This window comes from Botrytis sinoallii, assembly GCF_014898435.1.
Source record: "Botrytis sinoallii strain Bc 23 chromosome Unknown BSIN_014, whole genome shotgun sequence".
Lineage (NCBI taxonomy): Eukaryota > Fungi > Ascomycota > Leotiomycetes > Helotiales > Sclerotiniaceae > Botrytis > Botrytis sinoallii.
Window position 1 is genome coordinate 593,396 of NW_024066041.1, and position 53,305 is coordinate 646,700.

Here is a 53,305-nt window from a genome sequence, read left to right on the forward strand (position 1 = left end):
CTTGAACCCGATAAACCCCTATACCTATAAACTAAAGCTTCCAGCCTCGATAAAGATTCATCCTATTTTCCATATCAACCTGCTATATCCTGTATACAATGATCCTATTCCTGGGTAGTGTAATTTGCTATTACCTTCTGTAGAAGTAGATGGTCTTGAGCGTTTTGAGGTTGCCGAAATCCTGAATTCCTGTTGAAAAAGAAGAGGTCGTGGAGAACCTTGTTTGAAATATATTGTCTATTGAGTCGGCTATGATATGCTAACTGAAAAACCTGCAAGCTATCTGAAAGACATACAAAAACTAATCCATAACTTCCACTATAAATATCCTAACAAATCTGGTTTTGTTTGATTAGGCCCCGCCTGTTTGTAAATTATAAACCATAACATACCACCTCAACAAAGCTCAACCCTTAAAAGGAAGATAATATCACAATATAAGCTCACATAATATACTAATCCTATCAGAGAAAACCAAAAGGAGCACTCGCACCGAAACACAAACAAGCTAGAACCCGATCGAGCTAGCTCACTATAAAAATTCTGTATATCTTCAACTCAGAAATTCCTATATTATAACTCTTTAAACTATATCTTAATCCTCAATCTGAACCTATTACCTAAACCAATATAACTTTGTCAGATTAGGGCAAAGTTATTAGAACCCTATCCCGCCCGCCTGCCCCGTGATAATATTGACTATATTACAGTGTGTATTGATCTTGATCCCCATATTGTAGAGAATCAATATGCTTGCCTTGTTTGGTTTAATTTAGTAGGCTTAAGTAATCATATTGACAAAAAGACCATTATCCTCTGCAAAGAGCCCGGCTGGTTTAGTGATAGAGTGATCGGGCCATTCTCCTATTGTTCTACGACTTAAGGCTATAGTGATCTGATCCACATAGATTCACCCTATATGCTGTCTCATAAGCCATTTTAATATAGACCTTTTAATACAATTCTATTGAACTCCAACAATCTATTGCTAACTCTAATAAAGCTTTTCTATTATAGGCCGCAAAAGCGATTGATCGAATATTGAGGGGGAACTGATTCCCTCTCTAATTGTTATTACTGTGCCTATACGCTATTCTACTATTCAACAAAATTATTATTCCGGTTACTCCTCTCAAGCAACCCAATAGCTGATTCCTCCGCTTTTATAGAGCACTATTACATACACATCTACTTCTTTAAAGCAACACATCTGTATACATTGCTTCTGCCTATATGGTTTTATGGCAGGAGTAATTGTATAATCAGAGTGCTCCTCTCCACGAGTAACAGGAAGCGCTAGGAATATAGGGCCGATCAAACAGCCCTATTTGCAAACATTACACTGACTTGTTTAGGATATATAGAAGGAACTGGGTTTACTTTATAAGATTTTACTAGCATACACATCAACGCCTTTTTATATTTGTAACTCTAGATCTAGTTACATCTTTCATACCCCTAGGAAGGTCCCCCACAAGACGTTAATCACTATAAATAAATAAATAAATAAATAAATACATTTATAAATGACAACTTCCCTTTAGTTCCCTAAACCCTTCATATATTTCTATTATTTCTATTATTTCTATTAAATAATAAACTAATAATGAAATAATAAACTAATAATAATAACAAGAATAATAGAAAATATTAGGCGCTCCGAAACACTAGCGAGCTGGCTCGCCCCGAATATATCATTCTGGAATTTAATCTCACAGAAGCCCGTACAGTTTACAAAGAAATATTATGATGTCAATCTATTCTGTTGCTATTATTGTACTATCATCGCCGCCATTTATTAAATCCTTGCAACACCTCCAAACGAAGATGTCTCCTCGTCCCATCATTGCAACCCTTGAAGCCAACATACGGAATATGTGCAAATGTAAAAGTGCTCCGCGTAGATATAGAGACTTATTCGGCCATTCAAATAACCTGCACAATGTCGAATTTTGTAAGATGCCAGAACAAAAATCTCTTTCCTCCTTCATTCATCCATACGCCCACGCCCCCCTTTCTCCACGTAGTCGTATAATACGACACAAGGTTCACGCAATCATAGCTCCACCAAATCGACCGAACCTGTGCGCACTCTACCACCCACCACCAGTGCCGGTAACATTCCATCCACTACTACCGCTTGCATTATTATCATACCCCGTATTACCCGATTTACTCGCCTTATTCTTTCCCCCTTTACCCCCCTTACTACTCTTGCGACCTCTACCAGTGTATTCATTATCACTAGGTTCTGAAGACGCCCAACTTCCTGCCAGACTCAAAGCAGTAGGCGTTCTCACATGATTCTTTTTCTTTCCACCACCATTATACTTTCCATTATTCACATTTCCAAATCCCGCGTAACCACCCTGATTCGTACTATCCCAATTCCTCAATATCTCACTACTAGTAGGTGTATGATCCCTAAACTGTGGGTTTCCTTCTTCTACATCTTCATCATGATCTCCTCCCTCGCCGGAGTTATGACCATCGCCTCCCCATTGACTTCCTTTATTGGAGCTTCCTTTTTTGCCACTATTGCTTTGATTTTGAGTTTTCTTATTGTTCCAGCCTTTGCTCTTGGCACTTTGTACGACATTGTAACTTGTATTAGTTGGTCCCCAGTCATTACTGTTGTCTTGCTGGTCTTCCTCTTGGTTATCGTTGTGGGCGGTCCACTCAGGATCATCGTAGCTTTTGGAGTTTTGATTATTTCTTGACTTGTTGTTTTGTGGCTTTTTTGAGTTGTTGTTTGACTTGGTATTATTTTTTGAAGCTGCACGAGAGCCGGATTTGCCATTGTTTCGTTGATTGTTAGGATTTCCCCATCCTCCCGAATTGGCATTGCCTTGTTTCTCGTTCGAACCTCCCCAGCCTCCGGATGTGTTATTGTTTTGATCGCCTGAATTTCCTCCCCAACCGCCGGACTTCTCATTGTTTGACTGTTCTTTGGAGTTCGATTGGCCGTTATCATCATTGTTGCCCCAGCTTGAAGGTTTGTTATTTGAGTTGTTGGAATCCTGGTTATCTGCTCCCCAACCAGAATTTTGGTTGTTGGAGTTATCATTGGAGTCTTGGTTGTTGCCATTGTCCCAGTCCCAATTTTGGTTGTTCGAGTTATCATTCGAGTCTTGGTTATTATCGTTGCCCCAGCCCGAGCCCTGATTATTGGAATTTTCATTCGAGTTCTGGTTATTATTATTGCCCCAGCTGGAGTCTTGATTGTTCGACTTATCGTTTGACTCCTGGTTATTATCATTGCCCCAACTAGAATTCTGGTTGTTCGAGTTATCATTTGACTCTTGATTGTTATCGTTACCCCAACCTGAGTTTTGATTGTTCGACTCCTGATTGTCTCCTCCCCAGCCAGAGTTCTGATTATTGGTTTTGTCATTCGAGTTGCTGTTATCATTTTCCCAAGAGTTATTGTTCCCTGTGGCATCCACATCTTGCTTCGCATCGTTTCCCCAACCAGAATCCCCGCCTGTATCATTGTTGGCACCCCAGCTGTTTGAGTTACCAGATTGATCATTATTATCTACGCCCCATGCATTGCCGGAGTTGTTGTTGTTGTTAGACTGATTACTCTGGTTCGCTTGACCCATTTCGCTCTTCTTGTTGTTCTTCTGCTTGTTGGATGTCTGTGTTTTGTGACTGCTAACAGAAGCGGCCCGTTGGCTGCGGTTCTGACCATTGTTCCCCGAGCCACCCGAGGCTTGATTATTGTTTGGATCGTTATTTCCCCAGTCACCCGAATCCTGGTTATTATTGGTATGGTCTTCATTATCGTTCCAACCAGAGCCCGAATTATTGTTGTTGCCTCCCGAACTAGAGCCTTCTTTGTTGTTTGTATCATCGACCCAACCACCTGGCACATGCTGGTTGTTGGTATTGCCGCTGCTCCCCTGCTGCTGGTGCCGATTGTTGGAAGGAGCCCGGTTAGTATGGTTACTGGAAAAATTGCGCTGCGAATTCTGATTGGGGATATGTCTGACAGTATTATTCGAAAAATTGCGGGGTAATTCTGGTTGAAATTGGTGTTGATCATGAGGACCAGGCCCGTTGCCCCCAGACATATTATACATCGGAGGCGAGACACCAAAATGGGCTGGGGTTGGAGCAAAGGTACCAATTGGCACTTGAGCTGGCGTGAGAAGTGTTGCAAAAGGATTACCATACACCCGACCATGGTACACTCGAAGAACACCACTTTTCGTGTCAAGAAATGCGTTTGGACGAGGATCAGACGGCGTTTCAATCACATCTTCGCGAAGTATAACTTCAGCTCTCATTTCTTGAAGGATCCTTCCCTCCATCATATGATTCAGATAGCGCGGTGGGTTTCGATTTTGTTGAACAACTTCAATCTCAGATTGATTGGACTCGTCTGAGCGCTCTTGATTGTATTGACGATTATTGAATCTGGATTGTTGATGATTGCCGCGTTCATGCGCACTAAAATCCCGTTGAAGTTGGTTTGTTTGAGAATTTCGATTTTGCTTGAGCTTCAAGATTCGTGGTTGTTGGGTTTGGTTGTTGTTGCTCGGTTGTTGTTTTTTCTTCAATGGTTTAAATGGTTTATTGGTCAGTGCAACTTCAAATTCACTGTCCTCGCTGGAATCGCTTGAATCTTCCGCGCTGCTTTTATTCTTCGGTTTCTGCCGAGCTTTACATTCTAAGCATTCGCATGGGCGAGGTTTTGCTGAAATGTCCAAGGTGGTCTTCTTCAATGCAGACTTAAGTTTGGGACTTGGCTCTTTGGAAGTTGGTTCTTGAAATTTGACTTTCTTGTCAACTTCCTTGATGGCTTGAGGTTTTTTCGATTCTGGTTCCTTAACTTTGGGCTTTTCGGCCTTCTTGGTTGCTGGCTTCGGAGGAGGTTCTTCTTCGGAAGAACTGGCGGAAGAGGCACCAAAATCAGAAACTTCGACTTCGATTTGGACACGGCGGCGAATACGCGGTGGACTTCCTTCGGCAACCTTGGAATCGGCCATGGCAACCTTGGAATCGGCCATGGCAACCTTGGAATTGACCATGCTAACAGATCGATATGCAGCCTTCGTTGGAGCAGGCCCAGCGATCCACTCGAATACACTTGCCGGGCGTTGCGGCATTGCGGAGAGCTTTCTGACAACACGAAATCGAACTTTGAGTATTTGAATATCTTATATGTCTTTCATCAGAATCAGACTTTAACACCAGATCTTTTAGTACTCGGACACGAAATGCATTGAGGATATGTAATTGAAAGGCCTTACGTTGCATGACCTACACGCTCTTATACACTGATGTAGAATGAACACAGATACTCGAAAAAATGGTCCACAGCATTGAATATATGATACGGACAATGAAGGAGAGAGAAAATGCATTCAATGAAGAATGAAACCCATCAAGAGAACTTGACGCCGAGAACCATTCATTAAGAGGCCCGATAATCCAGCATAGGGTATGGTCAGTACGTCAAGAGTGTCGCCTGCAAAACGACATGTAGAAGTCGCTTCGAGAGGTCTAAACTCGATGATAATGATGATGATGAAATTTGAAGAATCTGTGAGTTGAAGTTCGAAGGTGAAGCTTTCTCGATCGCGATGTTCATTAACTCTGGGTAATATAGATAGAAACCACAAGACATGTAAGATGAAGTATAAAAATGGTATTAAGGAGAATCAAAGAGAGTTCAAATGTTGACCTGAGAAAAGAGGGAGATTTCCTTTGCATGGAGACGATCAAGGGAAGGGAGAGGAATGGAATTACTTGAGGGTGCTTTGTTCAAAATCTTTATTTCTTTTCCACGTCGAGTTCCTTAGCGTACCTTCCCATCTGAGTTGCTAGCATTCCCTCACAATATAATACTTATAACCCCTAACTTCCAAGGCTATACCCACATTTCATAACTCATAACTTGCATTTCATGATTCCAAAATATCTCGCCAGTCCAAATGATGCTTCAAATAGCGAAGACGAATAAACACTTCGACCATTTCACACTCACGTGATATGCGAAACTCCACGGCCGACTCTCTTGCACTGGAACAGACAGACATCAGAAATTGGGATAAAGGTAGAACGCGGCTGATGGATAATTCTCGTTTCTGCTCCGTGGAAGGCTTGGATGTAAATATACAATACAATCAAAACTTTAACCAACAAGTGATTGTAATCTATCGACCCGTCTCGGTTTGTCAAGTATTCGTCATCTCTTAATCAATGCCCAAGTGAAGTCAATTGGATCCAGATTCTAGCCAAAAAAATCGCTATCAACGGAAGAGGGTAAATTTGAATTATAATGGATATCGAAACCAGTTGTTTGAATATGGCCTTGGGGATAGACGATTTCCCATCCTCGCTATGGGTTACCACAGTTGAAGGAAGAGGAACAGGAACCATCGATCGACCAGTTCAGGCCACCTAACCTTAAGGTCATATCTTGATAGCTGTTATAAGAAAGAATAGAGCCTTGCCTACTATTCTTGGCCTCGCTACATGTCGTTAGGATCTTCCAGTTATACATGTGAGATATGGCATCCTGCAATGCCACCCTATATGTTGAGCCTTACAGGCTTGTCTCAAACCATCCTTCCTTTGAAACTTCGTGATTCACTTAGTTGATGAAACTATATCCATGCAACAACGTAACTGGCGATATCACAACTTAGCCTTAGCTTGAAGTTCTCCTCTTTTCCACTCTTTGTTGATCGTAAGATTTCTCCAATAATTCCAGACTCCAGCAAGTCCAGCTAATGGTGGGCATAATAGTAATAGCCAGGCCCACCATCTGGGACTCTTGCCTTGTAAACTTTCCATAACCTTTTGTAGCTCTATCTTCAGTTCATCTTTTCCTTCATCGTTCCACACCACCAGCCCATGTGCATCCCCTCTGGCTTGACATCTCTTTGCCTTTTCTCTCACATCCCCTTGGCTCTTAACCCTGTTCTCTGCATCTTCCTCCGTCAGATGTGAGTCCCTGTCCCTTAGTCTTTGCATTTGTATCTTTGGATCCCTTACGGCCACGACAAGGACAGTACCACATATAACATCGATTCCACTCTCAAACAATAAAGGCACATCAAGAACTACAGCCCAACAACCCTTTAAATAGTATCCGAGCAATTGTTTATACATCTCTTTTCTGACTGCCGGATGCACAATTCCATTCAACACTGCCCTATCTCTTTTTCTCTCCTCACTATCCCCGAACACTCTTCTACCTAGTGCAGGCCTGTTCAACGGTGCGCCTTTTGTATTATCATGATCCGGAGAAGGAGGAAGGAGCAGATCGGGAGTAGTTGGTGAGAAATGTGCGACAATCTTGTCGTAACCTGGAGTCCCGGGTTCTACAACTTTGCGCGCAAGTAAATCGGCATCGATAATGGGAAGAGAATATGGAGCTTGAGAAAGGATTGATGAAACCGTAGATTTACCGGTCGCAATAGAGCCGGTGAGACCAATTAGTAGCATGTTGCTTATTTTTGTTGGATGTTATGATTGAAGTTGAAAAAGGAAGGAGTGATGTGCGGTTTTTGAAGTTACGTCGTTGCGGGGAATACCGAGGCATCTCTTGAGCTTAGACCACATGCCTAGGTAGTACACACAACACCACACATCAACATCAACCCATGTCACGGTCAGGACTGTTTGTTGTCCTGGCTGAAATGGCACTGGATCGAATTATCTATGGTCTCGGATATGATTTTACTTTAACAGGTTTCAACGCTCATATGTTGATCAATCTGTGTCACTTCAAGGTATCTATCTGTTTCCCAACCTTGGAACTTGCAGGTCCCATTGGATGCCCCTTTCGAATATTTGGTTATTTATATCCTTTAAACATTATACATGTAGCAAATAAGCTGGTCTCATAAATTTCATTCCCATTATCAACTTTTTCGGTTCCAAATTCTATATCAGAGAATCAACCCGCTTCTCCTTGGATCATCTTCGTCACCATGTCGCCGGGCATAATCTCCCATTCTGGGTAGGTAAACCAGTCAATTGATCAGCAATATACCAGTCCTCACTTCCTACTGCGGTCGGTGCATAGAATAATCCTTTTGGATCATACTTCTGTTTCAAGCTGTACAGACGGTCATAATTGGTGCCATAGAAAGCTTGCTGAAAATTCGGCTCCATGATATCTGCCTCGGACATATACGCGCCACCATCAGGGGAAACATTTCTCCATAGTTGGATCCAGTTGTAAGTAAGTACTTCAGATGCCAATGCAATGGCTGCATTATCAGCATCTGCAGCCCAGAAGTTTGCCATAATAGCGTGCAAGCAAGTGTCTCTCCAAGCTGGGTTTACTGAGTTGTCATTCCCCGCATTGTCTGCTGCTTGGATGTTGAAAGCTAAGAATGATCCTCCAGCCAAGATACTTTCTTTAATAGCGTAGAAGGTGGTATCGGTAATGGTCTCATTCTGGAAATTGGCTTTTGGGAAGAGACGGGAACCGGTCTTGATATTGACAGTACCAACAGTCTCGAGAGGGAAATTGTCCCACCATGCATCATAAAATTCAGTGTACTCTGTAATGGAAGGAGTAATGCTGATACCAAGCTTGCCAAGCTCGGCGAACCATGGAGCAACCAAAGTTTCAAGTTCAGCTGCAGTGTAGTTTGGCGCAAATAAAGGCTGCATGCCAAACGACCAAGCATTAGTACCTGTGGTGAGGATGGCGAAATACGAATAAATACCCTTTTCGGCGTGCTCAACGAAGTGATCGAAATAAGTGCGCACACCAGCCCAAAACATATCAGCGGTGATATTACCACCAACTTCAAAACTGAATTTCATGACAGTTGATGAGAGGACAGGATAAACTTTACTGGTGACGGATGTTACAACACCAAAAGTCGAACCACCACCTCCACGGAGAGCCCAATAGAGGTCGGTATTCTTCATGGCCGAGGCAGTAACGAATCGCCCATCTGGAGTAACAACTTCCATCTCGAGAACTTGGTCTGCCGCCATACCATAGATGGAAGACAAAGGGGAATGTCCGCCTCCTGCAACATAACCACCAGCAACACCTACTGTTCGGCCTTCACCTCCAACAGCTGTGACACCATTCGCCCGCGCAAATTCATATATTTCAAAGGCTTGAATACCTGCTCCCATTTTTACAGCTTTTCCTGTGTAATAGCTGGTTGAATAATTGGGAATGTACTCGAGGTCCTTCAAGTTGTGAGTCCAGATGGAAAGCGCGCCAGCGCCACTAGATTTTCCATTGAAGTCATGACCTGTGTTTTTGACAACAAGACGTAAGTTGGCATTGCGAGCAAAATTAACCGCAAGTTGGATTTGGGCAACATGGGAGACGTTTAGTGCATACACGGGATAGGCTCCTAACGTACAGCTCGCGCTAGTATCATTAGTAGGCATACAAGTCCGTCCCTGATAAAGGGGCCACATGATCGAGGTGGGATCCGATGCGCTATGTACCATTAGCATATATATTTGCGACGATGTTAGTCTACATACTGTATCGAACTATTTGTCCAATCATCCGTGATATGCAAACACTGGGCGGTGTTCTCATGATGAGGCCAGTCAGCATAACATGGCGCTGCAAGAGGCACTGTTGAAATCAGCGCCCCACCGGCGAGTATATCAAAGATATCCCATATCAAGGTCGCTGGCCATGCTGCATCACCGGGATAAACTTTGCAAGAATAGGTTCTCTTGCTAAGGTCACTGCTGCTGGTATCGAACTCAAACAATTCAGCATTCGATAGTCCAATATCTGTCAGATTTGTGACGATCGCATCCGTGAGCTGAACTTTGCCATTGACAAGTGCACCGGCTGGAGCTAATGTGGAAGAGTTGACAGCTGACACAAAGTTAGTGATTAATCTTAAGACATGGCTTTATCCTGATTATGTTAGTCCACTTACAATAATAAGTTCCATCAACGACGATCTCAGTCGCTAAACCCTGTACAAGCGGAACAGCGAGGAGAGAAGCCAAGGCCCATCGTGCGAACGATGAAACCGCCATATTATCAAAGAAACAAACTCTAACTGCCAAAATTGGTAGTCACTGATGAGGTAAACGAATTGAGTTTCAACGCCCTTTATTGCGACGTGGAATCTCCTCCCAAAAATTATCGATTAAAGAATCAAAGGGGCCACTGAAGTCGAGAAACCACTAAGGGGAGACTTTTTATATGAACTGAGCCCTGACGCCGCCATACCCCGAGATGACCGAACTGTTTCGTTGCGTCTGATTGCCACTTGGCTGCCATGCCAGTTTATCGGATGATTCCATATTGCTGTAATTTCATGCCGGATTTGGCAAGGCATCCTGCAGTGGATCAATTGAACCCATTGCACAGGATCCAGTATAAATACGCATGGTGTTATCCCTCAATCTTCCCCGTGCTTCGGAGCAGTACATGGAAATGTGTAATACCGAGAATTCCAATGGCTTTTTTAAACGCTGCTAATAATCTACCGTTGATAATGTCACCGGCAAGATAATATTGAAGCATAACAAAAGTCTTCATGGTCACAAACTACAGCCTGGAGAAGGCTTTTAATCATTTCCATCTTTTTTTAAGCTACGAACCCGTGTCCTTGCAACCATATGTTTACTTAACGGTGCTGGTTGTGTGTGGATATACACCTCTGCAACTGACAGGATATGATATCGGTTCCGACTCATCCGAAATTTTGCCTTTATTCGTCGTTTGGACCTGCAGAACTATCATGTCCCCCATGCTTTTCAATCCACAGTATCTCGACGCAAGATCGCCGAGAGCCGCCGATTGTACTTGGTGGGGTATATATGGGCTGTTCATGAGGGTTCTGGCGGCTTTGTTGTATGACTTACAGGATGCATACCTCGTTGCTAACCAAATAAATGGCACATTCGACCATTTCAATAGGAGACTCGGCAGGAATAGCTGACTATTGATATAATAATACATTGATATTGTCTTGAATGTGGAAGGGTCATTTCTAGAGAGCTGAAAGCAGTCAAATGCTGCATCAGGGTGCTTCTGTGGAGGTGGTGTTTGCTCATGCGTCCACATGGAGAACTTTTTGTTACCTTTCCACCTTTTTGCTTAAAGCACAGGATGGTTTTCTTCTCCTGGGCACGCTGGGGTAGTCATTTTTCTGCTCAACGGGACACCAATTTTAAGCCCTGCCGATCTCCTTGTTTGTTTTCTTCGGACGAACAATCATAAACTGCAAAGCTGCACACTGCTCCTCTAACGACATGGATCTAGGTATTAATATGCCGCGTAAAGCACGGTGCTAACATTGTGAATCTCTGCCTTATGGAAGTTGTTTCGAAGGTCTCTGGGACGCTAGTTGTATCCATTGTATCGAAGATAACCGCAAGTTTATCTCTCCTTCCCTTGATATGAGGAATTCCTCTGTCGATCTCACCACCATGTATGCTCAAATTGCATAACCACAGGTTTTCATTAATCATGGATTGTGTCTGCATCTTACGTCGAACCATGATCCCAAGAGTACAACGTAGAAAACTTTAAAGATACCTAAGTGGGTCATCGCTTTCTCAATTTTGACGGAATTGGCAGGGTAGTCTCCACTGCGGCCCCAGAACTGTAGAAGCACCCGACTTCCCCTGGTCACAGATGAAGTGAAATCCAAACAAAACTCAATATAAATCCACAAGATCGGTAGTTTCTAATCAACTCTTATGGGGTTTTTTTCTTTCCCATACTTGAGCCGGCTTACTTGCGGAAATTTTCCAGTCTGAATAATTCTTGCCCGATTGATGCTGGTATTGTTCGCGGTTTGTCACCGCCTCGAATATCACCATTTACTCATACGCCACATAAGGTGTGATGTGGGTAATTGGCGAACCTGACATTTTATACCAAAGCGGCTCCTCCTTAGCAAAATCTTGATAGAAAGTCGTCTTTTGTGAACCTGTGAAGGTACTAATTGGTATCACCCCTTCAAATTTCAATCACTTTCAGTGCGGACACAGTGTGTAGGTTGCAGATGCTTTCTAGGAAAATGAAAAGCGTTGTTGCGTCTCATTATTATCGCAGTGGCAGACTATCTATAATAAAGTCCTTTGTGGACCGAGAGTCAACAACCATTTTACAGATACCGGTAGCCCGGGAAGTGATGCCGGAACTACGGGAGTATCTCTAGTTTCCATGCGTGCGGCTGGAAAGTATACGGTCTCACTGCTGATGAAATCAATCTAAACTCTTTTTTCTCTTGTCTTTTGTGGTATATAGATCTAGCTTCGGAGTTGTATCCTTCTTGAGCAAAGAAGTAGAGAGCCATACGAAGTCTATAATGTTCTGAAGCAATTCTTTGGGTAACAAAGAATGAGCAGCTCTCCGTCTTATGTGACCTACTCCACTTCTATAGCGGTCCAAAATTTAATTTAATTAGGTAAGCTTCCTCATGAAAAGCACACTTTAGTATTGCTTCTTGAGAAGTCTGATTTGGACCCAAGTCATGTGGGGTTTATTTAGATCATAAATACGAACTGGAATGGAAAGACCCTCAAACAACACGCGGCCTGATCAAGCTTGTTCTAGACTGGTCGCCCTGTTTCTGGAAATCAAACAAGAAAGTAGAGAATTTTGCACCTGTTGTGAGGAATACTGCACCCTAGCCTTCAAAATATATTTCAATTTAAAGAAACATCCTGGGAAAGTTTAAAGTTTTGCTGTCAACTCTGCATTCGAGACTGCAATTACTCCCGAACATTTATACTTGAAATGCCTTACTCAAGTGACCGCCAATCGATTGAGTGGAGGGCTTATGGAACAGGATCTCCAAGTCTCTTTTCCAAATACCTTTCGCTATGGTTGATACCTCACTCCAAGACTTGGCTTTGTTCATCGTCGCCTTCAGCCCAGCTTTGGCATTGATCACTGTGTGTCTCAGGGTATGGAGCAGAGTCAGTTTAAGTCAATTCGGTTTGGGTAAGGATTCCCAATTTTGAGTCGTTGTGTGGCAGTCCTCTTACGGTCTATTACAGATGATGGCCTCATCGTACTCTCTATGATTTTGTCCATAGCGGAGACTTATGTACATTGGCAATGTAGGTAACTCGAACGTAAAATATCTCATGGGTGCTCGCTAACAAAACTACTGTAGACATTATATTCAATTTTGTAGGGCTACATATATGGGATGTACCACTCGATCACGACCCGATTCCTGGACTCAAAGTTCGTCGCACCCTAACAATGGCCTATAACACTGCTTATTGACACTTCTTAGTATAACTATGCCGTTCAAGTTCTCTATAACCCAATTCTTGCCGTTGTCAAGACTTCCATCTTGATGTTCTTCCTCCGTCTCGCAGGGCAGAAGATTGAAATCAAACGTATGATATGGGCACTCTTGATCATTAATAACGCTTTGATGGTAGCTATTTTTATTGTAGTCATCTTCCAATGTACACCCATTGCATACAACTGGCAAGTTGATATTCCCGGAGGCCATTGTATTGAACAAGGTGCATTTTATGCTGCTACTTCAGTTATCGCTCTCGTCACAGACATTTTGGTTTTAATCGTTCCATTCTGGATCGTCATTGGATTGAAAATGCCCCGGAAAACTAAAATTGCAGTCATTGGGATATTCTTTCTCGGAAGTTTGTAAGTCAAAATTCCTTTCTCGAACTACGCATCTGAAGATCAAACTGACCATCGTATAGAGTAACAGTCGTAGGCATAGTCCGTCTCGTAATGATGGTTACCTTCTTTTTCAACCCTCCCCCCGTCGATTCTACACGAAGCATCGGCTTTGTAACCTCAGCAATTGAAATAAACCTCGCCATAATTACTGCATCTGCTCCTGCTCTCAAACCTGTGATGCGGCAATGGTTTCCAAATCTCTTTGGTTCTTCAGAAGATGACGTCTATAATAATCAGAACATCGGACCTTGTGCTTTGCAGGGCAATAGTAGATATGAACGCGGAACCCGGGACGGAGCAGGTTTTAAGAGCTCGCGATTAAGTAACGGGAATGGACTGATCAGATTGGAGGATGTACCGGATATGCCGGATGTCAAAGATGGGAGGACGGAGGATTCGAATGGAATTCAAAGGGAGACGAGCAAGGGAGATGGGGATAGTGATGAGGAGATTATGAAATACAATGGGATTATTAAAACGACGAGTGTTGTTGTGGAATATAGAGATGGAAAGAGTGATATTTCTGATTCGCAGTATGCGGGGAGGACTAGTGCGGAGAGTTTATAGGATAGGCATAATTATAATGATCACAGTACTTATAAATTTCATATTGCAACAGATTCATAGAATTTGATTCTCTTTGGTGAGCTTATAATGCTGGAACGAGGTGGTTGAATCGTATCCAACAGCAAATTGGCCGTCGTATCTAGATTCAAAGCCACAACCTCTTTACTGAAGCCAACTCAGAGCTCATCCCACACAAGCTAATCTCAGATGCCAGGACTGTCTAACTCACCAATTAAAACTACGAAGCTAAGCTTCAAATGTAATTGCGAGCCTTCTAGTTGTACCAAGTGATCTACATAATCCATCATCATAAAGACATTGCTCTTATCTACGGACATCGTACATGTTCATTCAATGCTTACCGTAATTTATCACTAGATAAATGAGTGTACAGAGGTCTGGATTAAATGATATAGAAAAGATTAGTACGGCCCCTGTACTGAGGATTACCTGGGCGATCGAAGATGAACCATCGATATTTTCATTTCTTTGAGATTTTGTCATGGATCTCTGTTGTTTTCCTGGGGAGTTGTTTTGTAGATTTTCTAGTCATACGAGGGAGAAGATTGATCTTTGGGCTTGTGCTGTCGATGTATTCTCTTTCTATAAGAGACGGATGCGTTCCTCCGGAGTTTGGATTCTATATATTGTCCTTGTGTAGGAAACAAGATTCCGTAGAAAGCAAAAAAATTCAGGCTTCAGTAATCACCGCCGATAAAGACCAGTAGATGTTAGTTATTGAAGACCATCTAAGCCTATAAGAGACAAGCTCGTTGCCTTGACCGTCCCAGATCCAAGATGTTGTATTGTTCTTCAAACCCGTCATTCTTCTATAAAAGGAGTGGTATAACGCCAAGAGTCCTTTGAATTGAAACTTATTGTATGCAATAGAACTCCAGACTGTAGCAATGAGTGCGGACTGAAATTCTAATCAAGTGTTTGAGACTTCTGGCATGAATTTCGGAAAATCGAGGAGGGCATACCAAGCTATCGAATACTGAGGGTTACCTAAACCCGTCATGGAGCAGATTGATGACCTTGAAATGTCCAGATCCCATGATTTGGGCTGCATTTTTTGTCATTACACAATAAATTAATAGAGATCTTCTAGAATTCCAATTATAGATTGCCAGCTACTTCTTGCTCTTGCCATGTGTCTAAATTAGATACTAAGCTCAATCCAGCTATTTCCTATTCTTCAATTCTGCCAATCATTTTACTAGTTTATATTCCAGCTTCAAGCCTTACCAAATATATCTTTTGTTTCGGATTGATTGCATCATATACCGTTATGAGCTCCATTTGGATTGGAAGATTTATATAGCTCGAGTACGTCACTACGATATATGCACGACATCCAAGCCAAAACTCAACGGCGTGAGGAAAAAAACTATTTAGCTCTTCACTATGATAATTAAGTTTACCTCGATCATGATTGTGAGATATGTAACATGATATTGAGATCAAAAAGCCGACTGGTTCGTCTAGAGAGGGTTCTAATAGGGTGCATAAAGTGAAACGAAGTCGATCCCCTTGATTTGACATTTTAAACTTCGCTAACTGGGATAAGGAGTGTTTTCTAGCGAGTTTTAGTTCGCGTCTAGTATCGTGCTAACGTCAAACTGAACAACTTATGGCGTACTTGTCACTACTGGCGTACTTTTTAAACTTCATCTACTGATGTTCTATTTACTTACCAATTTAGCTCCAAACTGCAATTTTTTATATAAAATGAACTGCATTCCCCCAAGTTCAACGAACTCCAGACACAAAAGTAAAGACACATCACTCAAAGTACACATCCAATTCTCATACTTTGAAAATATTGTTCAACCAAGCAATCATGTATCACGCATCTATTAAAAAGCACGCGCGCATTCATCATCGCGCAAGAAAGAACGCCTCTCGCGCTTCTCGATCAATGTACCCCTCTCTCTTAAGACGAGGTCCCATCAAAAAATCTACTCTGGCCATCCAATCACCACCAGTTCCCGACAATATGGCTATCGATAAAGATGCGATCACCAACACCAATCCTACCGCATCCAGTGATCCCGACGCTCTTCATGAGGATCAAACTGTCACTCTCTCCGACGCCTCTACATACGCCGAGAACGATCTCGACATGGCAGAATATCATCCCAGCAGCGTGTACGCACTCACCAAGAAGCTATCTTCCAGCAGCACTCTCTCCAATCAACCAGACAACTCCGATGTCTGTACATCCGCTGAATACGATGCCGATGCAGAATCAGTCATCACATGCGTCGACCTCGACGAAATGGCCGCCGCCCTCTGGGCCGAAGGCCGCGGCTTCTGGGTCCACGATTTCGCGCGGGTGCGCCAGTTCGAGGAGGAAAAACGAATCGCGGATATGACGGGAGGGGGCGAGACATGTTTTGCGGCGAAACATGTGGAGGAAGAGGTTGAGGGTGCTGTGAGTGAGGATATGCAAGCCTGGATTGGGTTCAGATTTTCAGGCGAGCGCAAAGAGGATCGCAAGATGAACTTGGAAGAAGAGGTTTCTAAGGAAGGTGGAGTGCGCAAATTATCTGACTTGTAGATCCGTTTCTGGATTGGATGTCTGTGAATTTTTGGGGAATTACAATACTTCAGACGTGGAAATGGGAATACAGTCACGATAACTGGAAGAGCGGGAGTTTATGGGGTTTTGGGAGGGGGCATACCTGGGGGTATATAGCGATAGTAATGGTAATATCGATGGTAATGGTAATGGTAATAATCAGCGTTACAACCAACTAAGGTTTCAATAAAAAGAACATCACACAAATTTATCTCTTATGAATCACGTGGTACAATCTTTCAATAATACCTTCATCTTCATCTTCATCTCCATTACCTTGTAACCCCATCAATCCAACATCCAAACCCAAATCTCCCATCCCTTTCACCCCATTCATCCCTCCTCTCCACAATATATTCCCAGCCCCCCAAACCCCCAAAATACCCCAAACAAAATACAAACCATCGATCCCCCCCTCAAAATGACGTATGCAAATAAATAACGCTTTCAAACAACACCAAAGAACCCAACCCCTCCCTATTCCCAAACCGGAAAAGTGCAACCCCATCGAATCGGTCAAGTTTGTCGACTGGTCATCATTTTCGGGGGTGGGTGCTGACCCAATGTTTGGGAGAAGATGAAGGAGAGGAGATGCATATTTCTGGGTTGATTGAAAAGAATTCTCAAGCACATGTTGTAGATTGTGAGAAGAGAAACTTCAAGTGAGAATGATAAGGCATCAATAAGTAAGGGGTCCAATTGAGCACTTGCGCACAGGAGTGATGAGGGGTTTACACATGTGCTATGGGAGTGGACCAATCTTGCATCTCGTCTTGTATGAATGCGATTTGGGATACTGGGTCTTCACATGGCCTTTCACGAGTCTCACATAACTACTTTCTGTTTAAGACCCCAACATTCTTATTCATTCCATTCCATCATCGTAAAACGACAAGTCATGAATCGCAAAAAAACACCGAAATATTATTCCCCCAGTTCTGCTCCCGTCACCCCAGACCGGATTTTCCTGAAGTATACATTTTTGTTTTCATCCTCTGTTATCATCTACTTTTTCTCCTATGTGCATCTAAAATCATCTTTTCCCTCATGCCTCAACAATTTCTCCATCGGTAATACATCCATGACTAGCATCTTGTACCAATCTCGAGTATTTTGCCAAAGTACCCTTGTTATATTTCAACGGAGGTGCGACGAATTCTTTTCTCCTCCTCTCCAATTCCTCCTCACCACCCTCAACTTCCAAATCCAATACTCTCGTCTCAGCATCGATAACAATAGTATCACCATCTCTAACCAATCCAATTGGTCCACCAACTTGTGCCTCTGGTACAATATGTCCAATCAAGAATCCGTGAGATCCTCCACTGAAACGTCCATCGGTAATAAGAGCGACATCCTTTCCAAGTCCTGCACCCATGATTGCCGAGGATGGTTTCAACATCTCTGGCATACCTGGTCCACCCTTTGGTCCTTCATAACGAATGACTACAACAGTCTTCTCTCCCTTCTTGATTTCGCCACGTTCGAGGGCTTCGATAAAATCATTTTCAGCATCATAAACCTTAGCTTTTCCAACGAATCGTAACCCTTCTTTACCGGTAATCTTACCAACAGATCCGCCTGGTGCGAGGGAACCGCGGAGAATTTGGATGTGACCAGTCTTTTTGATAGGGTTTGAAAATGGACGAATAATTTCTTGGTCCGATGGGAAATCACGAGCATCCTTGACGTTCTCAGCGAGTGTCTTACCAGTAACAGTCATTCCTGATCCATCAATGACACCTTCCTTGATGAGGAGTTTAATGAGAGAAGGAGTACCACCGATGCTGTAAAGATCGTTGAAGACGTATTTACCAGAGGGTTTGAGGTCTGCAAGGAAAGGTGTTCGGTCAGAAACAGCTTGGAAATCATCGATTGTAAGCTTGATTCCTACAGCATCTGCCATAGCAATAAGATGAAGAACAGCGTTAGTAGATCCTCCAGTGATGGTGACGAGAACCATAGCATTTTCGAAAGCCTTTCTGGTCATGATATCTCTAGGTCTGATGTCCTCCTTGAGAAGAGTTTTGATTGCGCCACCAGCGGCGTAACACTCAAGTAACTTGGCCTTTGAATCTGCGGGGTTGGTAGAAGATCCAGGAAGAGTCATTCCCATAATTTCAATAGCTGATGCCATTGTATTTGCAGTATACATTCCACCACATGCACCTTGACCTGGGCAAGCATGACGAATAACATCGAATCTTTGTTCTTCTGTAATCTCTCCAGTAATGAATTGTCCGTAGGCTTGGAATGCCGAGACAATATCGATATCTGCGTTGTTTTGAGTTGCGGCACATCCTGGTTTAATCGAACCACCATAAACCATAAGAGCTGGTCTGTTAACTCTGCCAATTGCCATCATGACACCAGGCATATTCTTGTCGCATCCAGGAATCGAGATATTCGCATCATACCATTGGCCGCCCATAACAGTTTCAATACTATCCGCAATCAAATCTCTTGATTGAAGACTGTATCTCATACCATTTGTACCCATGGAAATACCATCCGAGACTCCAATGGTATTGAATTGATATCCTACCAAACCCGCTCTCTCTACTCCTTCCTTCACTTTGTGGTTGAGCTCCAAAAGATGCATATTGCAAGGATTTCCGGACCACCATACTGAAGAGATACCAACTTGTGCCTTATTTAATGTTTCCTCGGTCATACCCGTGGCATATAACATTGCCTGCGAAGCACCTTGTGATTTGGGTTGTGTAATAGTAGATGAGACTCTGTTGAGTTGTGGTTCTGAGTCATTGGAGGATGTGCGGAGAGATGAGGTGGAGGATAAAGAGCGTCTGGAGATCAAATCAGTCGATTGAGAGGGAATAGACTTCGCAGATACTTACACATATTGTGAAGCTCTTCTTGAGGTGAGAAGAGAGGCATTTGCCCTCGTTCTCAATTGTGAGAGCATGTTTGAGGGATGTTGTAAGTAAAGTTAATGACTTCAACTTTTGTCTTTGTCGATGCTCCAAAATTTCAGGATGGAGGGAGAAGTATGAGAGTTCTCCTGTACTTCTCTTACAGGCAAAGACGATGAAGGATGAAAGCAATTGACACTTTCCAAATAGTCAATCCCACCCACTTCAAGTATTATTTCTCGAGATCGATATCGGAGGCCGAAGAATCCACGAACCCCAGCTTTGCTCAGTGTTGCTGATTAAACTCATTTTGATTGGTTGAAGATTTTATAAATCGAAGCTTGAACTTGATAAATTCACTACCTGGGTACACATCAATAATTGGATGCTAGGCTCTATATAACCGAAAAAAGCGGTGGAAATTGAATATTCTTTCAAAAATCTTTTTAATAGATTATAAATTCATTTCAGATTAAATATTGAAATTTGAAAAAAGCAAATGAAAATTTGAGTATTTTTTGTATTGATATTCAGTGTTTTTATTATTTAATATTATATTGAGAAGAGATTTCGATTGTTAAAGTTTTTTAAATGATAATCAATTTCCGCTGCTTTTTTCGGTTACATAGAGCCAGGCCAGGTAGCTGGATATACTAGGTAGGTACTTGTTACATACCTATCAAGTGTTTGCAATAGCAACGCTTAAAGTCTTCATCTCATAACCACCCCCCTTTCAACCTGAATCTCACTTGAATATAATTCTCATCCGGAACAAGGTGAGAGGGAGGGAGGGGATGACAATATGAAGAGAAATCACTCCCTCCAGCTTTCAACAACTCACATCATTGCTCAAGATAATCGTTCCTACTTCGGAGCAAGCAGGACTCCACCATTAATCTGAAATTCGCAATCATCGGAATCCCTTCTCCCCGTCGAGCCCGTCTCAAATCCCACACCCGTCTCATCCAAGAAGCTCCACCGTGGTAACATTCGCATCGCACGGTTCCAAGGTTCGCAAAAGATAAAACGAACCCGAAAACACATGTGAGCCGATTCCTCCACAATTTATGTCACATCAGTCAGCACGTACCGAGGTGATAGGACGTCGCATCCCATATCAAAAGTGTAAACAGGTACCAATGCTTGTGATATCGACATTTTGAGACATAGACTTTCTGCAGGTACGAGTTATGGCGCCATGGGCATAGGTAGGTAGGTAGTTAAAGATATAAGTATCAACGTCGATTTCCTTTTGATTGTTTGTTCTTTCCTCGAATATTGTTCTTTTCCCTGCTGTTGTATTGCATTGCCTTATCTATTTAACCTGCATATCGCCAAAACTACCTAGCACCTACCTGGGTACCATCCGGAACTTCTGCATCACCTCATAGCTACTTCTTACCTTACCCCGCTTAATACCTTAAGCTTCCATCTTAGAAACACTTCGACAACTAACAACAAACTCTCAACACAAACCATACAATGGCAGCTGGTCCCGAAGTTACGTTGAAGGATCTAAGTGGAAATTGGGTTATGGTAAGAAACTCTCCTCTCCCTTATCCATACCATCTCACCTTCATATCCTAACACCACCCAGAACAAAACCCTCTCCGACGATACCGACGCCGTCCTCGCCCTCCAAGGTATAGGCTGGTGGACGCGCAAAGCCATCTCCCTCGCCACCGTAACCCTTCACGTCAAACAATACATGGACGAAAACCAAATTCCACACATCGACATTGATCAAACAGCGACCGGTGGTCTCAAAGGCACCTCGGAATATCGAGTCCTCGATTGGTCAGTTGGCACTCACGAAGATCATCTGTTTGGGAAAATCGCCGCGCAATCTCGTTTTTGTACTCTGGAACAAGCGGCGGAATTTGATGATGATGCGTTTTTGAGAGACGGATGGTTGGAGGGGGAGGAGGAAAATAGTGGACCGGAAGGCCAAAGACATGTGCAGAGTTATGCTGTGAATGAGGAGAAGGGATGGACGGCAAATCAGATCTGGGGATTTGCAATTATTGATGGAAAGAGATATCATACCCGGAGAGTGGTGGTTAAGAAGGGGAATGAGGCGTTGAAGATTAGATTGGTTTATAATTACCAGGGAAAGCCATAGATAGGTGGATAGAATAGCAAAGAGTGGCTAAGTAATCGGATAGCAGAGGATAGAAATGTTTAAGGATTCTAGGAGTTTTCAATCGCTGCGTCTGTTGCTTGCATATATATCGACAAAATCAAAATTCTCGGGAGACACTCAAAATGTCTTGAAAATGACATTTATATGGACTTTCGATACTCTCTTGACGACTATTCCATATTCCATATCCCAAATCTTACTCTACCCACTCCACTCCACTCCACTCCACCCCCCCAAAACAAATCCCCCGATCTCAAATCCTCAATCCTCAATCTCAATCCTCAATCTTCCAATCTACAAACCCACACCCTTACCTCATCTCCTCTCCTCGCCCCTACACCCCTCTCCTCCAAAACTACCTACTAGGTAGATAGGTAGGCAAAAGTACAAGTACCTAGGTGAACTAACCCCTGCACCCCCACTCCACCCCGCAGCATTTCCTATTCCCATCCCCGTAATCCATCACATCACATCACTCCTCGCCCCTCACTCCTTCATGTATTTCCTCCATGCATTTCCAGCTGGAGACCCCAAATTACTATTACTTCTCTCCCCAAATTAAATCAAACAAAACAAAAGAATCTCACCAAAATAATCTACCTATTGTAGATGAGTATCTAAACAAAACAAAACTCCCCAAATAATCTAATCCATCTCATCCATCTCATACATCCAATCATCATCCAATTAGCATCCCCCAATCAACCTTCCTATTGTATATTGCTTGTTTTTCGTGCAGGCTTTATTCTTATGTTGTATATATGTATATTTAGTAAGATCTTACATACCTGGTACTCCATGCTAGATGAAAGATGAAAGATAAAAGAGATACTAGAAAGGGAGAGACTATAGTTAAGTTTCCTAGATAGATATCTAGATATGTAAGTAGGTGGTTTACACCAGATAATAAGTAGATGATAGTAAATAGTAAGTACTAAACAGACATTATTACTCCATTTCAGTCCGCGAATAGATTGTTAGTTGAAAGAGTTCCTCTCTATACGTCTATATAGTAATTCTATAGTACTCTTTTCGCTCATTGCGATTTTTAGTTTCTGATAGGGTGAGTTGTTTATTTTTGTATTTATTTTTGTATTTATTTTTGTATTTATTTTTGTATTTATTTTTGTATTTATTTTTGTATTTATTTTTGTATTTATGTTTATATCTATGTTTATATCTATGTTATATAAGATGAGTATGAGTAAGAGTATGAATTTCATCAGTAGGTAGATACCTCGTAAATACCTAGTATGTTATAATACACTCAAAACAATCGATATCCACACTTCTCAATTGTATGAGGAATATAACAACAAAAAGTGTTATAACACCCATATGAAAATACTACACTTTGAGTAATTGAGAAAATAGAATACAAGCGTGAACTTTCCACACTATTCCTGGCCCTACGCCAGTACGCCAAACCATTTCCATTTGAACAAGACAAAGACACCTTCACGCCAGTAGCAATAACCAAATATGCTATTCCATTTACACAATTAAACATATGCAGACAAGCATTATCAAAGAGCCATTCCAATATTTTATCCATTTGCTCCAACACGATGCTTGATAACAATCCCAACAAAATTTCCATGCCAACTCGCCACACCAGTATTCAGCTCCAGCGAAGCATGCTCCGCTTTCCTTTCGCGATCAGAATGAAAGCTCACAGAAGATCCCCAATTCAAATGCGCTGAGCCTACCGTCATAGCGAGGTGATGAGGCCATTGCCATGCGGAAAGCGAGGGCTCACAACGTGCAATCGCCATTTTGCTTATTCTGATACGATCTCTGCTCGTGGTTCGTCCCTTCACGTAAATGACGCAGCAATCTGTATTGTTTCTAGAGAGAACCAAGATTATTTCAAAATTCCTGCTTAGCGATTCCCATGTGAGATGTGATGCCGAATCATTGAACCCAGGCGGGAATACACTTCTTACTGAAAAGCCGGCTGTGCTCATCTGATTATGATATAATTGAAAGCCTGACTGTTCAATGGTGTATTGGCCTGGACGAAAAAATAAGAAATCTAGGTCGTTGATCGATTTGAATTTCCGGGGCTTCCAAGTCGAGGGTGTGCTTTTCGGTTGAATGAGATATATTGATTTCCATTTGATTTTTCGATTTGACCCTTTGGTTAAAGTGACGGAGACGACGGGGGGACTTCCAGAAAGGCGTTCAAAAAGTTGATCTTCTTGTTTCAGCAAAGGTAAGACGAATGCTTCACGCTTGTTCCCAAGCCGCGCGACTGCCCACCCACTGATAAAAGCAAGATAAATACCTAGTGATGAATTGATACACATCAGAGGTAAGTTTATATTTAACCCCAGATTTGTCATCATAGAATGGGTAGCCAATTTTAAGTGGTTATCAAATTTCGACAGAGAAACAGGGAACTTTCTGAAATAATGAGATGACGGCGCCAAAATACCATAAGAGCGTAAACCCATGTTTGTCCGTAAGGAAGTCTCTCGCCAAGTCATATCAAATCCCCAAGCAAGTATACTTAGATCTTGGTTCTTTTTGAGGACTTCCTCTTGTAGGCGTTGGAATGCCTTATTTCCTTCTCCGTATAACAACGGCATATTGACTTGTAAGAGACCTAGTAGACAATAGGCAGCGTCTTCTGGTCGAGTTGTTTCTCGCATGGCAGCCCACGAAAATTTACAACCACTAGCAATTTGGGCGCTAGCTTCGCCAAACTCAATTTCAAAGTACTTAGTTCCAATGCCCGTGATTTCTTCAAGCAGAACCATGCGTTGTCTTGGAAGATCAGCCCTACGTGACTTTTTGTCTTCGTGTTCGGCCATTACTGAATCATTGAAAATCGTTGTCCCATTCCTGATGAAAGAAAACAATCTTGCTAGGTGCAAGCAATTCTTGTAATGTCCAACCTCGAGTAAACCAACGACTCTTTCGAAACGCCGAATCAATCTCATATGGATCTTGGGAGGACGGAACATCTATCAGGTAGATATAACATACAGCAGCCTTCTCATACCAAGCATACATAGAGTTGATGGATTCGGACAATTCGGCACTGCTGCTCTTGTCAATACAACAAGTATCTATCCAAACGAATTCAAAGCCATCAATGATCGCCTGTCGGCAACAACCTTCGATTTTCGAGTAGCCATTCTTCTTTTTGTGTTCAGAATTGGCGAGATCTTGAAAAAGTACCTCTTCACCACCCCAAGTATGAGATAAAATCGCATACCTGGGGATTTTGGTGGCAGTGAAGTCTTCCAATTGACGCGTGTGGACATTGAGTAGACGCATTTCAACTTAGCCGACCTGATAATCGTTGCAGGTTGTAATTACGTAATCGTTTTGGACTCATGGGATAAGACGACATAGAAATCGCACGGGAAGTCGACCCAATAGCGTGGTATCAGGGTATGTTTCTCCTGAAATCTCTTATGTCCTGAATTGAGCTTTTGAATGAAAAGATGGGATACGGAAAACTCAATAAGGGGGCTGACAGGGAGGATCCTGACGCACGTGAAGATAAGAAACCATGACGGGCAAATTCTTGTGCGACGACTTTGCACGGCCAGGACGAATAATTTAAATAGCTGGGAGAATCCAAGAAAGTGACGATAGTACTGTATTGAACGATAACGGAGAGCCCTGAGATTTAGATTGCCAACTCGAATCAAAACACGATCACTTTGACATTCCAATCATGTTCCATGAATCTGATAAGCTACTCGGGATTGAAAGCAAGATGCATGGGAAAAACAAAACAGACACACATGTATATTTAGCAAACCGTCAGGACTCCCCAAGCCAGAGTCTCAAACAGTATTTCCGATGCTGATATGTATGGGTTAAACCATGATTCAGACGGCCAGAAGAAGCAATTCTATCGAAGAGTTCATGGAACAATATTAGACTCCATCCATCTCAGAATATTCTTCGTATTGTTCTGATTCTCCAGAACCCTTTAAGCTTCGAATTGTGAGGGTAACGTTGTGAAATATGTGGTGAAACGGTTCAAGGTGAGAATAATTACCTAGTAGTATAATGAGAGACCCATGAGCGAATATTGAATCAACGCTCATGAGAAGTTTCCGTATTCTTTGATATTGCTGCTGTGAAGTATCAAAATATTTCAAGAGAAGAAACAAGAGTTGACCAATCGATAGATGTAGGAAATACACACCAATCATAACCACTCCCGCCCATCAAAGTGGAGCTCAAAAGCATATCCCAACCTCTGGTTTATTATCCATCCCATCCACCATTCACCACTTTCCCCTCACTGATTACCTAGCACCTAGGAGATATTATACTCTGTCTCGTCTGTCTGTACACATTCAATGCACATCTACACGAGCCACAAGCCCAGGAACCATCTCGGAACCCATTCTCAAAGAAGAAGGTCCCAAAGTCACAGCCAATATCATGGCAATATGTGATGTCAATCCAATTATCATTCATTCCACGATAAGATCATCTCCACTTTGATGATGCAAACCTAGATTGAGCCGATAACAGGAAAGTACTACTCATTAGGTTTTGCTCACCTAATTCGTACGACTTCGTACTTCATTTGTCTCTGCTTGAAATAATCGGCACGCCAGTGTGATACGATGGTGGACACCTTCTTGATCTGGAACCCATCTGTGAACATCTTACTTCCATTTGCATATAGCTGATGTAGATGGACATGGGTAGCTCGGGTTAGGGTAGGTATGGATGATATAAAGAGAGATGATGTCGCCATTTCTGTGGATGTTGGAAGTAGACGGATTTTTGAGAGAGGGACTCAATTGAAATCGATTGAAATTAACTGACTTGAGTTGGAAGAAGTCAGTAGATTTCCGTGGTCGGGTATGTACCTAGTATTTACTTTCTCTTATGTTTAATCTTAGCCACTCACTCTCTTTGTCGCTGTTCATAAATTACCCCGCCACCTTCAATTCGATTCCATCCTCCCGAGTTCCCCTTCACTGCCACTGTGTTAATAGGAAAGTATGATACCTAGCCTTGGAATACGGCAGTCTCCAAATTTAAGAGAAACGGCCATTTCATTCAAACTCTACGGTTGAACTGACATCATGTACAGCAAAGCCCATCAAGGTGTTTTCGCCGTATTAGGAAACTTAGGATCCTATTGGGTTTCTAGATAAATAAACCCTCGAGGACCAAAAATCTACCAGAGACAACACCAAATAATTTACAACCATGCTTTCCACATTCTATACAGTTTGGTGCGATTTGCGCCTTCTTCAATGTGGATTCTCACATCAATATATCCAAATGGTGTTGATCGAAACTAAGCGTAAGCTCCCTTTTACTCTCCACACTCCTCCATTTCACACCGCCCGATTTACCTAGTAGTTCCTTACACCCACTAATTCCAAGCTAATACCCACAACTAGAGAACCACCATTTCCCGTCGAGAACTAGAACTAGCCAAGCGCGACGACGTTGATCCCTCACTACTCTACCCAACCTACAATCTCACCGTCCCAATTGATTATTTCCACAATGAGTCTCGCTATGAACCTCACAGCAATGGAACCTTCCCACTCCGCTATTGGTTCGACGCTACCTATTATAAACCTGGCGGTCCAGTAATCGTTCTCCAATCAGGAGAAACAGATGCCGAAGGACGATTACCATTCTTACAGAAAGGTATATTACATCAATTGGCTGTTGCGACACACGGTATTGGTGTCGTGCTTGAACATCGTTATTATGGCCAAAGTATTCCAACCCCGGATTTCTCAACTGAGAATTTGAGGTTCTTGACTACCGAACAGGCATTGATGGATGAGGTTTATTTTGCTAGGAACATTGTCTTTCCGGGATTGGAAGATCATAATTTGACTGCACCAAATGTGGCTTACATTGGGTATGGAGGTTCTTATGCTGGTGCCTTCAATGCTTTCTTGAGAAAGTTATATCCTGACACTTTCTGGGGTAAGTTATTTCCTTTCTTCCAAAGTTCAAATAAAAAGGATAATGTGACTAACATGTGATTAGGAACAATCTCTTCCAGTGGTGTCGTTGAAGCTATCTACGATTACTGGGATTACTTTGAGCCTATCCGCGTATATGCCGATCAAAAATGTGTCAAGAATACCCAACTCATCACCAATTCTATGGATAACATTGTCATTGGACAAGAAAACGACACCGCTCTAGTCCAAGAACTTAAATCCGTCTGGGGACTTCCAAACGTTACCTATTCCAATGATTTCATGTCGGTAGTCATGTACGGAATGTGGGAATGGCAAGCAAAAATTGGGGATCCAGAAGTTGAAGGAACACCATACTTTGATTACTATTGTGGCAATGTTACTAGTAAAAAACTTCTTTGGCCAAGTTTGAATAGCTCTACAACGGAAGTTCAGAAGTTGCTCACAAAGGGTGGTTATGGTTCTCAACTCAACAGCTTGACAATTCCATATTTGAACTGGATTGGTTGGTTAACTGGTAAGAAACTTCGCCCCAAATCTTGTTCGTATCACCTGCACATACTAACTAACTCCAGATTATACTGCCACCAATTTCGGTGATTGTTCCCCCAACCAAGATTCTTGCTACTCGACCCACAACTCTACTTACTACGCGCAAGACGATGCGTCCCAAGACTGGCGTCTGTGGCCCTACCAATACTGTACCGAATGGGGATACCTCCAAAACGGTGCTTCTGTCCCCGCAAATCAACTCCCTCTCCTCTCCCGCACAATTGATCTTCCCTACCTTTCCATCATCTGTGCTGAATCTTTCAACATTACAACTCCCCCAGCTGTCGAAAATATAAACAAATACGGTGGATTCAATCTCACTTACCCAAGACTAGCATATATAGATGGCGAACAAGATGTTTGGCGTCCGGCTACTCCTCACGCTTCACCTTTCAATACTACGGCACTCAATCGGACCTCTACGATTGACCAACCTTTCATCTTGATTGAAGGAGCAGTGCATCATTGGGATGAAAATGGACTTTTGGCAAATGAGACTACTAAGAGCCTTCCTCCGAAGACGATTAAGAAAGTACAGAGCCAGGAGATTACATTTGTGAAGAAGTGGATGGAGGAATGGAAGAGAGATTGCCACAGAAAGGAGAGAGTGCTTGCCTGAGTTTGAGGGCATTTGATACTTGTATATGATCTTGTGCATACATTCTCGCATGAACAAAACTATGACGGCGAGCGAGTAATTAGGCAAATAATATAAATTTTGACTTTGCAGACTCATGCGTATTCTACCCTTTTTACGAGTGACTAATCTATCGATGCTTCCACAGCGCCCATTCCTTTTCTCTAGAGAGTTCTAGGCGGGTAGATAATTATCCACAATAAAGTACCTGCAGCGCCTGCATACTTACTCATCTACCTCCCTCCCTCTCTACATCACCCCCAAAGTCTGAAGTCAAGATGAAGAGTATTCCTCATTCCTCATTCCTCATTCCTCATTTCTTCTTTTTCTTTTTCCTTTTCCTTCACAACTTCACCACATCCAACAATCCCGATTACCTTTTCACAATTCTTCTGTAAGTTATATTATATTATACTATTATCTACCTACCTCTCTCTGCGCCTCAAACTTGGTATGCTACTTACTTCTTAATGTGGGAGGAGTGTGATACTATTCATTATCATTAACATTACCATTAATACTACGGTTTTTGGATTATGGATCATGGATAATCAATTACGATGTATTGAAAGATGGATAGAGAGGTGAAGATTGGGAGGGGAGGGGTCAAAAATGCGGAATGAGGTAGACAGAGAGAGAAAATATGAAGGGAGAAATGGGTTACAGAGAATAGGGTGGTGGGAAACGATAAAATACATTTCATTGTTTGAAGAATTCGAAAGACCTGGATATTTCAGGGCAGAGAGGCGTGTAATTGTTTCTCAAAACTTTTTCAGTGTGACTTCCGATCAACATGTCCAAGCGATGTGAATGCGGGTTAAATTGGGTCTTTGAAATCATTCACACTGAAAGAACATTGGAAACTCACTGTGATTATCTCTGACAAATTTCTCAATAGTAGCGAAGATTTATAATGTGTTTGATGAAACCGTTTGTTAAGATGTGCAAATGCAAAGATTTAGCGAAGCGTGCTCTGTAAATGGTGATCAGAGAGATATCTCTCGACTGTTAAAGGGTTCAGAATACACAATCCTTCAAATCCTCTGATCCCTTGCGACGACTGAACTCATTGTCATTACCCTCTTCAAGCGAGGAAAAAATGAGTAATGAATCACACGAAAATTCTTATACTGACTCCCGTCAACCCAGAAGCAAAAAGGCTATGTCCTAAACACCAGTGCTGCTCTTCATATCTGTCTCTCATCAAATTTAATCGAAATCTTTATGTTTTTTTCGATAGTAAAAGGGAGCCCGATAACTACAGGAAACAGATTTTTTGAGTTGGCAATAAAGAGCAGATGTGAAGCCCTCCACTTCAGCCTCTGCTTTTCGAAATTGATCTGAAATCGTTTGGATATTTTTCCCAAAGTATCCCCTTGGAATGACAGTGCGGCCGTCGACCATCAGTGCTCGTAAGCAATTGCCATCTTCTGTGAGTGAGAAAACGACTTTTTATGAAGCTAGGTTCAAAAGCCGATGCACCACCCTCTATCAAGGTCGTTCGAAGAGCGTCGTATACCAAAGTACTTACATCTCCAAGGTCGTACTTATCCGCGTACTTTAAGAAGGAAATGCAATGTTCAGCTGCATGTCGCCCATGCCTTCAAGATGGAGAGTTTGTCGCCGACACCGTTGATGGAAAACGTACTCTACCAGAACTTCGAAATCTTTCACAGTATATTCTCGCAATTCCATTGTTTTGTGTCTGACCTTCTATGAAGTTTCCATTGAAGGATCTATCGAAGACCGGAGAATAGTATGCGAGGAGATCTTTTGGTAGCTCAAATGATTTCTTCTCAGGACCAACAACTATGTTAACTTTTGGGCCCACCACCATCCTATTTGTACATACTTCATTAGTATCTGGAGTCATCACCGCATGTGTGAAGAGTACTTACTTGATGTATAACTCAGTTGTAGGTCTCTGTCGGGAGCTGGATACATTTACTCTTGAATCACCGATGTTTACGGCGTAAGAATTGCAACTCTCAATTCTCTCGCCGGATGTGTCCGAGGTGGCAATACAATTATCACTCAAATCTGAAAAGAACTCCGAGTCCCTTGAGCGTATCGTAGACGGAGTACCTGTAGTCGCGACGTGTAGATGATTTTTTCGAGGAGTTACTGTCCAAATATCGTCGGACATATCTGGTGAAGCTTTACGCTTGACTCCAGAAGTAGTCGCAGACGTTGTGGCTGAGAAAGAGGACGACGCAATCATGCTACAAGGATCCACGGGGCACATGGACAGGTCTTAGATCAACCGTGCCATCAGTAGCTTCCTGCTTAATTTCAGAAGAAGCTTCAGACTTCATGGCTGCTGATTTTATGACTAACATCCGGTCAGCAGCAAAACCTTGAAAATGAAGCCGAACCAAGAGCGACAAATAGCCTGACAAATGTCGAGGACCAAAAATATTAAAGTCTCCAAGCACAAATGCTTACCTACTAAAGATCCGAAAAAGTAAGATGAGTCAATAGAGAAGACGCTTTACGTTTGGTGAAATCATCCGAGAAGATTGAATGGCACCAGAATCGATAAATTTAAAGATGAATATTCAATCGGAGAAGATAGAGTGATGATAAAGTACAACCGTCGAGTCCTGAGTAAATGAAAGAAGATCAAGTGAGGATAATTCTCGTCTCTGAGAAGAAAAATATGATAAAATACACGAAATACAGATGAAAACACACGAGATACCTGATAAAATCGATGAAATGAAGATATACTTCCCCCCTCAGACATGAGAATACGAGTATGATTGAGAAAAGAAAGTAGAAGAAGAAAAATCGGACGAGAAGTACAGGTGAAAGTGAAATCTCGCTAGTGGAATTTAAGCAATTGGAAAGTGCCAAAATGGGAAAGAGCAAGCACATCGACCACTTGATTGGAGCTGGCACGTGCGTTCAAGTGATCGTGAGGTTTGGAAAGAGTTTGAGAGTTTTTGAGCGATGTATTGGAATAGAGAATGTGGGTGTGCTAAGTGTATGTATGATATTGGTTATTCATCTGTGATATTTTGGTTGATTTGAAGCATTTCATGGTTGTTTTTCTATTTCTGAGGGCTGGTTGATAATACGAGATGGGATGGGATGAGAACAGGAGATGGTGAAGGATCAATGTGAAGGAGATTTACCTCAAATGAGATTGGCTTTTCTCGTAACGAGACCACGATATCTGGGTACTCAACTTCTAGCCATCTTCAATATAGGTACCTAGTAGGTATTCATATCCACACTCAAAATCATTTCCTAGGTAGATAAGCAATAGGGTAAGAATTGAATTCCTGAAATTAATCAAGATACCAGAATGTTCGAAAGCAACGGATAATATAAAATACATCCCCCCTCCCTCCTATGAGCTCTCTTTTCAACCTGCCACCCATCAACTCGTAACAGCTACGACCAAAGCTAGTACACCTACCAAGAGAACATCTAAGTCCAAGCTGTTAACAGTTGCAGCAGAATGTGCAGCAGCCGTACAATTGAACGGCGCAGAACAAGCTTTAATTTGCTGATGATGAGCATCCCATCCGGTACTATAGCAAAGAAAGTCATCTTTGGTGCCCGTGTGGCTCGAATATTTAAACGTAATGAATTTTCCCGCCCCCATTTGCGATTCTCTAATAGTGACCATCTTCGGAAGAGTCGAATGAATCGCAATATATTTATCACGTTGAAGAACGTCATCTTGACGTCCTATCTCAGTGCATTTCGAGTCGTAGATAATTAAATTGGATCTTTGATTTCTATTCTCCCCGGTGTACACAGGAACAGCCATGAGGTTTGTGAGGGTACACTGACCGGTGGTCATGAAGGTCGTATTGCAGGTCTGGGGCTAGATGGGTAGATCTTGTGAGACGTCTCGCCATTTGTAGCTTTCTCCTTTGCGAGGATAGTTTGTAGCAAGAGCGAGAGGTGGGAATATGCTGGATATCGTCAAGAGGATGATAAAGGGGAAAAATATGCGGGCCGGGCGAGGTTTGAACTGCATTTTCTAATGATGATGTTAGCCTAGAGATCATTACATACGGGACGCCAAAGACCTACGATTAAATGGGGAATTTAGGCGCGTACGCGTAGAATACTATTTTATTAAGTAGTTAGAGTTCTGTGGGAGATGACAGTATCAGCAAAGATGTTTTGAGTAATGTGTTTGAGATTATTCAAGACTTACGCTTTGATATGAATGTGTTTATGTGTGATAAATGAGTATGCAATGACCGAATATCAACAATCAAGTAACCTGCACTGGCGAAGGTCAATATAATTTCGGCTCATTTAGTGACTCACCCCTCAAAAATGTCACAGCTGATTTGAACGACACGACAAACTTAGAATTCACTTCTGAATCTAAAAATAGAGAAAAGTTATCAAGGAAGCAAATATATGTACTATTATCTTTCAAACTTCGCTGCAAGTACTACAACAACAAATATCAAAGAAGGCCTGGGGATTCATAAAGGCCCTTCTCTTTGCAAATCGTAAAGGCTCTTATCGAACCCGCCATTTCAATCACTCCATCACTCCAACAAATTCAACATCCCACTCAGTATGAGGTAATTTAACCAGTGCATCCACCGAGTCTGACGGATCCAGCATACATCTCGTAGGTATCGGCGTTGTTGGCAGCGTGAGCAGCAGACAAAGCCTTAGCAGCGGTTGGTCCATAAGCCCAATCCTCGGTACCGTACAAGTGAGTCATCTCGTGCAAGATACTTCCGGCACGGTCATAATCGAAATCCGAGCAAGTAGCTGAGTACTCAGGAAAGCCATAGAATCCATTGTTTGGGCAAGGAACAATGACGTTGGCGCTGGGAACTGTGTAGAGCAAGGCACTTCCGTCAGAGCAATCTCCGTAGGTGTCTGTGCAAGAGATCTTTGGGCCTGTGGTTTGAACGTTCTTGACATCATTATAGATGGCACGAACGGTACTCTCCTCGGAGGTAGACTTGAACCAGGTGGTAAAGTAATCGGCACCAGTACCAGCGGCAGTGTAAGCATTGGTAGCCATTGTGATGGCATCAGCGACTGAAGTCCTAAGGCCGCTGATTTGAGAGGTGCTGCAGCTGCTGTAGGTAATGGCACGCTTTGAGATACGTGAGTTGAATGGCTCATCTCTGCTGACAAGATCACTTGGAGGAAAAGTTAGCAACCACTATCGGCTTCGGGCGGTGATGGTACTTACGATGCAACCTTGCTTTGATCAGGGGTAATAGTCACAGTGTTGGAGGTGACAGCGTCGCAAAGAGTAGTTTGGCTCAAAGCAGATGGAGCACGTTCTCCAATGACATATCTGAAACCTTGGATAGCGGTAACATCAACAGTCTTAAGACCTTCAAGATTGTAGGTCTTGGCTACGTTGAGAGAAGCTGTGACAGTCTCGCCAGGTTGAAGAGTTTGGAACATTTCAGGAGCAAGGCCGGTACGCTTGTAGTTGACATAAGTTCCCTTGAATTCAAGATCCTTATCAGCTGTAGACAGTCAGTTTTGATTCCAAGAGAGATTGCCATTCGAATCCAGGAGCTGAACATACCTGTAGCAGCTACGACGTCCAAAGTAGCGTGTTCACTCAAGACGGTGTTACCCTTGAAGAGAGTGAGGGTCTCTGCACCAGTGTTGGTGATTGCGACTTGAGCAACATGATCGGCGGTGCCAGCAATCTCAACTGAGAGAGGGCAACTGGTAGCAGCCATAGCTGCACCAGCGAGAGCGGCGACTGGGAGAATCTTGGAAATCATGTTGAGATCTTTGGAGTATTGATCTGAATTGAGACTTGACTGGGAGGATGTTCTTTCAATGGAGAGCGAAAGTGCAGGACTTTAAGTACTGATTCCCTCTCCATTGTCAAATGATAACAATCTGCCAGATGAGGCAGGTAAGTTTAAAACCCTCCCATTTCATAAACTGTATATCTTGATCACCAGGTTCTTCACGATGCAAACTGACCTACAGCCGACAATGTCTTCACGTGTGTCCATGTCGACCAGCCTCATCCAATTGATATGAGCGACGAAGAGGGTCAAAGCCAAGACGGTTTAATGCACAAAGTCGCATTATCATCTCTTGACTGCAAAGATCCTTCCCATATATAGCAACTCGATCTAATCAAGATATCACTGGTACACGGACTGTCCAATGTGTCTTGTTGATTTGTTATAGATATCTAGAACCTTTCTTGAAGAAAAAAGCAACGAGCGTTGTGAGTGGCTGGACGAGACATTTGCCGAGGTGGTGTAATGTCGGATAAGCTTCTTCGCTAACCTACATCAGGAAGGGGGATGTCTTAAGGGACCTTGGCGAAATGTGCCAATGCTGGATAAGCATCGTGTCTGGGACCAAGTGCCAAGTAATTGCTTGAACATTTGGCGGAGGATTTTGCTTACATAGGAAGGTGAAGGTGGCGCTTTGCCAATATGCGCCAATGATAGATATCCCCATGATGAACTACATTCAAGTGCCGGAAGCTAAGCATATGTCGCAGTACCTTATCTCGCAATTTCATGTGATCCGTAGAGGACGTTCGAAAACGGCAGCTCGGGGATTGTGGATCCTCGTTCGTGTCTATCCTTCATCGGCGTTGATGGACCCACGAAGGATTCAAACGTATATTCCGCGAATGGCGGCGATATCCTAGGAAAAGTTTCCTTTTGATATGATTATTTCGTTGACACATGGAATCAAGTGTATCTTGTAGTCCAATAACGGTGTTGGCTTCGCACGTCTTTCTTCTTGTGAGTTCTTCCTCTACAGAAGAGGGAATTCAATCGTGGAATACTTGTGGACAGTATTGTTTGTGCATTGCTAAGTGATAGCAATCGATGATGTAGAGGGAAAGGGAATAATTCATTGCGATTGATTGCTCAAGACCTACGGCTGCTCAATGTGAACGATAGCTTCTCTCCTTTAGAATTCCGATAACTCATCAACAAATCAATATTCTTCGTCGGAATCCCAATTTGATTGTCGAAAGTTGATCTTGGGTTAGAGTTCTGAGGGGTTTTTTGGTAGGTATGCAACGCATCTTCGTCCCACCAGCGAGTCCCCGATGACTAAGCAACCGAGGCAACCATCTTGAAACGTGGAGCAAGGTCATTTGTCCAATGCATATCAGCTTCTCACATAAATGCCATGGTCACTTTTATCTCTATTCAGCTGGCTTATATGATTTACGTTTATCACAATGAAGCTTTTGTCACTAATTGTAACTCACACGTTACTGATCTCAAAAGATGTCTACGGAAAGGTTTGTAATTTAGATGGCTTTTGAACGTTATCGAGAAATTCTGGCTATTTACAAGACGAGCTTCAATGTTGACGCTAGCTCTCTCACAGGCTGGCTTATTGAGTAGATGATTGTTGTTGTATTTAATTCTCTGCAGGATTTCCAACAATATGGATGCCGAAGAAAAAACGCACAAATTTTGCGGTGCGAGTAGTGTCTACGCATACTTACGCCTCATGTCCTTTACTTCAGTATTGAGTTTCGTCTTGGTACTTCTATTTAGAAGAGATGACCAGAGTCATTCTCGTCTCGATATCAAAGCACGTTACCTCTCAAGAGTTTGAGTGCGTAGAATGTTCGAAATCTACTCGCGGGGGCTTTTTCAGGTACTATTTGCAGATCTGGTAGGAACGCTTGCGAAACCTTGTGAGGAGTGATATGCTCTGTTGTTTTCGACGGTTTCAATTTGTTCAATTCATGTTTGTTCACATGTCTCAGCAATTGTTATTTCGACTTATTATTTTATGGTGACCCAAAAATTTATATCACAAAGGTCGTGAGCATCGAAATCTCCCTCGCTTTCAGTTTATGCAAATCTCTCGATGAAAAAGAGGCATCTCTGGTTCAGCTATCTCTATTGAAAATTCTTATTCGGCATCTTTCGACCATCTCGATTTCGATGACAACAAATCATTGGCAGTGAAGCCTTTAGTTCGGGTCTTTGCATTGCGTTCAAAACGAAAAAAAATATCACTAATATTAAGCTATCGCCTTCCACTTCCAAACTTCTTGGAACCTGCAAATGGTCAATCAGAAACGAGCTTTGCGCCATTCAAAATCTGCAACACACATTTACACGGGGCTTCTGGAGTGTTTCTGCCCCATAATCGAAATTTGGTCTCGAAATGGGATGCCAATTTGTTCCTGGTGCAAAAATGGTTCTGAATGGGATCACATTAAGAAACATTCAAGGTACTGATATCGGAGAGATCGGTTCAATTGAGTCTTGAAATGAGTTCCGTCTTCAATCTGTGCCACGCATCGAATTGTCTCGTCACAGTTGTCGATTAAACAAGATTATGAAAGCTCTGGCAACATACAAGCAGACCCCGAAGTTACAATCAGTGTCTCAGATCTAATCATATAGATGTAGATTTGCACATCGGAAGCTATGTATTTGACATTACGATGATCAAGCTAGTGAAGAAACCCGCCGGACATTCTTTGACCTCTCGGCTCCCTCACTAGATCATGTGTTGTGTCCGCTGTCCTGTGATTGATCTAGCCACTAGCAGACTTCCTTCACTTTATTAGTTTTGTGGGTCTTTGTGGTACCGGATGGTGAAGGGAAGTTTTTTGGATGAACAATTGATTTTGCATGGCGTTACGAGCGAGACCCAATTTACGCCAGTCTAGATTTCTGGGTTATTTTTCTCCAAGAGAATTCTGTCAGCGCTTATTTCTTGAAGAATTATCGGACCTTTAACCTAAATAGAGGAATTGAGTATTATGTATTTCGCGCTAAAGATACTGACGTATTCTCTGAATCAAAGAAGCTTTGTATCATGATTACTTTTTTGCAGATTCTGTGTAAAAAGCATGTTAGACATCCAAACAGAGCCCTATGATCCTTTGACCATTGAGATCAGCATCCTGTTTCTCTCAGGCCTCCCTAAGTTCAAAGCTCATAGCCGCAAGACAAAGTGGAGAATGAATCGGCAATGACGACCCGTAACGTTTTGCCGGACGCAAGAGACCATAATACATCACTATCACAATACTACTGTGCAAATAACCCAAAGTATATTTCATCCTGCCATTGGCGGCTAATGAACCATACATTACAAGGCTGATATTCGCGCTAGCATTCCGTATATGGACATATGAACCCGACAGTTTGGCTCTGGCCATGGGTCCTTATTACTTCCAACTGTTGCCAAATGTTAGTACAGTCATTGATATCAAATCAATGGAGATGAAATATTTCAATATGAAACGAGTAGTTCTCGAGAATTATTACATTATTGCGCCTCTCCTGCTCGGTCAGAAAAGTATTGTCTTCTTCCAACATCAACTTCTTTCGTTTCTTTCAAGACCTCCACGCAACTTCATCCAATTTTGAGCCTCTGATAGACAAGATGCATATTCCTAAACTCTTGGAATTCTCCACTTACCTCGGTCTGAGTTATGGTGCTTGCGATACAAACGTCACAATATCAGGGCTAGGAAGAGCTGCCGATGGACAGCCAGCTCTCGATCGCCCGATCGGTCTCTTTTCTTTTGGAGGATCAAAATGCTGTTAGTTTCACTACTTCTTCCATTTTCAGAAACTCAATTCTAATAAGAATATGCAGCACCAGAAACCACAGTTCAGAGTTCGTCATCACTATCAAAACACTTTTCCATACTCCAACTAATCCCCATCTAGCTCAAGACATCACATATAGCCACATCAGCATCCGCAGTTCTTCAAGATCAGACTGGTACAGCTATTATGGATTCCCAACTTTTGACTTATCCGCGCACTGCGATATTCAAAGCTCGGGCGTTCCTCTGCGAGAATTTGTCCAGACAGGACATTTCACATGGACATTAATCCCCGAGCAAAAAATCACCAACATTGTGTGCGAAACTACTCCTCATACCATGGTCAACTTCATCGGACGCGAGAAAGATGGAACACAAGTTTTTCGCACGGAAAAAGTGGTTGGAAATTCAGAGCTGGGATTCAGATTTGGTAAGCTTGCCTTTTTTTTTTGAACTTTGATTGTCATTAAGATAGTTTTGACTAATCAGTAAAATAGACTCAGAGTCTCCAACCACAATCCATCAACTCGAGTCTACCTACCCCTACTTCAGCTCCTGCAAAGTTTCAAACGGAAAGAATAAATTCTCGTTCACGAAAACCGATCGTGGAATCTATATCATTCATCCCCCACAATCTAAGCTCAAGATTTTGTGTCCGGATTTGGCTTCGTATCCGTGGAAAGGAACGTCGATGCCAAAATTGTATGTTCAGGGTTCGTGATGGTCATGGAATCTGGGGATTATGTGGAGTTTGGTCTGTTTTGGATGAGATATACATATCACTGTGTGGTTATATAATTATTATGTACTGGATGTATTTTTAGGGTAGATATGAGATGGATGAGATGAAGATATTAACTCTCTCACTATTCAAATAGTTAAAATCTGTAGATTCAGATAATAATGCAAAAAGTTTCAATCTAAACTTCCTTTCTCTTCTTCCCAATATTTCCCATCTAGCCTCTCATCCTACTTCCCTTCTCCTTCCAGCACCTCATCATATCCTCCTCCTCAAAATAATTCAACAAATCTCACAAAAAATATTCACCCACGCCGCACTCTCCCAATTTATCCAGCCGGACCTGCACATACCCGCCAAACGAAAAACATCCACATAGTTAGGGTACATATGCACTCCAAGTACCTGGGTATCACCATACGGTTACATCGGCAATTCGAGTTAACAACCGGCGTGCACTGATATCCAATCATCACATGGGTGTTAAAAGAGTATTGGGGTCCGGGGAAGAGGTACCTGGCACTAACTGTTAGTTGCCGACGATGTAGTCAGGGGTGTGGTGAGGATTTTTGGGGTGAGATTTTTCTGTGTCTTGGATTGTGTGTGTATTTCATGGATGTTTTGTGTTACGGTCACAGGTTTAAGAGTTGGTTCGTATCATCCTTCTGTGGTCATAAGAGAGAAATATAAGGGAAGTTGTGCTTGTTTTTAATACTGAATGGTCATAGATGGAGGGGTCTTCCGGAGTATCATGGATTGAGCATATGATCAACGTCACTTACTCGACGCAACGTACAGCGTACTCATTGCATATCGGCAGGTGGAGAATTCTCATGGCCATGAGGATATTAGTATGGGGGTTTTTAAACATCTTTTTGGACTGGCATGAAAAGATTATTTTCAATCACAATTTAAACCTTGTTCTAATTTTTCATCACCTATGAGTCTCGGCTGACACAGAATAATCACTGGATCCAGATATAGCCGCGCCTCCCGCCTCTAAGACGCTTTTAGATTTCCTGCCTCTGCAGTGCACTGTGCCGCATTAACCATTCCATCTCACAGTCACGTACTCGGTTTTCTACATGTTCAGTCGTAGACCTCAAGTCTGGTATCGCCCTGTTAGTATTCATCTAATCACAAGTTCAATTATCACAGAATGATAGACGGAATATTTGAAATTCGTATCCATTGCGTCAAGTATCGTATCATCTATGGCGACGAGAAGAGGAAGCTACCTAAGCTACAAACTAAAGCAAGCAGTTACATAAAATCCGCCTGTATCCAGCAATCAAGGCATATGTATCTACTCTGAAAGCCCAGTGATAAAAGCAGTATTTCCAGAGAAGCTGCACCCTTCCCGCCAAAACTCTGATTTTCTAAGTAAGCTTTTAATATGGTGTTGTGGATAAAACTCGTAAAGACATTTGCATTTCATGACCCCAACTCCTCGCTATCCTTTTGCTCTCCATTTCACTCCTCGCAAGTAAAAATAAATCTGTTGGCACCACATATATTTGCCAATCGTGAAACATAACTACCGAGCAAGTTGATCACTACTCGCCTCACATTCTTCGAATTCTAACTCCCACTTATCGACTTCCTCGAATTTCCGCGCAGCTTTCTTCAATTCCTTTCCTACCCTCTTCTCCAATTCAGAGCTATTTTCACTTCGAGGCTCTTCTGCTGGCCTTTCGTCTTGGGCAGGTGCCAAACTGTCATCTGGATCGATTTCATTTTCTTTATCAGATGCTGCCGGTGCTGGCTTTCTTCCGTAAGTTCTCTTCCCTTTACCTTTAGCAGCAGCCTTAGCTTTTTGTGTAAGTTTTGAAGACGTAGCAGATGCTCCAATGGTAGGGCGAGCAGAAGCTTGACGACGGGCAGTTGGGGCGACTGTTATGGTCAATTCGTCATCATGCTCGCCAAGACCAGTAGTGTCCACCTCACTGTCAGAGGATTCTACGTCCAGAGCGGATCGATGACGCTGACGGCGTCTTGGAAGTAGGGCTTGTAGGGCTGCAGTAGATAAAGTTGCAGGTTGAGGTGCAGCTTTACGCGGAGGCCGTGTGGAGCGTGTAGGTATATCGGGTGAATGTGTGAGTGATGGCGGGGAAGATATAGGAGAGGAGCGCATTTCTGAATTTGAGACACGCGGTGGAGTTCGTGGATTTATTATGCGTCGAGGTCGAGTAACTGCCTGACGCGTATTCAAGGTAGGTTGAGGAGGCGGCGGAGGTGATGGTAAAGATTGAGCGGGCGAAAGAGAGGAACTTCCAGCACGTGGAGGTGCCATAGTTTCACTCATAGGCTCGGGCGTCGCAATACGTTCTATTGATGATAATGGCGAATCCTCAGGAGAAGGCTCTTTTTCTAATTCTGGTAGCTCGCCCTCCTCGTCGTCTTCATCACTATCTATCGGCGCGGTCGCGGGGATTGTGTCTTCGGGGTCTGAATCGTTTTTAGGTAATTTGGAAGGGCTCTGCTGCGTCTGCGTAGCGCCTTGTGAACGTGGAACCTGTACACTAGACAGTTTTCGCTTTCTTGAACTCGATGACGAAGGCACAGCTCTTCCCTTGGCAAAATTTAAAGGTGTTGATTCGTCTTCGGGCGCAAAGCCATCGGAATCAGAATCGGAATCGAATGTAGGTCTTGCTTGTTCTGGTTTCCGCGCCGTTCCCAAAATACTAGGTTCTCGAGCTCTTCTTTTGAAATTGCCAAGTCGCAATACAGATCCGATTTCTGGCCTGTCTCCACCCACACTACTTGGTCTCCTAGATCCAGCGCGTCCTCTAAATGTTCCCATTCCCAGCCCAGATGTGTTCCTCTTGCCAACACTTGTAAGACCGTTCTCTTCTGCCAAGTCCGAGTCTACACTGCTTGATCGAGCTCGTGTTGTTTGTTGTCCTAGAATACTTGGTTCGCGCGCCCTCCGTCGAAAATTACCAATCGCAAGTACAGAATTGTCCATAGCAGATGTACGTCGACCTCTTCTCCCAGCTTCAATTTCCGGGCTACTAGATATCCGCGTATCATCATCTGATTCTAATTCTGGCGCATTCTTCGGCTTTGTAGTATTGGCAGCTTCCTTAGACTCTGTATTCTCGATGTTGCGCGATGCATTGCGACCACTGCTTCGTGTTGCAACAGACTTTCCTTTTGCCAACTTTGTCGCACTCGTAGATTTCTCAAGTTCTCCATCACTGACATCATATAGATCGTTGAAAGGACGCGCCGTTGGAGCTGCCGCTGGTAAAAATTCCGATTCGACTAGTTCTGCTGATTCTATGACGCGCGGGGCAGGCGCAGTCGCAGGAGGACGAGTGACTTTTGTGCGTTTTGGGCGTGGCATTTCGACAGGTTATTAAGGGATTGCTTATCACTGAAATTGAATATTCCAACCTATAGAAGGCCGTTTATTGAATTTCGTGAAACTTTTCGTGGTGGTATCAGATATTGTGGTGGTAGATGGTTGAGCGCGTCGCGTCTCCACCTCTCTAGTTTATTAGTTTGTTTATCTTTAGCGACAAACAAAGCAGCTAATTATTGTAATCTACACTACATCATAGCTTTATTAACTCGTCAAGTAGAACATCAGCATCAGAATTCAGTACAACTCAATATGTACCAGAACAGCTAACCCGAATGCCATTTTTACAATTGGCGATCAAGTCTCTTTTAATCTTTACAAGTAGAGACGATTTGCGCGATTCCACTATGCCTCTTATGCCTCACAATAGAGATGGGCCAGCGCCCGCTTACTTTCAAGAACTGTTTGAAATCTTATAGAATTTATGTCGAAAGACTCGAGGCTCTGAAAGCAAGGGGAATAACTAGTTATAGTTTCCCTGACGTCTACCTCGCGTGTGTTGAGTTGTCACAGCACTATAGCTACTCGAGTGGTGACAAACTACGTATCAATTCGTTTCAAGCGTGTGTATATGTCAAATAAGTTGAGTCGTCACAGAGGGGACCACCTGCAGATTTTTTTGGTTTCGAATCATATGTACCTTGAGTGTCATTGAGGGCCAAATGCTTGTGAGGTCACATCGTACCTCGGTCATGCCCAATTGACTTTCAGGTCCCTGCAGTACAAAGAAAATGCGAATCCGAATTTTGGTTGAATTATGGTTGACAATCTCATCAGCGTTCGAACCATCAATATTTTCTCCTTTCACAATCGTTCTTTGCTCTCATACTGATAATTGTAGGTACTTTGCCTGCGCCTCATTACAATGTGTGAAGTTTCACCGACTTTTGGCAGCAACGAATGCGAAGAGTCAATAGAAAGCTGAGTCTTGATAACTGTACTGGTTCAGATTATGTACTACTCGTGGTTTATATTTCAAGTCCAAAGACTCAGTACACTTTGTCTAATCTCTACAACATAGTGGTAGATTGCTTCTTGAGGGCTATGTAAGTTTCGAAATACTCGGTTTCAAACGGATATGTCAGATTTCCTGGATTCAAGAACACGACGTCCACATGAGTGGTATTGGGCAACTTGCAAAGAATTTCCATAATTGCAAAAGTAAAGACGATTGAGGCTGAAACACTAGCCCTGATTCACCAGTGCTAGCTTTTTAATAGCAATTATTACACGGCTGCAGCTGATCGGCACGTTCGAGCGTTTATGTTGCTTTAGTGGTCACTCGGTCCGTGCCGTTAACCGCTGCAACCCCAAAGTTAGCTTGGGCAAGCGAATATACTCTGGTCTGCTCCTTGGGGTAAATCTATTGAGGATCTATATGCAAGACGCGCGGGGATTCCGACTTCCCACTGATATAAGGCCTTCGTGACGACATACATTCGATATTGGTGAAAAGATGCGAGGATATGAACAACTATAATATGTGGCTATGCACTCGCAGAATGATGTTGTACAAAGACCATCCTTGAAGTTCAGAACCACAGGTACCATCCACAACACAGCCCTCTCAGCTTTACCGATGTGTGGAGTTTTCAAAAGATGTGAATGCTGTACCACTATCATTGAGCAAAAGACATTTGATCTCAAAGAGCCTCAAGTTTCTGATCACACGGTATTGCGGCAAGGTTATTCACCGACTCTGATCGCCATGATCCTGTCGTTATTCCATTCTTTCATAGAAAGTCTTTGCTACCTGATTCGACAATGCTATACAGATTCGCAATTTTCCGTCCATTTTGTAAGAAGGATGGGGTAATGTCGTTTGCGGCCGTCATACCCCCACTTTCAGGCCGGAATGACTGGCATAATAAGGCACTGTTACACCAAGCGAGAAAGCTGCTTTCTCCTACCAACAAACTTGGATGTTATACGAGGTTTCCAAATTTTCAGTCCCTCATGACTCCCAACTCATTGATACCAAGAGGGATCATTTCCATGGTAACAAAAATCTCATACCATGAATCTACGAGGGTGCAATTAGCCGAGTGAGATCTTCCCCCTGGAAAAGGGCTGAGTGTTGCGTCTACTTCCGATCACCAAGATTTGACATACACCGCATCGTTTAAAGCTCTGCTGCTGATGTGCCACACCTCCAACTACGACGATGTTTTCTTCGAGACGTGGGATTTCGCCAACTCATCTAGCAGGCATAAGCCATTGCGGCTGTCAGAACATTGCAACATAAGGATCAAGATACAAGTAGAAGTCTCTCCTATCGTAGAAGTCACACACTTCAAGCTCCGATAAACAAGCTCTAGCTCTCAAGTTATCTCACACTGTTTTATGATACTAGATACTGAAATGTGTAAGCTGAAACATTCTACCAGATTCCATCCCTCCTCTTCTAACATCTTCCTAGTGGGCGCTGATAATATTATCGATATAACTTTTGGTGTTACAAGCGCCATCCTCACGATGATAACTATTTACTTGATGTGTAAACACCACAATTCTAGAGGTAAGTTAATCTCGGCTCTCGATAGGCCATAGCTGCAAGGTCAGCATATATTAGACGACATAAACTTGACATATTACATTTCTTTTTTGAATTCCCTCTGACCAGATTAGTTCCAGAACTTGATGTCGAGCAAGGCAGAGACTTTAAACTCAATCCAACTATACCAAATTCTGATCCAGTTTCTATTCCTTCGTACTCTGACTTGCGATCCTTGCCTATGACATTGAACCAAGCCGTTGTATCATTTCCAATTGCCCCACAACCAGATATCCTACCCAGCACGCCATCTTATCAGACTGCTTCTGAAATTACGCTTGCACAACATCAAATTCTTGAGCAGACTATACAGTCCTTTCCTATCACGACGGATATAGCTACAGTGCCAGATCTTCCTGGTTCTCACGCTTACTACCACTCACTCCAGTCTTTTTTTCTAAATGAGAGTGGGTAGTCTAAATTCGAATGTTCGCGTCATATTAGCAATGAATTTGTGAATCTGGCGTTTAGTATCTATCGAGTTGCATTGTAGGGAGTTAAGATATGGGCTCGCGCCGGGATACCCATATGATGATAGTATACGAAATAGAGTTGGGGTTACGTTTTTGTGGTGTTTTCATTTGAAATTTGGATAATTTGAGTTTTGGATGCAGGGAGTACTTACGTTAAATTTATTTTCTTTTTTTTTTGCAACACAAGATTTGAAAGGGATAGAGAAGAGGGCGAACACAGAATGTATTAGAAAGAAGACGGAATGAGGTATAGCAGGGGATATTTATATCAGGGAATTGAAAAGCGCGAATTGTTCAGACTAAGCATTTTGCTGAGAGCAGGATAATACGATCAATTGAATGATATATAGCCGATATCTCCCGCAAGGGCTCTCATCATCTCTATGCATGTGGATTACGACCCCCACTTTCCCAATTGGGAATGCGAACATACATGTGCATCAAAATCTTACTATTAGAGGATCGGAACGAGCGCTTATGTGACAGTGTGGGGAGAAAACTACCTCTTTAGATTAAAACGGTGTTCCTCGACCCCGCTGCTCAATACTCTCAATAGTGCTTTCGGGAAGCTCGGGTGTACTCCTAGTGAACCCCACATTCCATCGAGATCTGTAGTCTTTTTATTCCGCAACGGCTGCGGTGCGGCCCGGAACTTGCGGGTTGACCCATCTGAGACCCGATTTGTTGGAGGCTGACAGATACATTAAGTCTAATGAATCTTAAAGGAATAGGTTGAGTCACATGGAAAACCCTAAGAAGAATCACAATCGTGAATAGTTTGGGTGATTGGTATTCATGCGCCTTATGTCATTGTGATACTCCGGCAACAGCTTAAATCCTTCTATTCACAATCGTCTGTTCATGAAGAAATACTACATAGCACACTCGCGGTCTTCCCGATGAGCTTCAGGCTCCAAGAACTTGAGTAGAGATCAACTCGTCATCAATGCGCCTTAGAAGCTGGCTAGGTACTGTCCAAAGCTACAAGAAACACAATCCCGCAGAGGTTCTGCCCAATTGCTATTGACAACACTCTACAACGGTAAGCCAGTTAGCACAATGCCTGCACTGCATGAACAACATGAAATAAAACTCGTTTTATTGGCGTTTTGTGCTGAGGAATGGTACCTTATCTTTCCTTGTCTACTTCACATTCAAAGCCAAAAGTGTTGTGTCTTTTAAGTCTGGACTATCATTCCCAGACACCCGTATCTAAGTTTCCATCATATCATCATTCAGTACTGCAACACGTCAACACATCAATACATAACAAACCTCAGATCCATCTGCAAGCTAAACACTCCAAATCTTACGAGCACTCATGATGACAGAAAGTATACAATTCCGAAGCTAAACACACATACCACAAGCAATGACCAAAAGATTATTAAACTATTTCTCCCAGTAGTAGGATTACATACACCCTAGCTATACTAGCACAAACATAGCTATTCACAGGTATTCACTATGATACCTTCGGTTCCATAGACAACATCACTGCTATTTGCTTCCGTCTCTTAGGCTTCACATCCGCTATCAATATTATTCTCTTTACGTGCAAACACTACTAAAATGTTGAGTATACGCTCAGTTCAACTTATCATCATCTAATCTACTCCTTCTTTCGTAGCGGCAAAGGACCCGAAGAACAAATTCGTCTTCATGTATAGTATATCAGTCATTTCTCCGCATCCAGATTGTCATCAAATCCACATCATTCTTCCCGTCGCATTTTATCTCGTATCTCCTGCTATCATCCTCCATACTATACTACACCATACCCGCAAGTCCGTTGATATTACAACCGAATGCAGTATCCACAAAAACACCTTCTTCAAGCCTTCAATACAATTCCACCTGCGCTAATTTCATTCCTCCGCACCCGACAGTTTACCAGTCTAGTCGCCTGGTCATCCTGACTATGGCCCTCTCGCACACTGAATCCAATCAGCTCGTGTATCTCATCTAATTCGTCTCCCCTCAAACTCCAACCTTACCTTTACTACACACATAGACATCAGTATCTCATTGTTCTCAATTTTCTACTCCTGATATCGAGTGTTTCACTAGCATACAAATCGATAAGAATACAAATATCAATACATCCAATTGCAGTCTCATTTTCTCTTCCGGGAAACTGATAGAAAATTGACATAATGAAATCTATACCGTCTTTTATCACTTTCTAGTTCCCATAATGACATTACACAACTCTTTGTCCTCTACATCCCTCGTGCTCCTCTGATCTTCAGTCGACATACGAGAGAATATATGTAGATATAGCTAAGTATTTACCTACTTACCCCCATCACTATAACTCCCCTCCAAATCTCAAAGATTACCCAACTCCATATTCATCACTCTTTACACCTCATATATCTAAAATTATATCATCAAATTATAGCTCGAAGCCTACAGAGCATTTTCTCCCCATGACTAAACCCGAATTCGCAATAGAAGCTCAGGTCCAATTCAAGATTGTATTGAAGAAAGTCCTAGTGAAGATTCGAGAAAGGGTGTGTGCTTAGCATTATATCATTTTCTGACAATTTACTCCCACCCTCTCAAATTCAAAATATAAGAAAACATAAAATCACCTGCAATCCTACACAACTCTAAGTATTCGTATAGCTGAGCTGAAAATCTCAAGATGCAGGATGTTGTTTGTACGAGAGCATCTTCCATTTGGTGGTCAAGCTGCCATGATCAGTAAGTAAACTATTGCTCCTCCATGCGTCTTGATGCAAATTCTACAATCTATGGATGATTCTCAAGTATTCCAAAGAGTCCCAATAGATCTATTATATTTCATAATGAACTTCCTTACATATCATGTGCCCTTAAAATGAACACATGCGTTCTCTGCTCCAATCATGTCCCGCTTCCGGTAAGAGAATTTCTCTATGGGTATACTGCAGTATCGATTAGTATGCAAATGTATCCTCCTAGGATGAAGCAAATTCAACATTCCAAACTAATTGAATGCTTCAATAGGATTCGGAGCAAAGGTCTAGGATAGTCGAACCCTTCTTTTTCTATCTAGTTAATGGTCGCATTACATAAGATGAAACCTGTATTGAAAATTATGACTTTGATATTAAAACTTCTGGAACCTTCTTGTAAAGCAGACTTACTTATATTAGAGGTGAAATCAATTCTCATTGTAAGAACTCAAGATGTGAAACATCATGTGACACCAACTCATGTGATAACGCACCTGTCTCATTTTTGATGTGAAAGACACCGGTAAGACTTTGCTTTTTTGCTTTCAGTGAAGGGACGTATTCATGACAGTATGAGAGCCTCTTGATATTTCTCAGTCACTTATCTACACCAATTGAATTGTCCTTGCTATCTCTTTCTTCAACTAATATTCGATCCTTGTCTTTCCTTGAGATTATATTATTCGTTTTCTTATTGGATTTTATTATTCTTATTGTTAGAATATTACTATATATATAAAATATATAATTGAATATTCAGAAGTAAATATTTGATATTCGAAATCTTAACCTTTAAAAAAGAAATGTAAATATTTAAAGATTATAAGGTTGAATACATATTTATATTTACATTTACATTTATATTCTCAGTAATCTATACGATCTCTAATAAATAAATAGATAGAATATATAGTCATAATTATAATCATAATCATTATATAAAACTATATTATTCTATATTCTAACTCAATAGAGAATAATATCTAGATCTTGGCCTCATATCCTAAAACTCGACGCCATATATTCACAATTCACTTCATTATAATATATTCTAGAAATAGCCAAGAGGCTTACTATAATATTGTTAATGTACGATTATAAGCGTCCTGTTACGCTATTAAGCGTGTCGGGTCGCGACCTGATCGCTTCTATAATGATGATGACAACTATAGCAATAATCAATATAAGAGGAGATGACGATATACAATCTATTTATAAAATAATAATCAATCAATTCTATAAAAAGAATAAAAAGCGACGAGTAACCTTAAAAATTGCAAGTACAATCGATATGTATATTAAAACCTTAAGCAAGATAGAATTGAATTATATCAATAAGCTAAGATCTATATATATCAATAGTATGATTAAAATTACAGAATAAGCTGGATCTTTATAAAAAACCTTTATATCAATTACAAAAGTAATTATAAAAAGATCTACTAAATCCTATATTACTATGCTTAAGGCTAGAAAAGCGTTTTAGGCATTGAAGGGTATCAAAGCGAGTATACTCAAAATGATAAAGATATTATAGAAATATAAATAATAAAAGCAAAATAGTTGTACAATTCTTATAAAAATGGGAAGTGGGTAATAAATAGTTGTTAATAATCCTTTCGAATTACAATTGAAAATAAAAGAAGCAATTTCTGAGTTAAGGTTTAAACTAATCTCCTCACTTTATTATAATAAAACGGGGTGGACTCTGGGATACAAGGTGTTAGAAAATTACAAGAATCTTTTATAAGATGATAATTGTATAAGACTGATTACTATACTTGATATAGATAATATTCAAATTACAGAAACCTGATATAATTATATTATACCCCAAATCCCTTATAATATATTAGATATATTTACAACACTCTCTAATATGATTATCCAAGAAGAAATTAAGGTATAAGTAGGAGAGAATCTAATTTAATATAGAATCTCTAAATACAAAATGAATTCTTTTACAAAAAAGACTAACTAGATTATTAGCTTTAGAAAGCTAATAAAACTATTCCGATTATTTAATATCAACGAATACTTAAAGCCTTTTAACAGATTGCAATATTCTTAATTATAATAATATTTTAATAAATGCTAGTTATACTATAATCCATATATATACTATCGCTTAGTATATTATTCTAAATACAGTAAACTAGCTATTAAATATATTAACAAAAAGATTTATAAGTAATATCAAAATGATATTTAGTATACGGGATGCCTTGGATTCTTTTGATCTATATATAATAACTACCTAGTAGCATTATAATCAGTTAATGGAAAACTGATTAGGCTTATATATCAATAAGTGAGAGAAGTCAAAACTACTAATTGAAAGAAGATTCAGAAAGTATATAAGGGAAAGATATCTATTATAATACCAAACAAACAGTTTTAAATAATTATTCCCAAACCTTTTGTATCGGGAGCCTGTATTACTGCTTATAAGAACGAATGGCAACTGGTAAACCAATTACTCAAAACAGATCTAACCAGGGAAGGTGTCACGGGATCACTTCTGGGAGTATTCAGAAGCTTTACCGCTGAGCTAAACGCCCAAAAGACTAGGAGGTAGAACTGGAAGTTCTACCTTACTCTCACATATATAGCAGGACAGGACAGGACAGAACAGAAAGGGCTTAGTATCACCCCGTGACACCACCCCCCTCCTTAAGGTATAGTCTCCATACCATCACCTACTAGAAGATTTCAGGATTCAGGATTCTAGATTCTAATGCCTCAGGCATTCAGACAGGCAGACAGGATCTATATATGCTAGCCTCCAAACCAATGAAGGCTTGTAAGCTATAAGTGGGCCCCCTACACAGCTCCACTTATAACCAAGAATAGTTCTATCTAATGTCACGGGATCACCTCTGGAAGTATTCAGAAGCTTTACCGCTGAGCTAAACGCCCAAAAGACTAGAAGGTAGAACTGGAAGTTCTATCTTACTCTCACATATATAGCAGGACAGGACAGGACAGGACAGAAAGGGCTTAGTGTCACCCCGTGACAATTCTTTGAATTCAACAGATTCCATATTTTCTAGACAATCTTTAAAAACATTATCAAACTTATGTATACTAATACCAAAAACTGTATTATTATAACAACAAATATATAGCTTAAAGGCTTCAATAATGATAATAGTAATATCCATTGAATTATACAAAGAAAAATCAAAAAGAACAAAATCGGTAAGGATATGATTAAAAATAGCGATCTTGATGCCTACAAAAAGAATTAAAATATTAGTTTTGATACCCTTAAAGAAAACCAAAGTATTGATTTTGATACCCTCAAAGAGGACCAAAATTTCTTCATCTTTATATTGCTCAATCAATCTTTCCATCTTCCTAAGATTATTTCTAATATCCCAGCTATATCGATTAGTAAACTTTGCTTAAAATATTGTAAAGAAACCCATAAAGTCGATATCGAAGAGCTGATCTCTTTGTTTAGCATCTACTTAATAATCTTCATAATTAATAGTATCGAGGTTATTCAAAGAATTACGAGAGATATTAAATCCACTAGAGAAATTGAGTATAACTAGTAGATTAGTAGGCTATATGAGTATATGGTTATAGGATCAAGGGATAATGTCATGAGATTTAAGCTATTCATTACCTAAAATTACATCTCTTTTATATTAATTATCAAGAATAATGCTTAAAGAAAGATCCTACCATCTAATCATAGAGTTAGATGTATAGCTTAAGTGATAAAGGCCCCTGACTATCCGTTATAACCTTGAATATCGATATGGTGATTCAAAATAAATATAGAGATACTCATATATTTAAAGATTTATTATACAAATCGAATATTAATAAAAAGATAGATGTTTATGTTGATATTTATTAATACGTAGCAACAGATTTGGAAATCGTAAGTTTATAGATAGCAGGTGATAGCAAAACTATTACCTTCCATAAAGCTTCTAAGATCAATATTCTTTATATATCGAAATCCTTGGATAGAGATTTTTCTAAGAACTAATCTTTTCTTGATTTGTATGAGTCGATATTAAAGATTTGTTTTGAATCTAATTGGTTATCTTTGATAAGAAAGTTTTCTTTAATTTTGTTAACCTTATTGATTTTAATTAAACATTTATAATCTTTATTCCAATTAGAAACACTATATATAAAGCATTTTCCTAGGGCTTTAAGGAAGTGAGATTTCCAATTAAATAAAATTTCGGGAATTATAGAATTTTTCCTAATAAGTCCAATAAAAGCAGTTTTCTTTCAACTTAGTGTTTCACTAGATCATAAAGAATTTGAAGATAATCTTTTTGAATATCAGAATGTCTACTTGAATATTATCAAGCTCCTTAAATGGCTAATTTGTATCCTTACATTTATATTAATTAGATAAAAATGTATTTCTGAAATTCAAGATAACCATTTATAATAGTAACAATTACGTTTTTTAATAATAGGGATATCTTTATAACTAATTCTCTACAGAGGTTTTCCTCTAATTAGTTTGATTCTATAGCTAACTTCAGAAATTGAATATAGAATTGATGGAATATATTGCTATCCATTTTCAAGGCCCAAAAACTCTTCAATAACTAATTCTAATTGATTAGATATTAAATATATACCTTTAAGATAATTTAAAGATTCTATAGATGTTTTAAAGTCTTTTCTTATTATTTTAGACTTAAGGTATCTCTAGGCTTTTCTTATAGTTTATTAGAAAATAACTCTTATTTTGATATCTTCATTTAAATAATAGTTAGTATTATCAAGAAGTTTTCTTTTTATAAATAATCTCTATACTTTGAATATAGGATTAATCCCATCATTTAAGAATTCCGGATCTTTTATTCTAGCACTCAATCTTGTTTTGAAAGCAAGGGAGACTACAGAACCATTATATATCTCAATTAAAAAAAAAATTCCTATAGGATTTTTGAAGGTATTTTTATATTATAAATAGAAATCCAATGAGTTCGATATTGT

At 41.3% G+C, this 53,305-nt stretch overlaps 15 protein-coding genes across 15 annotated transcripts; 6 read left to right on the top strand and 9 right to left on the bottom strand.

Annotated features, from left to right (window-relative positions):
• Positions 1 to 2,093: 2,093 nt before the first annotated feature.
• Positions 2,094 to 5,114, bottom strand: EAF02_007929 (uncharacterized protein; the record flags this gene model as incomplete). Its single annotated transcript, XM_038903977.1, has 1 exon — positions 2,094 to 5,114. One exon carries the CDS (start codon positions 5,112 to 5,114, stop codon positions 2,094 to 2,096), a length of 3,021 nt encoding a protein of 1,006 aa, XP_038756258.1.
• Positions 5,115 to 6,648: 1,534 nt separating this feature from the next.
• EAF02_007930 (uncharacterized protein) lies at positions 6,649 to 7,461 on the bottom strand (the record flags this gene model as incomplete). Its single annotated transcript, XM_038903978.1, has 1 exon — positions 6,649 to 7,461. The coding sequence occupies one exon, from the start codon at positions 7,459 to 7,461 to the stop codon at positions 6,649 to 6,651; it is 813 nt and encodes a 270-aa protein (XP_038756259.1).
• A 483-nt stretch (positions 7,462 to 7,944) lies between these two features.
• Positions 7,945 to 9,999, bottom strand: EAF02_007931 (uncharacterized protein; the record flags this gene model as incomplete). The annotated part of the gene is made up of 3 exons (XM_038903979.1): positions 7,945 to 9,436; positions 9,484 to 9,832; positions 9,897 to 9,999. 3 exons carry the CDS (start codon positions 9,997 to 9,999, stop codon positions 7,945 to 7,947), a joined length of 1,944 nt encoding a protein of 647 aa, XP_038756260.1.
• Positions 10,000 to 12,804: 2,805 nt separating this feature from the next.
• Positions 12,805 to 14,212, top strand: EAF02_007932 (uncharacterized protein; the record flags this gene model as incomplete). The annotated part of the gene is made up of 5 exons (XM_038903980.1): positions 12,805 to 12,925; positions 12,982 to 13,044; positions 13,101 to 13,174; positions 13,227 to 13,606; positions 13,666 to 14,212. 5 exons carry the CDS (start codon positions 12,805 to 12,807, stop codon positions 14,210 to 14,212), a joined length of 1,185 nt encoding a protein of 394 aa, XP_038756261.1.
• Positions 14,213 to 16,055: 1,843 nt separating this feature from the next.
• EAF02_007933 (uncharacterized protein) lies at positions 16,056 to 16,775 on the top strand (the record flags this gene model as incomplete). Its single annotated transcript, XM_038903981.1, has 1 exon — positions 16,056 to 16,775. One exon carries the CDS (start codon positions 16,056 to 16,058, stop codon positions 16,773 to 16,775), a length of 720 nt encoding a protein of 239 aa, XP_038756262.1.
• Positions 16,776 to 17,635: 860 nt separating this feature from the next.
• Positions 17,636 to 19,889, bottom strand: EAF02_007934 (uncharacterized protein). Its single transcript, XM_038903982.1, has 2 exons — positions 19,655 to 19,889; positions 17,636 to 19,603 (listed from the first exon to the last, which is right to left on the bottom strand). Exons 1-2 carry the CDS (start codon positions 19,720 to 19,722, stop codon positions 17,842 to 17,844), a joined length of 1,830 nt encoding a protein of 609 aa, XP_038756263.1. The 5' UTR covers positions 19,723 to 19,889; the 3' UTR covers positions 17,636 to 17,841.
• Positions 19,890 to 20,888: 999 nt separating this feature from the next.
• EAF02_007935 (uncharacterized protein) lies at positions 20,889 to 21,957 on the top strand. Its single transcript, XM_038903983.1, has 2 exons — positions 20,889 to 21,205; positions 21,267 to 21,957. The coding sequence occupies exons 1-2, from the start codon at positions 21,152 to 21,154 to the stop codon at positions 21,789 to 21,791; spliced, it is 579 nt and encodes a 192-aa protein (XP_038756264.1). The 5' UTR covers positions 20,889 to 21,151; the 3' UTR covers positions 21,792 to 21,957.
• Positions 21,958 to 23,359: 1,402 nt separating this feature from the next.
• Positions 23,360 to 24,628, bottom strand: EAF02_007936 (uncharacterized protein; the record flags this gene model as incomplete). The annotated part of the gene is made up of 1 exon (XM_038903984.1): positions 23,360 to 24,628. One exon carries the CDS (start codon positions 24,626 to 24,628, stop codon positions 23,360 to 23,362), a length of 1,269 nt encoding a protein of 422 aa, XP_038756265.1.
• A 2,380-nt stretch (positions 24,629 to 27,008) lies between these two features.
• On the top strand, positions 27,009 to 29,035 carry EAF02_007937 (uncharacterized protein; the record flags this gene model as incomplete). The annotated part of the gene is made up of 4 exons (XM_038903985.1): positions 27,009 to 27,086; positions 27,206 to 27,749; positions 27,813 to 28,265; positions 28,324 to 29,035. The coding sequence occupies 4 exons, from the start codon at positions 27,009 to 27,011 to the stop codon at positions 28,917 to 28,919; spliced, it is 1,671 nt and encodes a 556-aa protein (XP_038756266.1). The 3' UTR covers positions 28,920 to 29,035.
• A 1,111-nt stretch (positions 29,036 to 30,146) lies between these two features.
• EAF02_007938 (uncharacterized protein) lies at positions 30,147 to 31,158 on the bottom strand (the record flags this gene model as incomplete). The annotated part of the gene is given in 4 exon segments (XM_038903986.1): positions 30,147 to 30,367; positions 30,384 to 30,495; positions 30,586 to 30,775; positions 30,836 to 31,158. The coding sequence occupies 4 exon segments, from the start codon at positions 31,156 to 31,158 to the stop codon at positions 30,147 to 30,149; spliced, it is 846 nt and encodes a 281-aa protein (XP_038756267.1).
• A 1,164-nt stretch (positions 31,159 to 32,322) lies between these two features.
• EAF02_007939 (uncharacterized protein) lies at positions 32,323 to 32,751 on the bottom strand (the record flags this gene model as incomplete). Its single annotated transcript, XM_038903987.1, has 1 exon — positions 32,323 to 32,751. One exon carries the CDS (start codon positions 32,749 to 32,751, stop codon positions 32,323 to 32,325), a length of 429 nt encoding a protein of 142 aa, XP_038756268.1.
• A 564-nt stretch (positions 32,752 to 33,315) lies between these two features.
• On the bottom strand, positions 33,316 to 35,896 carry EAF02_007940 (uncharacterized protein). The gene is made up of 3 exons (XM_038903988.1): positions 34,474 to 35,896; positions 34,126 to 34,411; positions 33,316 to 34,072 (listed from the first exon to the last, which is right to left on the bottom strand). Exons 1-3 carry the CDS (start codon positions 34,676 to 34,678, stop codon positions 33,502 to 33,504), a joined length of 1,062 nt encoding a protein of 353 aa, XP_038756269.1. The 5' UTR covers positions 34,679 to 35,896; the 3' UTR covers positions 33,316 to 33,501.
• Positions 35,897 to 38,300: 2,404 nt separating this feature from the next.
• EAF02_007941 (uncharacterized protein) lies at positions 38,301 to 39,190 on the top strand (the record flags this gene model as incomplete). Its single annotated transcript, XM_038903989.1, has 4 exons — positions 38,301 to 38,460; positions 38,517 to 38,537; positions 38,591 to 38,899; positions 38,967 to 39,190. The coding sequence occupies 4 exons, from the start codon at positions 38,301 to 38,303 to the stop codon at positions 39,188 to 39,190; spliced, it is 714 nt and encodes a 237-aa protein (XP_038756270.1).
• Positions 39,191 to 40,745: 1,555 nt separating this feature from the next.
• EAF02_007942 (uncharacterized protein) lies at positions 40,746 to 42,557 on the bottom strand (the record flags this gene model as incomplete). The annotated part of the gene is made up of 1 exon (XM_038903990.1): positions 40,746 to 42,557. The coding sequence occupies one exon, from the start codon at positions 42,555 to 42,557 to the stop codon at positions 40,746 to 40,748; it is 1,812 nt and encodes a 603-aa protein (XP_038756271.1).
• A 1,425-nt stretch (positions 42,558 to 43,982) lies between these two features.
• EAF02_007943 (uncharacterized protein) lies at positions 43,983 to 45,960 on the top strand. The gene is made up of 3 exons (XM_038903991.1): positions 43,983 to 44,940; positions 44,995 to 45,093; positions 45,204 to 45,960. The coding sequence occupies exons 1-3, from the start codon at positions 44,919 to 44,921 to the stop codon at positions 45,542 to 45,544; spliced, it is 462 nt and encodes a 153-aa protein (XP_038756272.1). The 5' UTR covers positions 43,983 to 44,918; the 3' UTR covers positions 45,545 to 45,960.
• Positions 45,961 to 53,305: the final 7,345 nt, after the last annotated feature.

What these genes read in the sequence shown, in the direction of transcription:
- EAF02_007935 (XM_038903983.1), top strand. Translation starts at nt 21,152, where the DNA reads ATGGCAGCTGGTCCCGAAGTTACGTTGAAGGATCTAAGTGGAAATTGG. An exon ending in TAAGTGGAAATTGGGTTATG is followed by an intron (nt 21,206 to 21,266) that starts GTAAGAAACTCT and finishes AACACCACCCAG; the next exon opens with AACAAAACCCTCTCCGACGA.
- EAF02_007943 (XM_038903991.1), top strand. Translation starts at nt 44,919, where the DNA reads ATGATACTAGATACTGAAATGT. An exon ending in GATACTAGATACTGAAATGT is followed by an intron (nt 44,941 to 44,994) that starts GTAAGCTGAAAC and finishes ACATCTTCCTAG; the next exon opens with TGGGCGCTGATAATATTATC. An exon ending in TAAACACCACAATTCTAGAG is followed by an intron (nt 45,094 to 45,203) that starts GTAAGTTAATCT and finishes TGACCAGATTAG; the next exon opens with TTCCAGAACTTGATGTCGAG.
- EAF02_007940 (XM_038903988.1), bottom strand. Translation starts at nt 34,678, where the DNA reads ATGATTTCCAAGATTCTCCCAGTCGCCGCTCTCGCTGGTGCAGCTATG. An exon ending in GGACGTCGTAGCTGCTACAG is followed by an intron (nt 34,412 to 34,473) that starts GTATGTTCAGCT and finishes GACTGTCTACAG; the next exon opens with CTGATAAGGATCTTGAATTC. An exon ending in GATCAAAGCAAGGTTGCATC is followed by an intron (nt 34,073 to 34,125) that starts GTAAGTACCATC and finishes TTTTCCTCCAAG; the next exon opens with TGATCTTGTCAGCAGAGATG.
- EAF02_007934 (XM_038903982.1), bottom strand. Translation starts at nt 19,722, where the DNA reads ATGCTCTCACAATTGAGAACGAGGGCAAATGCCTCTCTTCTCACCTCA. An exon ending in AGAAGAGCTTCACAATATGT is followed by an intron (nt 19,604 to 19,654) that starts GTAAGTATCTGC and finishes TTTGATCTCCAG; the next exon opens with ACGCTCTTTATCCTCCACCT.